Raw genomic sequence first — 72,089 nt, forward strand, 5'->3', positions numbered from 1 at the left:
TTGCCATTTAATCTCTCCTGCCTTCCACCCGATCACAGACCTTCGCTTTTGTTCGTTCCTCCCCTCCCGCCTTTCCCTGCCTGTGTACTTGCTTAAAACCTGTTATTTTACATCTCTAACTTTTTCTAGTTCTGACAAAGGGTTATTGACCTGAAATGTCGACTCTGTTTCTCTCTCCACAGATGCTGCCCTGACCTGCTGAGTGTTTCCAGCATTCCCTGTTTTTATTTCAGATTTCCAGCTTCCGCAGTGTTTTGCTTTTGTGTCTGATGTTTCTTCCACTTGTGGCTTCTAACTCCTTCGAGCACTGGAACATCATGTCACTGTGCTTCTGTGTCAACTTCCGCAAGACACATCCAGTATATCTTTTAGTCATCAAAGCAGAAAATGCTGGAAACACTCAGGTCAGACAGCATCTGTGAAGAGAGAAACAGAGTTAATGGGCCATAATTTGCTGTGGCAGAGTACACAACAGTGTCTGCCGTTAGTTAGACTTGCCCTTGCATGCACAGTTTTTTTTAAAGTTTTGCCCTGAAAGTACGAGCTGATAACGTGTTGCGCAGCAAGGGGAAGCTGGGCAAGAGGGACCTGAGTGAACAGGACATGCGACTGTGTATCTCCTGAACCAATCAGATTGATGGATTGAGAAATAAACAGCGCAAGGACGGAGAAGGAAGTGTAAGTTAGAGTGAGTGAATTCAATGTCAAATCAGGTACAGAAGAGAAATAAAGAGAGGGAAGGAAAGGTTGGATTAAGAGAGAAAGAGAAAAGAGACAGAAAGAAAAAGTTAAAAAAAATCATCCCTTTTGTCAATTAATCTCTCCTGCCTTCCGCCCTATCACAGACCTTCCCTTTTGTTCTTTCCTCTCCTCACAGCTTTCCCAGCCTCTACAATTGCTTAAAACCTATTAGTGTACATCTCTAATGTTTTCCAGTTCTGATGAAAGGTCATCAACCTGAATCGTTAACTCTGTTTCTCTCTACAGACGCTACCTGACCTGCTAAGTGTTTCCAGCATTTTCGGGGTTTTTCTTTTCAGATTTCCAGCATCCGCAGTATTCTGCTTTTTGTACGTGAAGGTAATAGTTCTGTTTGGACCAAGACACTAAACAACAATCTCTGCAATAAGGTTGTTGCCAAAGTGATTATTGTTAACGGTTGAAATAAGCAATTATGATGAAAATTATAATCACCAATCTGTTTTGGAATCCATCCTGAGCACTTTAACACAAATTCTACAAAGGCATTAGTCATAAGGTGATTACATATGTTTGTAGGTGATTCATGATCAATATTTAAGTATTTAGTTAACTCGAAAATTAAAGTGTCATTAAAATGTCATTCCCAGATACTTGCTTAGCTTATTACAGCGGATTATGAGGATGTATTTAGGAGCATTTCTCGTACGGTATTATGTGATTTTTGTTTTTCTTTCTCTTGTTTTCCATTTCACGAATTCTGTGTTCATCAATAAAGGATTGTTAGTGCTAGCGACTATGCACTGTGTCAGCATCAGGAGCCCCTCAGGCCAAGCATCTCACGGCTCTCTGAGTAAAGCTCTGAGTTTTAATTGACAACTATGCGCCCCAAGAACAACCCATACTGCACCAGTACAGGATGAGATTGCCAATTTAATGCCAATTAGTGCCATATTAGGGTAGCATTATGCTACTGGGCCCTGGACACCTGGGAATTGGCTTGATACATCCCCACCTCGTCCTACGTGACGCTCCTACAACTCGTCGATTGAAAATACCCACATCCCAGGGGTTTGGCCTAGATTTTACCTCAGAGACGATATGTCAGCATCTAATCCATTGAATGATGCGCATCATATTTTACTCTTTCTATTTTCCTGAAGGTGTTAATTTACACCGGGGTATGGATTTGTAGATTTAGCCTGTCCTCTTAAGTGCTCATTCTTCATGGATGTGCACAGACAGTCAGTTTTAACTGGCTATTCGACTGCAGTGGCAGTGCCCAATTCTGTTCTCACCTCGGGTTGCCAACGCTCCAGGATTGCCCTGGAGTCTCCAGGAATTGAAGAGTAATCTACTGTGAGCAAAACCGGAGAAAAATCACTGGGGCATTAAAAATAAATTGTGGGGTTTTCTGTTTCGTTTTCTTTGAACACTTTTCGATTATTAGTTATAAAAATATTGGAGTTGAAAAGAAAACCCGTCTGTTTGACTGACAGTCAAGAATCATCCAATCGGGTGACCAAGTCTGTTTGCTTTCCGATTGGCCATGGGAAGGCGCTGCATCGCGAAGGTGGCGGTGTCGGGCAACCAATGGCGGGAGCGTGTGGGGGCGGGGCAGTTGGAGGTGGGAGGTCATGTGACGAAATCTCCAGGAGTACATCCAATCAGAGCTGGCAACTCTGTTCTCACCTGGCGTCCGCACGTGCGCAGGCTCTAGCACGGGTCGCTGGACAGTCACTTGGAGCAGGACCTAACCCTAACCCTAGCCGATGATACTCTTTCCTGGCTCAGCAAAGGTCGTCCTCACTATCACCCTAAGGTGCATGCATTGGAGATCAAATGAGGGACCTTCATGGCCTGTGGAACTCAGCTGCACGCCAGGTAACGTATTTGCCAGTCAAACCATTGGGGAGCCGCAGCGCGATGTTTTTTTATAAACAATTGAACCTGACGACATAACCAATGACTGGTAACAAGGCAAGTAATTCATAGGATTACATACGGCACAGAAATGAGCCATTCGGCCCAACCAGTCCATGCCGGTGTTTATGCTCCACTCGAGCCTCCTCCCGTCTTTCCTCATCTAACTCTATCAGCATAACCCTCCATTCCCTTCTCCCTCATATGTTTGTCTAGCCTCGCCTTAAATGCATCAATACTATTCGTTACAACCACTCCCTGTGGTAGCGAGTTCCACATTCTCACCACTCTCTGGGTAAAGAAGTTTCTTCTGAATTCCCTATTGGATTTCTTGGTGACTATCTTACATCAACCTTCTTTCTTTTACAGAAATTAGATGGTTGTTGCATCTGAGAATGCAACGGCCATCTGTCATCTGCAACATGGAGGTCCGAGACTCTCCGCATACAAACCGACTGAAGCCTGCAGGAAGAAACAAAGGTAAGTACACTTTTAAAAACACTTTGCACTTACCTCAGATATTCACCTCTACACTCTTGCACCCATCACTTACCATCACAGCACACTTTTGCATCCCCCCCCAACCCCGCAGACCCAGTACTCACCTCGCTGACCTGGCGGGTTTCGGAGCTTTCGGGAAGCCTGCACTTGTGAGGGCAAAAAGGGGATAATCCTATTTTCTGTTAATAGGCTTTAATCTCTTCCTGTCTCCAAGGAGACAGGACCCAGCATGGGACGGCTGCCCACCTCCCGGGAAGATGGCATGGAAGCGGTTTGGGGTTGGGTTGGACACCCGCCTCCAAATTCTGCTATTTTCTCGGCAGTCCTGCCTCCATACCCACCTCCCCAGGGATGGCAAAATCGCACCCTAGATCTCAGTCATCCTTACCATGTCTAGTTCCTCGTAGCGCATGATTGCCTCCAGCTCCCCTGTTTTATTATGGTCACTGTGTGCATTGCTGTACGGACAGTTTAACTCATTTTTAATAGGATTCCCTCTCACTTTATGTTTAACCATTTGTTTAGTCTCTTGTTCTATAACACTATTTATTCCCTTGCCATCAATGTCCTCCCTTACTTTATTGTTTCCTATGCTCTCTTTTCCTGTTTTGTTTAGAATTAGTCTGGTTACGCTTCTTGTAGATCCCTCCCCCCATCTTACTTGTTTAAAGCCTTTGCCACCTCCCTATTTACCCTTCCCGCTAGGACACGGGTCCCATCCCGGTTCAGGTGGAGACCGTCCCATCGGTACAGCTCTTTTCCTGTCCCAGAACTGGTGCCAGCGTTGATTCTCCTGACCCTAACCCTAGCCGATGATACTCTTTCCTGGCTCAGCAGTGGTTGTCCTCACTATAACCCTAACAGAGATAAGCTACCTCAGCGTGCATCGGGGATCGAATGAGGGACCTTCTTGGCCTGTGGAGCTCTGCTGCACAAAATTGCGCTAACCTTTGCGCTGGTTACGCCGATATCGGGCGAACTGCGCCGAAAAAGCCAACGCTACTGAGCAGAAACTCCAGGCCAATATGTCTTTAATATTTACCAGTCAAACCATTGGGGAACCACAGTGCGATTTTTAATAAAAAATTGAACCTGACGACACAACCAATGACGGTGTAACAAGGCAAGTGATTCAGTTAAACAGCTATTATTTTTGCTTAATCGTGAGGCCTTTGTGAGTTGAGAGACACATTTCATGATACGTGAAACCAATGCTCCCTGTAAAAAAAATGTTTGGCCCCCTTTAACTGGCAGCGTGGCCCATTGAAATGTTATTGCAAGCGCGGTTTCTCCCCTGTAAAAGCCGGTGAACGGTCTGCGCGCGAACGTTGCATGCAACTTAATACCACAGGCCTCAGCCAATGAGGAACGCCAGGTGCGTCTTTAGATTGTAGCACTCTAAACATAACTTATGTGGGAAACAAAAGGCCAGAGCAGTGTCAAAGAAAGCAAAAATGTACTTGACCTTTTCAAGCATAGTGTAATGAAAATATGTCTGCAGACTACATTCCCCAGCGATGCACTAATTACAGCAATATCAATTCTGTTAATATTGGAGCTATGCCCTTTTCTAAAATATTGAACGTACACCACTTTACAATCACTGATACTCTGGAATAGGGTGGATGGGGGGTGAGCGAGACAAGAAAGAGATCCTGCAAGGTCCTGTAATAGAGTAAATGTAACATCCGTAGCATTAAATAACATTTTTTTACTGGGAGTCTCAGGGGAGAGGGTAGAGTTACCGCTTTGGGTGCAATCGGCGATTCCGTCGCCGATTGCGCCCGTTTTGAAAAGTGTTTCTTCCCCTGGATTTCTGCTCGAACTCATTTGCATTTTGCCCAATGCAAAAAAACTACCCAATGGTGATTAATTCACCCGGGGGGGGGGGCAGTTTTGTGGGCGGGGCCGGCTTCCAGCGCGAATGTTTTAAAACTAGCGCAAATATTCGTGGAAACTCGATTCGCGATGTACGCAATTTGCGCCTAAAATTCCGCAATCTTTTGCACAGGTTACGCCTGATGTCGGACAAACACCGCATGAAAAAAAACAGCGCTACCGAGCGGAAACTCCAGGCCAATATGTTTATAATATTTACAATAAAAAAATTGGTGCAGTAAATAAGGAGAAACTGTTTCCAGTGCCAGAGGGACACAGGTTTGAGGTGATTGGGAATAGAAGCAGAAGCGACATGAGGAAATGCAGCATCGCTCCCCTGCTCGGAAAACCCCTGCCTGTCAATGTCGGGGCCAATGTTTACTCATGTCGCTAGGGGCCATAAATATAAGATAGTCATTAACATCCCCACTGACACCTGGGAATCCCTGGCCCAAAACTCCACAAAGTGGAGGAGGAGCATCCGGGAAGGCGCTGAATGCCTCGAGTCTCTTCACCGGGAGCAAGCGGAAGCCAAGCGCAAACAGCGCAAGGAGCGCACATCAACACAAGCACACCACCCACCCACCCCTTCAACCACCGTCTGCCCCACCTGTGACAGAGACTGTAGGTCTCGCATTGCACTCATCAGTCACCCTGAGAACTCATTTTTAGTGTGGCAGCAAGTCATCCTCGGTTCTGAGGGATCTACTAAGAAGAAGAAGAAGTCATTAATAAATCCAATAAGTAATTCAGGAGGAACTTCTTTACCCAGAGAGTGGTGAGACTGTGGAACTCGCTACCACAGGGAGTGGTTGAGGCGAATAACATGGATGCATTTAAGGGGAAGCTGGATAATCACACGAGGGAGAAAGGAATAGAAGGATATGTTGATGAGCTGAGATGAAGAGGGGTGGGAGGAGGCTCATGTGGAGCATAAACACTGGCATGGACCAGTTGTGCCGAATGGCCTGTTTCTGTGCTGGACATTCTATGCAATTCTAGTATATTCACAGGCTATATCGTTGTGATGTTTTTGTCATGAATGGAAAAGTAAGTCAGATAAAAATGGAAGAGTGTTTGGCAACTCTCCTAGAGCTAACCAATTACATTCACGAGGTTGATAAAACAAAACAATTAATCCTCTTAGCTGTCCTGCCCAGTAATATTTGTGCAGATGAGGAGCTCCTACCCATCCTTAATCTCATGATAATTGTTATTTATAAACCTGTGCAAGGTATTTGGCCTTTCCAAATGAAACAAGTTATTGATTTATTTGGGTCTTTAAGGGTAGATAAGGGAACTGAGATAAGTAACATCTGGGAAAGATAACTAGGTCTTGGTAGCGCATTAATCTTAACTGTTTGCTCTTATTCATTCTGTTTCGGAGACTTGGAGAGTACTCTATCTGATTAGACTCTCGATGCTTTCAGTAAGATAGTGCAAGTTTGCTTCATAGGTTCTTCGTGGGGCTAATGAATCTACCTAAATACGTAACGTAGGTAGGCTTTTGAGTTTTGGATGAGGTATGAGCAGCAAAATCAGTACCTCAGCGCCCGCTGCGCCGAGTACGTAATAAAGTGGGCCCAAAGTGCTGGCCATACCCAGGTTATGCACATAAATAAACTCACATTATGCAGACAAACTGCATACAAGGCTCAATAAGGGCTGAGAATTTGCAGGGCTATGGGGAAAGAGCAGAGGAGTGGGACTAATTGGTAGCCCTTTACATAGGATATACGGCACAGGAACAGGCCATTCGGCCCGAACAGGCCATTCGGCCCAACCAGTCCATGCCGGTGTTTATGCTCCACACGAGCCTCCTCCCATCTTTCTCAATCTAACTCTATCAGCATAACCCTCTATTCCCTTCTCCCTCCTATGCTTGTCCAGCCTCCCCTTAAATGCATCTATACTATTCGCTTCAACCACTCCCTGTGGTAGTGAGTTCCACATTCTCACCACTCTCTGGGTAAAGAAGTTTCTTCCGAATTCCCTATTTGATTTCTTGGTGACTATCTTATATTGATGGCCTCTAGTTTTGCTCTTCCCCACAAGTGGAAACATTCTCTCTGTATCCACTCTTTCATAATTTTAAAGACCTCTATTCGGTCACCCCTCAGCCCTCTTTTTTCAGGAGAAAAGAGACCCAGCCTGTTCATCCTTCCCTGATAGCTATACCCTCGCATTTCTGGTATCATCCTTATAAATCTTCTCTCCAATGCCTCTATATCCTATTTATAATATGGCGACCAGAACTGTACACAGTACTCTAAATGTGGCCTAACCAAGGTTCGATACAGGTTTAGCATAACTTCCCTACTTTTCAATTCTATCCCTCTAGAAATAAACCCTAGTTCTTGGTTTGCATTTTTAATGGTCTTGCTAACCTGTGTTGCAACTTTTAGTGATTTGTGTATTTGTACTCCGAGATCCCTTTGTTCCTCTACCCCACATAGACTCGCACCCTCCAAGTGATAAGTAACCTCCCTATTTGCCCTACCAAAATGTAATGGCCCAGAAATTCGGGTCGGGGGCTTCCTGCGGGTATAACTTACCTAGCGCGCCGACCGTTGAGCTGTGGGCCCCTATGGAATTCCGATCCGGGGCCAGCTCCAACTGCCGGCGCACAGTGCTTACATATTCCAGGGGCGCAGTTTGTTCGATGCGTCCCCTGGGATCACGTGGGCCATGGAGAGCCAATCGTAGCAGGGAATTCCCATTCATAAGTTTGACAGGAAGACCTGTCAAAACTTATAAATATTACGGGCCCCAAAACATCACTAAATCTTCAAATAAATTTTTTTAAATTACATTTTTTAAATAAACTATAAATTACATGAAATAACTATTTTAAACAATAATTTAAATTTTTGAAAAAAATAATTTTATTTTCTGATGGGGCTAAAAATAAAATTACCTTGCTTTAAAGTATTTAAAAATAATAAACCTGTGGAAAAAATATTTTAATTTTAATTAATTCACCACTTATCTTGTAAAAAGCAGGCCTTACGCTTGCTTTTTATATGTGTAACTTCTGGAGTCTTACCCTCCCGGGAAAACCTGCAAAAAAAACGTAAGTTCGATGCGCACGCGCAGCCTCTCCTGCGCACGCATTCGAACTCTGAACCCCTTCTTTCAGGGGAACGGAAGTGCCGGTTTCCCACGCATGCGCAGTGCATGCATGAAACCGGCACTTCCATTGGGCCTACAGGTGAGTGCCCCGTGCGTACTCACCCATGGAGACCCGAAGTTCTGGGCCATTACCTCATATTTGTCTGTGCTGAACTTCATTAGCCAATTATTTGCTCATTCTGCAAGTTTATTAATGTCCTCCTGTAATTTGTTGCAATCCTCCTCAGTATTGATTATCCCTCCACACCACCACCCCCCCCCACCAATTTGGTATCATCCGCAAATTTAGAAATTGTGTTTTTGATTCCAAAGTCTAAATCGTTAGTGTAAATTGTGAACAGCAGTGGTCCCAGCACTGATTTGTGGATCACCACTACCCACGTTCTGCCACTGTGAGTAGCTACCCTTTACTCCCACATTCTGCTTTCTGTCTTGAAGCCAGCTAGCAACCCATTCTGCTACCTGTCTCCTGACTCTAACCTTCTCTAACCTTCCCTAGCATTCTCTAACCATATTCATTCGTCCATTATGGGGTACCTTATCAAAGGCCTTTTGAAAATCTAGATAAGTTATATCTACTGCATTACCATTGTCTACTCTCTCTGTTTCCTCTTCAAAAAATTCAATGAGGTTGGTCAAGCAAGATTTTCCCTTTTGAAATCCATGCTGACTATTCATTATTATACTTTTCATTTCTAGATGTTCTTCTATTTTCTCCTTTAGTAGGGATACCATTATTTTTTCTACCACCGCTGTTAAGCTGACTGGTCTATAATTCCCTGGACATGTTCTATCCCTCTTCTTAAATATAGGTATTATGTTAGCTATCTGCCAGTCCTCTGGCACTACACCTTTTTCTAATGAATTATTAAATATGTGTAGTAATGCCTCTGCTATCTCTTCCCTAGATTCTTTTAATATGCATGGATGCAATCCATCTGGGCCAGGGGTTTTATCCTCTTTGAGTTTGATTAGTTTATTTAATATATTCCCTTTTTTAAATTACTAATTACTCATCTCATCATCCAATGTCATGTCCACTTGTTCTATCTCCCTGGTAAATACTGAAGCGAAATAATGATTTAATATTTCTGCAATCTCCCTATCATTACCTGTGGTATTATCCTGTCTATCCCTTAATGGCCCTATTCCTATCCCAACCTTCCTTTTTTTATTGATGTGCCTGTAAAATATTTTACTGTTTTGTTTTATGTTCCTTGATAATTTAATTTCATAGTTCCTCTTTGCTTTCCTAATTGTGTTTTAGATTTCTCCCCTAACCCTTCATATTCTCTCTTATCATGCACTCCTCTGCTGTCTATGTAGTTAATTTATGCCTCTTTCCTTACCTTCAATTGTTTCCTTATGTCTTTATTCATCCATGGAGTCCCATTAGTGTTTAGTTTGTTCTTTCCTTTTAGCGGAATATATTTTTCCCGCACTCTGTTGAACACCATATTACATGTTTCCCATTGTCATTCTACATCGCTGTTGTTGTGTATGTACCTTTAAGAGAATAACTGGTCTCAGACTGCAGTACCGGCAGTGACCACCCCTGTATAAAAGGCGCTAGTGAGCCTCTGTTGTGTTTAGTTTCACTATTGACTTCCGCCAGTAAAGACGTGTTTTGTTTAACTCTGCTGTCCGTGTCTCAATCATTCACGGACATAATACTGGCGACGAGCAGAAACGAACCTACCTACAGTCTGCACCACCTCCTGGGATCCATTCCTACAGCGAAGTGAGCAGAGGTCGAGACCAGAAAGAAAAGAAAGAAAGAGGCAGTAGAAACGGGCATCGACCGTGGGCATCCGCCCTGTGTTGCAGCGTTGAAGATTGCTGGAGAAGCTGTCGGATGCGGGGCCTGGTTCCTGTCGACGGTGCTTCAGCTAATCGGGCTGGTGGCAGGTAGTGCACTGATCCTTCCTGGGCTGCGGCAGTCGCGAACTCGAGCGGGTGGTTTGCAACGGGGCTGAGCAGCATTGTCGGGAAGAAGAGAGAGAGAGGGTGGAGCACATAGGGCACGGCCGGTGCTACGAAGCCGGGCTGCGTATAGACCCGCGAAGAGGGAGGCAAGAGTCCCACAGGGTTGTTCCACGACGGGAAAATAATAATAAAAAAATATTAAACGCGCAAGAAACCATGGAAAGCAGCGCTAACAACAGCGGGGAAGAAGGCAAAGCGCGGGAGGTGCCATCATAATCAGCGGGGAAGAAGGCAAAACGCGGTAGGCGCCATTTTGTTAAATCGGGGAAGAAGGCAAAGCACGGGAGGCGCCATTTTAGATTTGCAAGATGCCGAAGACTGGCTGTATCACTGCTTTTGATAATACAATAGAGGACTGGACCACGTATGTGGAAAGAGTCGAGGTATATTTCGAGGCAAACGAAATAGCGGAGGAGGAAAAGGCATCGATATTGTTAAACTTAATGGGCGCTAGAACGTACGGCCTATTGCGGGACCTGATTACTCCAGCCAAACCGAAGGTGAAGAGTTTTAACGAAATTGTTGCTGTCCTACAGGAACACCTAAACCCTGCACCGCTGTTGATAGCAGAAAGATTTAAATTCCACAGGAAAACTCAGCACAAAGATGAGAGCAATGCTGAGTATCTTACGGAACTATGCAAGCTATCAAAGCACTGCCAGTTTGGAGCAGGACTGGCAGATGCCCTACGGGACAAATTTGTCTGTGGACTCCTGAGTGAAGGAACCCAGAAGAAGTTACTCTCAGAGAAAGAGCTGATGCTAGATAAGGCTTTCAGCGTGGCAGTATCGTATGAAGCAGCAGCCAGGGGAGCTGCAGAAATTCAACAAAAACCACAGGAATACGGCACCCACGAAATGACACGGGGATTTGCAAAATGTTATCGCTGCGGCAGAACTAACCATGACCAGAAGGACTGCTGGTCCAAAGACAAAATATGCAGGCAATGCGGGAAGATGGGACACATTGCACGAGTTTGCAGGTCTGGGAAGAAGAACAGCGACAACAAAAAGGCTACTAAGGAACTGTACAAGAAAGTACAAAAGATGACGGACAGTAGTTCCGAAGACCAGATGAGCGATAGTGAATCCGGGAACAGGAGACTAAGCTGTCTCAAACTTCACAATGTAATCACAAAAGAGGATCACCGAACCATTTGGGTCACCCTCACGATAGCAGGGTCCCAAGTTAAAATGGAATTGGATACAGGATCAGCGCTAACCGTCATGAATCGACGAGACTACGAGCGGCTATTTTCACACATACCCTTGAGAGAGACATCCATCATCTTGACGACATATACAGGGCAAAAAGTATACCCCAGAGGAAAAATAAGGGTGCCTGTCGAATAGAACGGCAAGAAAATACGGAAATTGTATCTCTACATACTGCCAAATGGTGGACCACCGTTATTGGGACGGGAATGGATGAGGAAGATAAACTTAGATTGGCACTCCATTCATGCAATGACGGTGGACGGTAAAAAAGATGAAGACGTCACTCCTGGACGATTGTCAACAATCTTAACTAACGCCAAAGAGGTATTTCAACAAGAACTGGGCACGCTTAAAGGCGTAACCGCCTCGATAAAAATAGAAGAGAATGCAGTTCCCAAGTTTTTCAAAGCAAGACCGGTACCATATGCAATTCGCCCAGCCGTCGAGGCAGAGCTGGAGAATCTGGAGAAGGCGGGCGTGTTGTCTAAGGTCGACTGGAGCGAGTGGGTGACACCCATCGTTCCTGTCATGAAGAAAACGTTAAGCAATAAGTCCGGGGAGCCAAGGAAGATTCGCATCTGTGGGGATTTCAAGGTGACGGTGAACCCAGTCCTTCACACAGTACAATATCCTCTTCCAAGGATAGAAGACATGTTCGCCTCACTGTCTGGAGGGAAGCGTTTTACAAAAATTGACCTAGCACAAGCATATTTGCAGATGGAGGTTGAAGAGCCCTCTAGGAAGTATCTCACGATAAACACTCACAAAGGTCTTTACCAGTATCATCGATTGGTATTCGGAGTAGCATCGGCTCCGGCGATATGGCAAAGAGCGATGGAACAAGTCCTGCAAGGGATTCCGGGGACTCAGTGTTACTTGGACGACATCCTTGTGACGGGTGAAGATGACAGTGAACACCTTAACAACCTAGAACAGGTGCTCACTAGACTACGGGAACATGGGCTGCGAGCCAACCGCCCCAAGTGCGAATTTTTTAAGAAACAGGTATCGTATTGTGGCCACGTGATTGATGAAGAAGGGTTACATAAGTCCCCTGACAAAATTGAAGCGGTTGTTAAGGCCCCAGCGCCTGAAAATGTGTCGCAACTGAGGTCATTCCTTGGATTGGTGAATTACTATCATAAGTTTTTGCCGAATTTGTCGACAATTCTGCACCCACTGAACGCCCTGCTACGAACGGGGGTAGCATGGAAATGGAGTGATGATTGTAAGCGTGCTTTTCAGAAGAGTAAGGATTTAATCACTTCAAGGGAAGTATTGGCTCACTACAACCCAGCACTGCCGATCAGACTGGCGTGTGATGCGTCTCCCTACGGCATTGGGGCGGTACTGTCACATAAATTCCTTGATGGTTTAGAGAGGCCGATAGCTGTTGCGTCACGCTCGTTAACTTCTGCCGAGCGTAACTACGCCCAGATTGACAGAGAGGCCCTCAGCCTAGTGTGGGGGGTGAAGAAGTTCAATCACTACCTGCACGGTCAAAAATTTACTCTAATAACCGATCATCAACCTCTTGTCTCCATTTTCAACCCTCAGAAGGGCATACCGATAATGACAGCACAACGGCTGCAGAGATGGTCCCTTTTCCTAGGGGCACACCAATATGACATCGAGTACAAAGGAACTAAACAGCATTGAAATGCTGATGGATTGTCACGCCTACCGTTGCCGACGGTGGAAGAAGTAGACCTTGCAGTGGATCCAATGGAGTTATTTCACTCGACCATAGTCGAATGTCTCCCTGTGACGAATGCAAACATAGAAAAGGAAACACGGAATGACCCGACACTATCACGGGTCTATGATTTAACGGTGATGGGATGGCCAGCACATGGCGAACCACTGCTGCCAGCATTCTCACCGAGAAGAGAACAGCTGTCAGTGTGCAGAGGAACCTTGATGTGTGGATCCAGAGTAGTAATTCCACCTAAGTTGACGGATAGAGTGCTCAATGAGCTTCATGAGGGTCATCTGGGTGGGGTAAAAATGAAGAACTTAGCCAGAGCGTTTGTGTGGTGGCCGGGAATCGATAGAGAAATCGAAGAGATGACCAAGAGCTGTGCAGGATGCCAGAAGGTCCAAAACGCCCCACCACAAGCTCCTCTGCATCCATGGGAGTGGCCCTCATCTCCATGGCAAAGGGTGCACATTGATTTTGCTGGTCCCTTCATGGGCTCGATGTTTTTAATTGCGGTGGATGCTCATTCAAAGTGGCCAGAGGTAATAAAAATGTCCTCAACCACCACAGAAAAAACTATCACAGTTTTACGAACCATATTCGCCAGAAATGGGCTGCCTGAACAGATTTGCTCTGACAATGGACCACAGTTTGTGTCTGAAGAGTTCTGGAGGTTCTTAAAGAAAAATGGTGTTAAGCATTACACATCTGCCCCATATCATCCAGCCACTAATGGATTGGCCGAGAGGTTGGTCCAAACATTCAAGACGGCTATCAAGGCAATGTGTAATGAAGATATACCCCTACAACACAAGGTGGACAACTTCTTGTTTGCCTACCGGAATGCGACACATGCGGTTACCAACCAAACTCCAGCCATGATGTTCTTCAATCGAAGACTACGATGCCGCTTGGATTTGGTTAAGCCAAACGTCCGAAGAGATGTGGAGAACAGGCAGTTTCAGAATATGAATGAAAGGCCGATCAGGAGTTTTAAGATAGGTCAACCAGTTTTGGCCCGGGACTACCGCACTGAGAAATGGCAGCCAGGAACGATTTGTACACGACAAGGACCTCTCATGTATACCGTAGACGTTGGGGAGAGCATTGTAAGAAGCCATGCTGACCAGATTCTAGAGTCACTGGAAAACGTCAACTGCACACCACGATCTGATACACCTGGTAATGAAATCGACGTTCCAATTGCAATTACCACAGAACCGGTAATATTGGAAGCAGATGAACCAAACAACGACATTGATCCCGACTCAACATTGCCAGAAGAACCTGATACCCCAAAGAGGCGTTATCCAGGCAGAATCAGGAAGCCTCCTCAAAGACTGAACTTATAATTGCTTAAACTTAACCAATGTATCTTGCAACAGTAATTGTGATTGTAATTAGTTATCATTTAGTTGTTAAATGAATGTTATGTACTGTTTATCTAAAAGGGGAGGAATTGTTGTGTATGTACCTTTAAGAGAATAACTGGTCTCAGACTGCAGTACCGGCAGTGACCACCCCTGTATAAAAGGCGCTAGTGAGCCTCTGTTGTGTTTAGTTTCACTATTGACTTCCACCAGTAAAGACATGTTTTGTTTAACTCTGCTGTCCGTGTCTCAATCATTCACAGACATAATAGCTGTTTGCCAATATTGTTGCCCATTTTATCTTCTCAAGTTCTATTCTCAGCCCAGCAAAATCAGCTTTTCTCCAATCTATTAACTTGGTTTTTGTCATTCTTATTTCCTTCTTTATTGTCATATTTTTAAAATTAGTTTATGGGATGTGGGTGTCGTTGACAAGGCCAGCATTAATTGCCTATCACTAATTGCCCCTGAGAAGGTGGTGGTGAGCCGCCTTATAAACTGCTGTTGGGAAGTTGCTCCCACAGTGCTGTTAGGGAGGGAGTGCCAGGATTTTGACCCAGCGACGATGAAGGAACGGCGATATATGTCTAAGTCAGGATGGTGTGTGACTTGGAGAGGATCTTGGAGGTGGTGGTGTTCCCATGTGCCTGCTGCCCTTGTCATTCTTGGTGAAAGAGGTCGCGGGTTTAGAAGGTGCTGCCGAAGAAGCCTTGGCGAGTTGCTGCAGTGCATCTTGTGGATGGTACACACTGCAGCCACGGTGCGCCGGTGGTGGGGGGAGTGAATGTTTAAGGTGGTGGATGGGGTGCCAATCAAGCGGGCTGCTTTGTCCTGGATGGTGTCGAGATTCTTGAGTGTTGGAGCTGCACTCATCCAGGCAAGTGGAGAGTATTCCATCACACTCCTACTTGCGCCTTGTAGATGGTGGAAAGGCTTTGGGGAGTCAGGAAGTGAGACACTCGCCACAGAATACCCAGCCTCTGGCCTGCTCTTGTAGCCACAGTATTTATGTGGCTGGTCCAGTTAAGTCTCTGGTCAATGGTGACCCCCAGGATGTTGATTTTAAAGCTTATTATATTATGGTCACTATTGCCTATATGTTCCCCTACTTTTACCTCTTATCTGCTCTGGCTCATTCGCCATAACTAGATCCAATAGCGAATCCTCCCTTGTTGGGCTTTTCACATATTGGGCTAGAAAGGAGTCCTGTAGACATTGTAGGAACTCCATTCCCCTATCTCCTTTATCGACCTCTTCTGTCCAATTAATATCGGGGTAGTTGAAATCCCCCATGATTATTATTCTATATTTTTTACTAATTTCTCTAATTTGCCTGTATAATTTTTCCTCCATCTGTAGACTATGCCTATTAGTGTGATTGATCCTTTATTATCTTTTATCTCTATCCATATAGATTCTATTTTTGTCTTGCTGATATCTACGTCCCTTTTTTCTACTGCCATTATGTTTTTCCTAATAAATACAGCTACTCCACCTCCTCTTTTTCCCTCTAACTTTTCTAAATATGTTATACCCTGCAATGTTTAATTTCCAGTCCTGATTTTTCTGTAGCCATGTCTCTGTAATCCCTACTATGTCTGGTTCCTCCCAAAGCATGATTGCCTCCAGCTCCCCTGTTTTATTACGGACACTGTGTGCAGACAGTTTAACACATTTTTAATAGGATTTCCTCTCAGTTTATGTTTCACCATTTTTTAAACTCCTGTTCTATAACTTATTTGCTCCCTTGCCGTCAATGTCCTCCCTTACTTTATTCTTTCCTATGCTCACTTTTCCTGTTTTGTTTAGATTTAGGCTGCCTTTCAGAGAGCTGGCACTGGCACAATGGGCCAAATGGCCTCCTGTGCTGTAAGAGTCTAAGATTTTATGATTCTATGGTTCTATGTTCTACTACCTAGAAGGACAAGGGCATCAACCGCATGGGAACACCACCACCTCCAAGTTCCCCTCCCAGTCACACACCATCCTGACTTGGAAGTATATCGCCGATCTTTCATCGTCGCTGGGTCAAAATCCTGAAACTCCCTCCCTAACAGCACTGTGGGAGCACCTTGACCACACGGACTGCAGCGGTTCAAGAAGGCAGCTCACCACCACCTTCTCAAGGGTAACTAGGGATGGGCAATAAATGCTGGTCTTGCCAGTGATGCCCATATCCCAGGAACGAATAAAAAGATAACGAAATGAGGCTGAAGTATCTCACCAATGCTTCACTAACTTAACATCCATTCTAAATGGGTGCTGCTAAAATGTTTAATTTATTTTACCTTCATGGGCCTATCCTTCCATAGAGCCAACCTTAATTCTCCTTCTCTCTTTTTGCTTCCAAAGATCAATCATTGAAAGAGATTACTGTGCCCCATATAACTGTGACTGGTGATGTAAGAAAACTACTAGGCACTTGGCCTGAGTATTAAACAAGGCTTTAATCAACTGTGTTTCAACATGGAGATCTAGTTGTGTCCTTCACTAGTTCCTGTTAAAGAATGTTCTGAGCAAGCTTTATACTCTCCCTGGACAGCGCCACCAGCAGGCCGCCCAGTATTATTTCATAAGTAATTTCCCATGAATGACAAGATTCATGTCAACTGGAAAAAAATGCAGGTTTTTCTAAAGGGTAGCCATCAGCTCTTCACAGCATCTTATATTTATATAGCGCCATCAACGTAGTAAACCATCCCAAGGTACTTCACAGGAGCAATTATCAAACAAAATTTTACACCGAGCCACATAAGGAGATATTAGGGCAGAAAGAGGTAGGTTTTAAAAAGCGTCTTAAGGGAGGAAAGAGAGGTAAAGAGGCAGAGAGGTTTACGGCGGGAATTCCAGAGCTTAGGGACTAGGCAGCTGAAGGCACGGCCACCAATGGTGGAGCGATTAAAACCGGGGATGCGCAAGAGGCCAGAATTGGAGGAGAGCAGAGCTCTCGGAGGGTTGTAGGGCTGGAGGAGGTTACAGAGATAGGGAGGGGGTGAGGCCGTGGAGGGGTTTGAAAACAGGGATGAGAGTTTTAAAATCGAGGTTACTCCTGAAATCTTAGCCCCCGCAAACTCGGCAAATGCTGCAAAAAATCATCGCATTATGGAAGTGAGCTGATCTCATATTAGTTCAGATGCTGCCTGACCTGCTGATCATTGCCAGCATTTTCTGTATTTTATCTCACATCAGTTCATTCGAGCACATGCTCCAGGCCAGCACCTCAGAGGTAGCATTCCCATGGTGATGCACCAGGACCCCTTTAGTAGGCCCCGTGGAATAACGAACAAGTATTAACTCATAAGTCGTTGCACTCCGCATGCTGCCAGGCCCAGGACTGTCTGCTGCTATAGTCCCTTCTGTCTGGAGGAGGCTATTCATCTGTTCCCTGGGGCCACTTAAACTATTATCATAGCCCTGCAGTCTGGTGTGTTTATTCTTGTTTTACTTTGAATGAGAAGGCAAGGTATAGTCTGAAGTACTGCTTTTTTCCAAACCATTAAATGCAGTCAGCGGAAAACAAGAATCGAATAATTTTGCTCAGTGTGTGAAATATATTTCAGACGTTAATTGGAGACGGCCTGTAATTTTTACAATGACTTTCTGTTTTGCGGTAATTGTACACAGCTTTAAATTTTTAATCTGAAATGTATGAAATCCAATTGCCGCTAATTCTAAAAGTAGTTTTTAGGCTGTGCAGTAAATCCACTCGTCAGACTTCAATGTACATTGTGATGGGGAGGCAATATCCAATTGTTTGGAGAAAACACTTCAATTTTGCCGTGCGAGAGTCTTCCATCGGTCCTCAACGGTTGAGGACCTCTGTAAGACCTTGGTTTTTTTTTCTTCATTTAATATTAATACTTCATTATTCATCATTCCCCACCGATAAAAGCAGACAAGTGTGTTGCTGGAATTAGGTTTCCGTCTTAAAATCATCTGGGGAGAACGTGTCGAAAAAAATAAATAAAATACAGGGGGGAGTTGAAAACTAAGGGCCATAAATCTAAGATGGTCATGAATAAATCCCATAGGGAATTCAGGAGGCACTTTTTTACCCAGAGCGTGGTTAGAATGTGGAACTCGCTACCACAGGGAGGGGTTGAGGCGAAAAGCAGAGATGCATTGAAGGGGGAAGTTGGATAAGTACATGAGGGAGAAGGGAATAGAAGGATATGTTGATAGGGTGAGATGAGGTAGGGTGGGAGGAGGCTCGTGCGGAGCATAAACACCGACACGGACCAGTTGGGCTGAATGGCCTGTTTCTGTGCTGTAAATACTATGTAAAATCATAAAAGTAAAAGACATAAGCCTGGAAATTAGGCCATATAATATTATTGTACAAGTGCTTAGCGTGTTTGTTCTGAAATTCTTTCTCCACTATTTATTGGAGACACTCACCTATTTATTTGAACACAATTATTTTAACCCCTAGTAAAATAGCACATAAATAAATTTAATAAGAATACATTAAGGGGGTGCCTCGAAAATGTTAGCGCCTCTCCGCCAGAAATTCAGTAGTAGCGCCCCAAGCAGGAGGCGGGGCGCTACTGGAAGCGCTCCACCTCTTTCTTGGGGCGCTACTACTGAAGTTCGCGCCGCAACGTGCAACAGCGCCACGCGCGCGTCGGCACGTAGCGCCACGTCATTGCAGGCCTCCCTCCCCTGATTAAAGGGGAGGGGCACCGGGGCCCTACTGGAGCACCGGGGAGCGGGGTACCGTGGAAACAGCCCGGCACTCAAGAGATTCAATTTTAGTCTTTGAATCACCTGCACTCGGACTGACACGATATAGAAACATAGAAACATAGAGATAGGAACAGGAGTAGGCCATTCGGCCCTTCGAGCCTGCTCCGCCATTCAATGAGATCATGGCTGATCTTCGTCTGAGATCTTAGCTGATCTTACCAGTTCAGTACCCCGTCCCCGCCTTTTCTCCGTAACCCTTAATCCCCTTAGCCTTCAGAAATATATCCAATTCTCTCTTGAAAATATTTATTGAATTAGCCTTCACAGCCCTCTGTGGCAGGGAATTCCACAGGCTCACCACTCTTTGAGTGAAGAAATTCTTCCTCATCTCTGTTTTAAATGATTTGCCCGCTATTTTTAGACTGTGGCCCCTGGTTCTGTGCTCCCCTGCCATTGGAAACATTCTCTCTGAATTCAGCCTGTCCAGGCCTGCCATAATTTTATATGTTTCGATGAGATCCCCTCTCAATCTTCTAAACTCCAGTGAGTACAAGCCCAAACTATTCAATCTCTCCTCGTAGGTCATTCCCGCCATTCCAGGTATCAGCCTGGTGAATCGCCGCTGCACTCTTTCCATGGCAAGAACATCCTTCCGCAGATGGGGCGACCAAAACTGTACACAATACTCCAGATGCGGTCTCACCAGCACCTTGTACAGCTGTAGTAAGGTATCCCTATTCCTATACTCGAACCCCCTTGATATGAAGGCCAACATACCATTTGCCTTCTTAATCGCCTGTTGCACCTGCATGCTCTCCTTCAGTGACTGGTGCACAAGAACACCCAGGTCCCTCTGCACTTCCCCATCTCCCAATCTATTGCCATTTAGATAATAATCTACCCTCCTGTTTTTACCCCCAAAGTGGATAACCTCGCATTTATCCACATTATAGTGCATCTGCCACGTATCCGCCCATTCCCCCAACCTGTCCAAATCGCACTGTAGCCTCCTGACATCCTCATCAGAGCCCACCCCTCCTCCTAGTTTAGTGTCGTCAGCGAATTTGGAAATATTGCATCCAATTCCCTGATCCAGATCATTTATATATATATTGTGAACAGCTGGGGTCCCAGGACAGATCCTTGCGGCACCCCGCTGGTCACTGCCTGCCACTCCGAAAACGAGCCGTTTATTCCAACTCTCTGTTTTCTATCCGCCAGCCAGTTCTCTATCCACGTTAATACTTTGCCCCCAATCCCATGAGCCTTAATTTAGCATGATAATCTTTTGTGTGGAACCTTATCGAAGGCTTTCTGGAAGTCAAGGTACACCACATCCACTGGCTCTCCCCCATCTATTTTACCAGTTACTTCCTCAAAAAATTCCAGCAGATTAGTCAAACACGATTTACCCTTTGTAAATCCATGTTGACTCTGTCCGATCCTTTCCCCATTTGTCAAGTGCTCCGCTATTTTATCCTTAATAATGGACTCTAGCATTTTGCCCACAACCGATGTAAGGCTTACTGGTCTATAATTCCCTGCTTTCTCTCTACCCCCCTTTTTAAATATTGGGGTAACATTAGCTACCCTCCAATCCACGGGTACTGTTCCCGAGTCAATGGAGTTCCGGAAGATGATCCTTAGAGCATCTGCTATCTCCAGGGCCACCTCCTTAAGTACCCTAGGATGTAGTTTATCAGGCCCCGGGGATTTGTCGGCCTTCAGTCCCCTCAACTTATCCAACACCATATCCCTAGAGATACTAATTTCTGTCAGCTCCTCCCTCTCATTAGTCCCTATGTTTGCCGATATTCCTGGGAGGTTATTTGTGTCCTCCTTTGTGAATACAGAACCAAAGTATGAGTTTAATTGGTCTGCCATTTCCTTATTCTCCATTATATATTCTCCCGAATCGGACTGCAAGGGACCGACTTGGGATTTTACCAGTCTTTTCCTCCTGATATACCGATAAAAGCTTTTGCAGTCTGTCTTTATGTTTGCTGCAAGTTTACTTTCGTATTCTATTTTCCCCTTCCTGATTAATCCCTTTGTCCTCTTTTGCTGTATCCTGTACTGCCCCCAATCTTCCGGTCTGGTGCTTTTTTTTGCCAGTTGATATGCCCTTTTTTTTGATTTTATGCTGTCCCTAATTTCCCTCGTTATCCACGGTTGAGCCACCTTTTTAGGTTTATTTTTATGCCAAACCGGTATAAACATGTTCTGGAATTCTTCCATTCTATCTTTGAATGCTTGCCATTGTCTATCCACTGTCAATCCCCCCAGAAACACCACCCAATCAATCTTACCCAATTCCCGTCTCATACCTATGATATAGGAATGCTGCTTTTGATGGAAGTACATAGCACTCGATGCCAATTGACCATTCGGAATGCCCAAGAGGGCTTTGGGAAGATGTGGTATGGACCAGATTTGACATAGTCTTGGAGTTAACAATGGGCATCAAGAAGAGTGCCAGGCTGAGCGATTGGCAAAATTAAAATTGAAATGGCCGCCCGATACCTGCCCCTTTAAGTAGCGCCGACGACGCTGCAAAAATGGCCCCTGACCCTGTCGGACATATCATCCGCCGATAGGTCAGGGGGCGCAAGGGAAGTTTTCGGCCGGGGCGCTGCGCAAGGCGATGATGTCATCGCCGGCGGCGCAGGGCCGCTGGGCGCTACTGGCTACCGCCACTGCTAACCTCCCGCTGAGCTAATGAGCTCCCAGGGGCGCTAACGAGATGCGCAAATCAACCCAATTTCCACCCCCCCCAAAGTGTCCATCTCTGACTCTTCCCTTCCCTTCCTCGACTTCTCCGTCTCCATCTCTGGGGATAGGTTATCGACCAATATTCACTACAAGCCCACTGACTCCCACAGCTACCTGGACTACACTTCCTCCCACCCCACCTCCTGTAAGGACTCTATTCCATTCTCCCAGTTTCTCCGCCTCCGCCGTATCTGCTCCGACGATGTCACCTTCCACACCAGTGCTTCCGACATGTCTTCCTTTTTCCGCAACCGAGGATTCCCCTCTACCGTGGTCGACACGGCCCTCGACCGTGTCCGTTCTATCTCACGCACTTCTGCCCTCACCCCTGCCCCTCCCTCCCGGAACCACGATAGGGTTCCCCTTGTCCTCACCTTTCACCCCACCAGCCTCCACATTCAACAGATCATCCTCCGCCATTTCCGCTACCTCCAAAGTGATCCCACCACCAAACACATCTTCCCCTCCCCTTTCAGCATTCCGTAGGGACCGCTCCCTCCGAGACACCCTAGTCCACTCCTCTATCACTCCCAACAGCCCTTCCCCTTCGCCTGGTACCTTCCCGTGCAAGCGCAGGAGATGTAACACCTGCCCCTATACCTCCCCCCTTCCCACTATCCAGGGCCCCAAACACCCCTTCCAGGTGAAACAGCGATTTACTTGTACTTCTCGCAATCTAGTATACTGTATTCGCTGCTCACGATGCGGTCTCCTCTACATTGGGGAGACCAAACGCAGATTGGGTGATCGCTTTGCGGAACACCTCCGTTCAGTCCGTAAGGGTGACCCCGAGCTTCCGGTCGCCTGTCATTTTAATTCACCGCTCCATTCCCACTCGGACCTCACCGTCCTTGGCCTCTTGTATTGTTCCACGGAAGCTCACTGTAAACTCGAGGAACAGCACCTCATCTTTTGATTAGGTACTCTGCAGCCTTCCGGACTCAATATAGAGTTCAACAATTTCAGATCATAACCTCGGCCCCTATTTCATTTTTTCTTGTAATTTTTCCACTCCTTTTCCCCCCCCCCTTTCCTTTTGTTTCTCTCTCACACCTGGCAGCTATCTCTTGCCCTGCCAGTACACTTTACACCTAATCTCAGCCTATTACCATCTCGTCTAGCTTCTAATACCTTTTATTGCCTCTTTTTTACTTCTTTTGTTTCTTTTATTCTTTTGTCCGATCGCAGCCCTGCCTCCGATCTATCTTTTCTTTCCAGTTTCAAAGAAGGGTTCGACCCGAAACGTCAACTCAAATTTCTGTCCATGGATGTTGCCTGACCTGCTGAGTTTTTCAAGCATTTTCTGTTGTTCATACAATAATACTGCTCAGCATAATTTCCAGACAATTTTTCACCCTTGTCAAAATGCCCATTGTTAACTCCAAGGCTATGTCAAATCTGGTCCATACCACATTTTCCCAAATCCCTCTTGGGCATTCCGAATAGTCAATTGGCATCGAGTGCTATGTACTTCCATCAAAAGCAGCATTCCGAAACACATCTTGTGTTAGTCAGAATGCAGGTGATTCAAAGGCTAGAATTGTGCGCAGAGAGATTGTGCCTTCTTTTAGCTTCCCTTCAGAACATTACCTTACAGACCATTTTAAGAATAGAACCCTCCTGCCTTCCTGTCAAACTAACTCAGGGCTCATCTTCGTTCCCAAGGCAGTCAAATCCCCAAAGGGGAACGTGTCTCTCATATTGCAAACCGCTCCACCGGCACTCTGCAATTGATCCTGTTGATATCCAGGGTAAAAACCCAATCAGAATTGAAGTGTGCCTTGGGTTTAAAGAAAAGATTAAAGAGCAGACACCTCAATAACGTTTTTTGATTAGACAGACGACCTCTTTAGAAAATGCCACGGGATTGTGTTACAGCCAGTAAATGTCATGAAAGAAGAGCACAGACAGCAATTTCTCAGTGGTGTGGTAGTGTGTTGTCTTTTCAGAGCCACAGTTTTCCCAAACAAAGAAAAATAATTACAAGCTTAACAATTCACTCAATGGAGCATCATGACTGGAGATCCTGAAAGGTATTCATGAAAAACTGCTCTTGACATAACTATAAATAGGATACTATGAAAAGAATATGTATTTCCAAGATCACTCCAACACGACAGCCAACACACTTTGATTCAAGTAATCGCATAGCTGAGTCTCCATGATGACTAACAGTACAAGTTGTTTGCTTCTCACTAGAAAAAGAATGTAACTGTAATATTTTTTTTGTAATTCATTCTTGGGATGTGGGCATCACTGGAAAAGACGGCATTTATCGTCCATCCCTAGTTACCCTGAGAAGGTGGTGGTGGGCCTTCTTCCTGAACCACTGTAACACTTGGATACACATGAGACGCTTGTTAGGCCACTTCAAAGAGTCGTTCAGAGCAAAGCACCTTGTGTGGGACAACAACAACAACAACTTGTATTTATACAACGCCTTTAACATAGTAAAACGTCCCAAGGTGCTGCACAGGAGTATTTTAAGACAAAAAATTTGACACCGATCCACATAAGGATAAATTAGGGCAGGTGACCAAAAGCTTGGTCAAAGGGGTAGGTTTTAAGGAGCGCCTTCAATGAGGAAAGAGAGGTCGAGAGGCGGAGAGGTTTAGGGAGGGAATTCCAGAGCTTAGGGCCAAGGCAGCAGAAGGCACGGCCAGCAAATGTTGAGCGATTACAATCAGGGATGCTCAAAAGGGCAGAATTAGAGGAGCACAGATACCTCGGAGGGTTGTGGGGCTGAAGGAGATTACAGAGGTAGGGAGGGGGCGAGGCCATGGAGGGATTTGAAAACAAGGATGAGAATTTTGAAATCGAGGCGCTGCTTAACCGGGAGCCAATGTAGGTGAGCGAGCACAGGGGTGTTGGGCGAATGGGACTTGGTGCGTGACTGGAGTCACGTGTAGGTCAGACCGGTAAAGACGGCAGGTTTCCTTTCCTAAAGGACATCAGCGAAGCACTTGGGTTTTTACGACAATCCGACAGCTTCATGGTCACTTTCGCTGATCCCAGCTTTTTCTCTCCAGATTCTTTTTGAACTCGATTCGAATTTTCAAACTGGCTCTGGCGGCGGTTTGAACTCTCGTCCTCCCAGACCTCGTGATTACTAGCCCAGTAACAGCAACCACCATAATATTGTACTCCTAAGAGTTAATGGAAGAATTAAATATCATTGGTGATCGCCAGCAAAGCAGTCGGTGTCACCGCCAACTGCCGTTAATGGCCGCCCGAAATGGCCGCAGCGCTAACCGACCTAAGTTGGTGTGGGGGGCCATGGAGGTTGGTGGCGCAGCACTAACCTTGAGTGCAACGCCGTCCTGGTGGAGTTGCACGAGGGATCCGGGACCAATTTGTAGTCCTGGTGCGTCTGTGTGCGAGGCTGTGAAACTCACGATGCATTGTGGGCCGTGAGGAGCACTAAAATTTAAAGGGGCCATGCGCACTGAAGCAAGGGAAAATAAAATGCACTGATTCAATACATTTTTCTGCCCTTTTCTGTCATTTTACAAATATTCAATATTTTTAAAAAGTTCCAAATGCGATTATTCAGCTCTTAATGCTGAATTATCTTCCTCAACTGAACAAAGGGGAAAACTGCCTCAACACTAACACAAATTGCTCAGCAAGCCAGGGAAGGGTCACCCAGGGTCTCGCACGCAGCACTCCAGCTTTGAGCAGGGGGTCAACACTGCAAGAGCGGCCCTCTACCCACAGGGGCCAGGAGGCCCTCCAGAAAGAACGATGTGGGAGTACGTCACTAAGGCCGTCACTGCCAGCGGTGTCGCCCCCACCACCTCGCTCCAGTGCCCAAAGAAGCTTCATGACCTCAGACCACTGGTCAAGGTCAGTGAATGCATCTTCAAAAGCCGTCTCCTACCAACTGCACCACCAGCCTCACACACTGCCGCTGCGCAGACCGCCTCCAGCTGGCGCAAGAGCGGCGGCCGCCATTTTTTCGAGGCTCTCTGGCGCTAACAGGTGGCAGTTAAGTATATGAATTTTTCGCCCAAAAGCTCTCATATTTAAGTAGGGGCTTTGGGTGAGCAGTGATTTATGACTTCCTTGCATTATGTTATTATCTGCCTTTGCTCTTTCATAGAGTCATAGAATCATAGAAATTTAAGGTGCTGAAGGAGGCTATTCGGCCCATCGTGTCTGTGCCGGCTGAAAAAGAGCTATCCAGCCTAATCCCACTTTCCAGCTCTTGGTCCGTAGCCCTGTAGGTTACAGCACTTCAAGTGCATATCCAAGTACTTTTTAAATGCGATGAGGGTTTCTGCCTCTACCACTTCTACACCCTTTCAAGCAGTGAGTTCTCACCCCCCCCACTACCCTCTGTGTTGTGTCTGTGTATAATAAGACACAGACTGCGGAGAACGGTACAACAGATGTTTACTCAACGTGGCTCACAGTGGAACTGATCTGTACAGATTACTACTCAGTGCTATAGACAGGTGTGGTCACTGCCGGTACTGCAGTATACAAGAGCTGTAAAAGATAGTTCCCCTCTTAAAGGTACATACATTACAATTCCTCCCCTTTTAGATTAACAGTACCATAACACTCATTTAACAATTAAATATCAAGCTAATTACAATTAACACTTTTAACATGCAACATTAGCTGAAAATAGTCTATTTATATATTCAGTCTTTGGGGAGGCTTCCTGATCCTTTCTGGATAGCGCCTTTCCCGAGTGTCTTGCTCTTGGTGCGGAGGCGATTCTGGTCCCCTGTCGTTGGTTGGTTCATCAGCTTCCGATGCTACTGTTTCTGGGGTAGATGCGACCTGTACATCGGGTTCATCACCAGGTACGTATGGGCGAGGCATGGGGTTGACTTGTTCCTGTGACTCTAGCATCTGGTCAGCATGGCGTCTCACGATGCTCTCCCCAAGTCCACTGTGTACATTAGTGGGCCCTGCCGTGTGCATATCGTTCCTGGCTGCCATTTTTCTGTTCGGTAGTCGCGGGCCAAGACTGGTTGCCCTACATTGAAGCTCCTTGTTGGCTTCTCATGAATGTGCTGGAATTGCTTACTCTCAACATCTCTTCGTACGTTTGGTCTGAGCAAATCCAGGCAAGATCTTAACCTTCGGTTAAAGAACATCATGGCTGGGGCCTGGTTGGTGACTGCGTGTGTCGCATTCCGGTAGGCGAACAGAAAATTGTCCACCTTGTGTTGCAGCGTTATGTTGTCATTGTACATAGCCTTTATTGCCTTCTTAAAGGTTTGTACGAACCTCTCAGCCAATCCATTTGTGACTGGATGATACGGGGCGGATGTGGAATGCCTTACCCCATTCTTTTTCAAGAACCTCCGGAACTCTTCGGACACAAACTGTGATCCGTTGTCGGAGCAAATCTGTTCTGGCAAGCCATTCCTGGCAAAGATGGTCCGTAGGACTGCAATAGTTTTCTCCGTGGTGGTGGAGGACATTTTGATGACCTCAGGCCATTTCGAGTGCGCATCCACGGCTATTAAAAACATTGAGTCCATGAATGGACCAGCAAAATCAATATGCAACCGTTGCCATGGAGATGAGGGCCACTCCCATGGGTGTAGAGGGGCCTGTGGTGGTGCATTTTGGACTGTCTGGCATCCTGAGCAGCTCTTGGTCAGGTCCTCGATTTGTTTATCGATTCCCGGCCACCACACATAAGCCCTGGCTAGGCTTTTCATTTTTACCCCTCCCAGATGACCCTCATGAAGCTCATTGAGCACTCTATCCCTTAACTTGGGTGGAATTACCTCTCGGGATCCACACATTAAGGTCCCCCGGCACACTGACAGCTGTTCTTTCCTTGTCGAGAATGCTGGCAACAGTGAGTCGCCATGTGCTGGCCATCCCTTCACCGTCAAGTCATATACCCGAGACAGTGTCGGGTCATTTCGGGTTTCCTTTTCGATACAAGCATTAGCTACCGGTAGGTATTCAACTTTAGTCGAATGGAATATTTCGACAGGATCCACTGCTGGTGCTTCCTCCGCAGTAGGCAGTGGCAGGCGTGATAGCCCATCAGCATTTCCATGCTGTTTCGTGCCCTTATATTCAATCTCATAGTGGTGCGCCCCTAGAAAAATGACCATCTTTGTAGTCGTTGCACAGTCATCACCGGAACGCCCTTCTTCGGATTAAAAATGGAGACAAGAGGCTGGTGATCAGTCAGCAAGGTGAATTTCTGCCCATGCAGATAGTGATTGAGCTTTTTCACGCCCCACACTAGGCTGAGGGCCTCCCTGTCAATCTGGGCGTAGTTACGCTCGGCTGAGGTTAGTGATCATGACGCAAAGGCTATTGGCCTCTCTGAGCCATCCGAGAATTTGTGCGACAGCACCGCTCCAATGCCGTAGGGTGACGCATCACATGCCAACCGAATTGGTAATGCTGGGTTTTAATGGGCCAATACCTCTTTCGATGTGATTAGTGTTTTGCTCTTCTGGAAAGCTCGTCTACATTCGTCACTCCACTTCCATGGCACCCCAGTTTGCAGTAGGGTGTTCAGTGGGTGTAGTATTGTAGACAAATTTGGCAAGAACTTATGGTAGTAGTTTACCAGCCCGAGGAACGACCTCAGTTGTGACACATTTTCCGTTGCTGGAGCCTTGACTACTGCCTCAATCTTCTCTGGGGACTTATGTAACCCCTCTTTATCGATAACGTGGCCACAATACGAGATCTGTTTTCTAAAAAAACTCGCATTTGGGGCGGTTAGCTCGGAGCCCATATTCCTGCAATCTAGTGAGCACCTGCTCCAGGTTGGCAAGGTGATCACTGTCATTTTCGCCCGTGACCAGGATGTCGTCCAAATAACACTGGGTCCCTGGGATCCCTTGCAGGACTTGTTCCATTGCCCTCTGCCAAATAGCCGGAGCTGATGCTACCCCGAATACCAGCCGGTTGTATTGGTAGAGACCTTTATGGGTGTTGATTGTGAGGTATTTTTTTGATGCTTCTTCTACCTCCATTTGCAGATATGCCTGGGCCAGATCAATCTTAGTGAAGCATTTCCCTCCAGATAGCGAGGCGAAAATATCTTCAATCTGCGGAAGTGGATATTGTACGGTGTGAAGGACCGGGTTCACTGTTACCTTAAAGCCCCCACAGATGCGAACCCTCCTTGGTTCCCCAGGCGTGCTGCTCAATGACTTTTTCATCACAGGAATGATGGGTGTAGCCCACTCGCTCCAGTCTACCTTGGACAGTACACCTGAACGTTCCAGACTCTCCAGCTCTGCTTCGACGGCTGGGCGGATCGCATAAGGTACCGGTGTGGCCTTAAAAAATTTTGGGCTTGCGTTTTCTTCAATTTTAATTGTCGCTGTCATGGCTTTTAGTGTTCCGAGTCCTTGCTGGAACACTTCTTTCACGTCAGTTAGGATCTTTGACAGTCACCCAGGTGTGACGTCGTCTTCCTTTTTGTCAGCCACAGTCAGTGCCTGTATGGAATGCCAATCCAGTTGTATTTTCCGGATCCATTCACGTCCCAGTAATGGTGGTCCTCCATCTTGCAATACATACAGGTCTAGTTTTGGTGTTTCCTTACCGTTATATATAACGGTCACCCTTATTTTACCTTTGGGGTAGACTTTTTGCCCCGTGTACGTCTTCAAAATAATTTTTGTGTGTCTCAAGCGTATGTGTGAGAATAGCCGCTCGTAGTCCCGTCGGTTTATGACTGTTAGGGCTGATCCTGTGTCCAATTCCATCTTTACCTGGACTCCTGCTATCTTGAGAGTGACCCAAATGGTTCGGTGATCCTCCGTTGTGATCACATTATGTAGTTTCAGACAACTCAGTTCCCTGCTTTCGGAGTCGTTATCACTCTTTTGTTCGTCTGAACTATTCTCCGTCATCTTATGTATCTTCTTGTACTGTCCTTTGGTAGGTTTCTTATTGCTGGTTTTCTTTCCCGACCTGCAGACTCATGCTATGTGTCCTACTTTTCCACACTGTCTGCACACTTTGTCTTTGAACCAGCAATCATTCTGGTCGTGTGTTGTTCTGCCGCAGCGATAGCACTTCTCTGTTCCATATGACATTTCGTTTGTGCCATATTCTTGCGGTCTTTGTTGTATCTCTGCAGCGCCCCATGCTGCTGCTTCATATGATACCGCAATGCTGAAAGCCTTTACCAGCATAAGGTCCTTCTCAGATAAAAGCCGTTTCTGGGTTCCTTCACTTTGAAGCCCACACACAAACTTGTCCCTTAAGGTATCTGCCAGTCCCGCTCCAAACTGGCAGTGTTTCGATAGTTTGCGCAGTTCTGTTAAATAATCAGCATTGCTTTCATCCTTATGCTGGTTCTGTTTGTGAAACTTGAATCTTTCTGCTTTCAGCAGCGGTGTGGGGTTTAAATGTTCCTGTAGTATCGTTACTATGTCTTCAAAACTCTTTTCCATTGGCTTCGTTGGGGTTACTAGATTTCGTAATAAACTATACGTCTTTGCACCCATTAAATTTAACAATACCGACGCTTTCTTGTCATCTGACACCTCATTTGCCTTGCAGTACACCTCCATTCATTCGACATATGTAGTCCAATCTTCGACTTCATTGTCAAATGCGGTGATACTGCCACTCTTCGGCATTTTGGGTGTGGTTTAAAATGGCATCTCCCAATGGCTTAAAATGGTGTCTTTCCTTCCTCCCCCGCTGCTGCCAACGCCGCTCCCGGTGGTTCTCGTGGCAATGGCGGCGCCCTGTAGGTTTCGCGCGCTTCTCCTGCGCTGCTGCCAACGCCGCTCTCGGCGGTCCTCGTGGCAATGGCGGTGCCTCGCGGGTTTCTGTGCTTCTCTCTCTCCCTCTCTCCGATGCTGCTCGGCCCCTGAACACAGGCTGCGCCCTGTGCGCTCTGCCCTCTCTCTCTCTCCCCCCCGTCGATGCTGCTTGGCCCTTTGCTGTGCCGCTCGGTCGGGCTCTAGCCCGCTGCTGTCCAGGAAGGGTCTGCGCACTACCTGTTGCCAGCCCGTTTCGCTGGACCACCTCGACTGGAAAGCCAAGACTGGCTCTCGACAGCCTCCCCCGCAATTCTCGAGTCTCTGCTTGATGACTGGGTGGTTGCCCGTGGTCGACGCCCAAGCCTCTGGTCTTGACCTCCAATCCACTGATCTCCAGGAATGAATCCCCGGGAGGTGATGCAGAGTTGCAGGTAGGTTCGAACTTGCCTCGTCCCCAATGTTGTGTCTGTGTATAATAAGACACAGACTGCAGGAGAAACGGTACAACAGGTGTTTACTCAACGTGGCTCACAGTGGAACTGATCTGTACAGATTACTACTCAGTGCTATGTACAGGTGTGGTCACTGCCGGTACTGCAGTATACATGAGCTGTAAAAGATAGTTCCCCTCTTAAAGGTATATACATTACACTCTGGGTGAAAACATTTCTCCTCAACTCCCCTCTAATCCTTCTACCAATTACTTTAAATCTAAGCCCCCTGGTTATTGACCTCTCTGCTAAGGGAAACAGTTCCTTCCTATCCACTCTATCTAGGCCCTTGATAATTTTATACACCTCATCTCAGTCTCCCGTCAGCCTCCTCTGTTCCAATCTTTCCTCGTAGCTAGTGCTCCTAAATAAGGTCTATGCGTCTGCAAGGAAGCAGAATCTGATGGCAGTAGGTCTCTAATGCCATCAGACCTATGGAGGTCCATAGCTTTGTATTGGAGGGTGGCACCAACTCCAGAGTCACTGTGCTTTTGCGGCTGATGGCATTCTATCAAAGCCAAAGTGCCTAAAGTGTCTCCTTGCTCAATGGACGGGCACCTCCTGCTATTCTACCAATAGACTGGCACCTCCTGCCATTCTACCAATAGAACGCTGGTTTGCTCTCGTTAAGAAAGAAGGGAATGCCACGAATAAAAGTGAGCAGAAAAAAGTGATCAAGTAAAACAGCTGTAAAAATAATTTAAAGCTGCGTGATACCACAATTTGTTAAAGGTTCATTTCCCCCAATTCTCCCTCCTCCTTTTCTCTCTCCCCGCTCTCTTTGAAGGCACAGATTCATGCTCGGCTACAGTTCCACAGCCACTGCACACCTACAGTGCCCCGCCCGAGGGGCTATTCTTCGTGAATCTCAAAGCTCCTTGTTCTTGCAATTTTGATCACGGGTCGTTATATTAAAAAAAGGTCTTCCCAATTTTTCATTGAAAGAGGAAGTTGAGGCCTTTCAGGTTTCGATGGGTTTGTTCCTTAAGAAAAAGAAAGACTTGCATTTCTATAGCACCTTTCATGACCTCAGGACGTCCCAAAGTGCTTTACAGCCAATGAAGTACTTTTGAAGTGCAGTCACTGTTGTAATGTCGGAAACGCAGCAGCCAATTTGTGCACAGCAAGCTCCCACAAACAGCAATGTGGATAATGACCAGATAATCTGTTTTTGTGATATTGATTGAGGGATAAATACTGTCCAGGACACCGGGGATAACTCCCCTGCTCTTCTTCGGAATAGTGCCATGGAATCTTTTACGTCCACCTGAGAGAGCAGAGGGGTTCTCGGTTTAACGTCTCATCTGAAAGACGGCACCTTCGACAGTGCAGCACTCCCTCAGTACCGCACTCCCTCAGTACCGCACTGGAGTGTCAGCCTAGATTTTTGTGCTCAAGTCTCTGGAGTGGCACATGAACACTAATTGATTGGCAGGCCGAGGGTCTGGAGCACGGCTGTGATGTTTAGCTGCGAGGATGGAACTGCGCTTTAACTTGTCTCTTTCGAAGCCACTGCCAAATGACGGCGCCTCCGACAGCGCAGCGCTCCCTCAGTACTGGGCACTGGGGCGTCAGCCTGGAATTTTTGAGCTCGAGCCTCTGGTGGGGGTGGGGGGGGGCGGGGGGTGGGACTGAGAACCCACAACCTTCTGACTCAGAGGTGAGAAGTGCTGTCCACTGAACCACGGCTGAGACGGAGACCTGATGGCCCCCTCACCCTCAAACAAAAACTGGCCTGACGGCGAGGTCCTTTCAACACTTGGTGGCCAGCATGAAATTCTCTGGCATCTACTGGTAGATTTTCTTCGCCTAACACAAGAGGAAGTGCACCGATGTTCTCTGGGGATGCTCGCAAAGAGGAATCGGCACTGCGCCTTATGAATACAGAACAAACAGAGGCACCTGGCCTGGACAAATCAGTGAATGCACATCCCTTCCTGTCCACTGGGAGATCAGCTGTTGCTTCAGTGATAGCTGATTCATTTTATGTTTTCCTTCTAACATTCTGGGAATTTCCATTGGGATTCACAGACGTATTTGGCGGCTTTAACAAAGGGTTAATGTCTTCAGGGAGGATGCGAGTTGCTGAAACATTTTTACTGTGAAAATACTAAGCTGTTGTGGTGCTTTTTTTTAAAAAGAAAAAGACACGGAACAGCTTGTGATGGGAAACTAAATTTTTAATGCTGTATTTAAAATCGTAACGCTTCATCCGTTGTGCCATTTATAAAACATAAATATTTATCTGCCTTAAAAATGAGAACTCTTTTTCAGGAGCTCGTTATTTTAGCTCTGAAATCTCAAAAAATTATAAATGATGGCATCAAGCAAGCTTAAGTTATACATGTTATGCCTTGCACCATCATCTCCTTTGTCTCTTAATCTCTCCAGGTCAGGCAGCGTCTGTGGAGAGAGAAACAGAGTTACCGTTTCAGGTTGATGACCCTTCGTCAGAACTGGAAAACGTTAGAGATGTAACAGGTTTTAAGCAGGTGTAGGGGCAGGGAAAGTGGGGGGGAGGGAAGGAAGGAACTAAAGGGACGGTCTGTGCTAGGGTGGAAGGCTGGAGAGATTAAATGTTGCAAATGGGGATGGCAGAATCATCAACAGCTGCCGCCTGAGAAAATGGGGGCAGAGATTATGATCTGAAATTGTTGAACTCAATGTTGAGTCCAGAAGGCTGTGAAGTGCCTAATCGAAAGATGAGATGCTGTTCCTCGAGCTTACGTTGAGCTTCATTGGAACCGTGTAAGACTGGGAAAATGGAATCGAGTCCTTACAGGAAGCAGGGTGGGAGGGAATGTAGTCCAGATAGCTGTGGGAGTCAGTAGGATTGTAGTGGGTGTTTGTCGATAGCCTATCACCAGAAATGGAGTCAGAGAAGTCAAGGAAGGGAAGGGAAGAATCCCCTCATAAATTTTGAACACCTCTATGAAATCTCTCGTTAACCTACAACCTTCCAAGATCTCTGCGCTCTGCCAATTCTGCCCTCTTGCGCAACCCCAGCTTTATTTCTCCACCATTGGCGGCCGTGCCTTCAGCTGCCTGGGCCCTAAGCTCTGGAATTCCCTCCCTAAACCTCTCCGCCTCTCGACCTCTCTCTCCTCCTTGAGACGCTCCTTAAGACCTACTTCTTTGACCAAGCTTTTGGTCACCTGCTCTAATATCTCCTTATGTGGCTCGGTGTCAAACTGTGTTTGATAACGCTGTTGTGAAGCGCCTTGGGACGTCTTACCACATAAAAGGCGCTATATAAATACAAGTTGTTATTGTTATTGTCTAAAGATTTTATTCATGCATAGTCACTGTGTCCTCCCATTTTCATTTCCACATCAATACATTTGATGCAGTTGTTTGGTATCCTTTCTTTTAAGGAGGGGATTGGTACAGATCTGAGTCAGGAAGGAATGCAATCAAGAGGAAAAAAAATGTTATAAAGCTGAAAGAAAAATAGAAAATGCTGAAAAGCACAGCAGAACTGTGACGGAAAGAAAAAGATAGGTTAGCATTTGGATGTGATTGTTTGACAAGCCTGGCATCAGTTCAGATGACTCAGATGCTTCAAAAATACTCAGTGAGAATGGTGATTAAAAACCTCTACTTACCCATACTGCAAATTAAAAAGTGCAAAGAACATCTTAATACCATGTACAGCAGCTCAAATGTCGCATTACCGGCACCCGGCTACCGACCATAGAGCACATATACCAGAAACGCTGTTTACGGAGGTCACGGTCCATCATCAAAGACCCTACCCACCCCAGCCACAGTCTGTTCGCCCTCCTGCCATCTGGGAGACGCTACAGATGCATTCGCACCCGTACGACCAGATTTAGGAACAGCTTCTTTCCCAGGGCTGTCATCCTACTGAACTCCACAAATAAACTCTAAAGCCTGCACATCTGCCGATGCACTTTATTATGGTTATGTTTATGTTAATGTATTACAAGCCAAATGAATACATAGATACATAGAAGATAGGAGCAGGAGTAGGCCATTCGGCCCTTCGTGCCTGCTCCGCCATTTAATGAGATCATGGCTGATCCTTTAATTCAGTATCCCGTCCCCGCCTTCTCTCCGTAACCCTTAACCCCTTTTGCCCGTAGAAATATATCTAATTCCCTCTTAAATATATTTAATGAGCTGGCGTACACTGCCCTCTGTGGCAATGAGTTCCACAGGTTCACCACTCTCTGAGTGAAGAAATTCCCCCTCATCTCTGTCCTAAATGGTTTAGCCCTTATCCTTAAATTATGTCCTCTAGTTCTGTTTTCACCCGCCAAGGGAAACATTCCTTCTGCATCCAGTCTGTCTAGACCTGTCAGAATTTTATACACTTCTATGAGGTCCCCTCTCAATCTTCTAAACTCCAGTGTGTACATCCCTAAACTACATAGTCTCTCCTCATAGGTCATTCCCGCCATTCCTGGTATCAGCCTGGTGAATCGCCGCTGCACCCCCTCCATGGCAAGAACATCCTTCCTCAGATGAGGCGACCAAAACTGTACACAGTACTCGAGGTGTGGTCTCACCAGTGCCCTGTACAGCTGCAGCAAGGTATCCCTGTTCCTGTATTCTAACCCTTTTGCTATGAAGGCCAGCATACCGTTTGCCTTCTTGACCGCCTGTTGCACCTGCATGCTCGCCTTCAGTGACTGGTGTACAAGAACACCCAGGTCTCTCTGTACTTCCCCCTCTCCCAATCTATTGCCATTTAAATAATAATTTGCCCTCCCGTTCCTGCACCCAAGGTGGATAACTTCGCACTTGTCCACATTATAGTGCATCTGCCATTTATCCGCCCAATCGCCCAGTCTGTCCAAATCGCTCTGGAGCTTCCTGGTCTCTTCCTCTGAGCCCACCCCACCTCCTAGTTTAGTGTCGTCTGCAAATTTGGAAATGCTGCATCCGACTCCCTGATCCAGGTCATTAATGTAAATTGTGAACAGCTGGGGGCCCAGGACAGATCCCTGTGGTACCCCACTTGTTACTGCCTGCCATTCAGAAAATGAGCCGTTTATTCCAACTCTCTGTTTTCTATCTGACAGCCAGTTCCCTATCCACGCCAAAACTTTCCCCTTTATCCCATGAGCCTCAATTTTCCATGCTAATCTTTTATGTGGGACCTTATCGAAGGCCTTTTGGAAGTCCAGGTACACCACATCTACTGGCTCTCCCCCATCTATTCTACCAGTTACTCCCTCAAAAAATTCCAATAGATTAGTCAAGCACGATTTACCCTTTGTAAATCCATGTTGACTCTGTCCTATCCTGTCCCCATTTGCTAAGTGCTCCGCTATTTCATCCTTAATGATGGACTCCAGCATTTTGCCCACAACTGATGTAAGGCTTACAGGTCTGTAATTACCTGCTTTTTCCCTACCCCCCTTTTTGAATAGTGGGGTAACGTTAGCTACCCTCCAATCCATCGGCACTGTTCCCGAGTCTAATGAATTCTGAAAAATCATCCTTAGTGCATCCGCTATCTCTAGGGCCACCTCCTTCAGTACCCTAGGATGCATGTTATCAGGCCCTGGGGATTTGTCCACCTTCAATCCCTTTAGCTTCCTTAACACCATATCCTTAGAGATATTGATTTGCGTCAGTTCCTCCTTTGCCAATGTCCCTATTTTTCCCGATATCCCAGGGAGGTTTTTTGTGTCTTCCTTCGTAAAGACTGACCCAAAGTATGCATTTAGTTGATCTGCCATTTCCTTATTTCCCATTATATATTCCCCCGTATCTGACTGCAATGGACCAACTTTGGTTTTCACCAGTCTTTTCCTTTTGATATATTTATAAAAGCTTTTGGAGTTAGTTTTTATATTTTCCGCCAGCTTGTTTTCGTAAGTTGAATGTTGAATGTTTAAATGTCTTAATCTAAATGTACACTCTCGGGAGCTGCAAGCCTACATTTCGTTGTACTGCACTTGTGCACTAACAATGACAATAAAAGTTGATTTGATTTGATTTGATTTATTTCAGCCCAGTTTCTAACCCATAAATCCACACCAATGCTACATCAGAAACATTAACTGAAATGAAACTGAGAGGCAACCAAGCGCACCCGAGGAAGAACAGAAAGAGAGAAAATCACGAACAAAGCAATGGACTTCCGGAGATAGGCAGATAGACCAGACAGAAAGGAACAGTTAAAGACCGGGTTACATGGTGGGCAGTAAGAGGAAACAGACTTAAGCGGGCAAGTAAGAAAAGAATGGAAACTGTTCATTCAATCCATTGCTTCATTGCTTCGACCCACTACAGGGAACCCCTCAGAACATCTTCACGTCTCTCTTCCAAGACAACAAACCTATGTTCCCTATCGGGCCAGGCTAGGAACATAGGAACAGGAGGAGGCCATTCAGCCCCTCGAGCCTGTTCCGCTATTCAGTTGGATCATTGCTGATCTGTAGCTTAACTCCATTTACTCGCCTTCATTCCATAACCTTAATACCCTTGCCTGTGAAAAAAATCTATAAATCTAAGTTTTGAAAAGTTCACTTTCTTTTCAAAGGATCTTTTTTCTCTTGTTGATCGGCGCCAGCATTCACAGGTACAATGGATACAGTTGCAGATGAAACAAAAGGTGATGAAGATAGTAGACCCCGAAGCTGAACAGGATAGGCTACAGCAGGATTTGAATACTTGGGCAGACAGGTGGCAGATTAAATTAAATTTAGAGAAATGCAAAGTGCTTCACATAGGGACAAAAAAAAATCCAGGAAGAGACTATTAATTAAATGGAAAGAAAATAATGTTTCACGGAAAATGAAAGAGGTCCTGATTGGCAATAAGCTGAAGCTGTCATAACATAAGAACATAAGAAGTAGGAGCAGGAGTAGGCCATACGGCCCCTCGGGCCTGCTCCGCCATTCAATAGGATCATGGCTGATCTGAATCTAGACTCACGTCCACTTCCCTGCCCTCTCCCCGTAACCCCTAATTCCCTTATCTGCTAGGAAACTGTCTATCTCCGTTTTAAATATATTTAATGTTGCAGCTTCCGCAGCTCTCTGGGGTAGCAAATTCCATAGATTTACTACCCTCTGAGTGAAGAAGTTTCTCCTCATCTCAGTTTTGAAAGCGCAGCCCCTTATTCTTAGATTATGCCCCCTAGTTCTAGTCTCACCCATCAGTGGAAACATCCTCCCCGCATTCACCCGATCAATCCCCCTCACAATCTTAGATGTTTCGATAAGATCGCCTCTCATTCTTCTGAACTCCAATGAGCAGAGTCCCAACCTACTCAACCTTTCCTCATACGTCAACCCCCTCATCTCCGGAATCAACCGAGTGAACCTTCTCTGAACCGCCTCGAGAGCAAGTATATCTTTTCTTAAATGTGGAAACCAAAACTGCACGCAGTATTCCAGGTGTGGCCTCACCAATACCCTGTATAACTGCAGCAAGACTTCCCTGTTTTTATACTCCATCCCCCTTGCAATAAAAGCCAAGATTCCATTGGCCTTCCTGATCACCTGCTACACCTGCATACTAACTTTTTGTGTTTCATGCACCAGGACCCCCAGATCCCTTTGTACTGTAGCACTTTGCAGTTTCTCTCCATTTATATAATAACTTGCTCTTTGATTTTTTCTGCCAAAGTGCATAACCTCACACTTTCCAACATTATATTCCATCTGCCAAATCTCTGCCCACTCACTTAGCCTGTCTATGTCCTTTTGCAGGTTTTTTATGTCCTCCTCACTCATTGCATTAAGGAGCTCATCGTGGACTTCAGAAGCCACCGAGGGAACCATCGCCCCATCAGCATAGACGGGACACCAGTGGAAGTCGTCAGTTGCTTCCGATTCCTGGGACTGCAGATCTCTGATGACCTGGCCTGGAACCATAATACTGAGGCTATGTTGAAGAAGGCACACCAGCGCCTCTACCCTCTATGGTGCCTGAGGAAATGCGGCATAAGCACACAGTGGCTTGTGAACTTTTACCGCGGCACCATAGAGAGTGTCTTGATGAGTGGTGTCAATGTGTGGTATGGTAACACCACTGCACAGAACAAGAAAGCAATCCAGAGAGTTGTGAATACGGCAGAAAAGGTCATCGGGTGCGCACTTCCGTCCATCGAGGAGATCTTCCAGACCAGGTGCCAGAACAAGGCCCGCTCCATCATCCAGGACCCCAATCACCCTGGGCACAAACTGTTCTCCCTCCTGCGGTCCAGACGTCGGTACCGCAGCATCCGAACCAGGACCAGCAGGTTTAAGAACAGTTTCTATCCACAGGCAGTGCGCCTACTGAACTGCTAATCGCACTGCCCCATATATTATGGTTATATGTTTATGTAAATATATATATTATACTTATATTACCATATATTTATCATATTACATTACTATTATTTCCAGTGGTAATTGAGGCTTTTTTGTACTATTCATCATATCCTGCAACTTGGACTGTTATCGCTATACTTTTTGCTTATTTGCTTATTGTTTTTATTTATACTTGTTTTTATTTTTTTGCTTTTATATTATATGCTTGTATTGTGGGAGTGAGTGGGGAGTAAGCATTCCATTGTACTAGTTACATATGGCAATAAAATTATCTTGAATCTTGAATCTTGCTTTCCCTCCCATCTTTGTATCATCGGCAAACTTGGATACGTTGCACTTGGTCCCTTCCGCCAAATTGTTAATATAGATTGTAAAGAGTTGGGGTCCCAGCACTGACCCCTGCGGAACACCACTAGTTACTGATTGCCAGCCCGAGAATGAACCATTTATCCCAACTCTTTGTTTTCTGTTAGATAGCCAACCTTCCACCCATGCCAGTATATTACACCCAATCCTGTGATTTCTTATCTTGATCAGTAATCTTTTGTGTGGAACCTTGTCAAATGCCTTTTGGAAGTCCAAATACACTACATCCACTGGTTCCCCTTTATCCACCCTGTATGTTACATCCTCAAAGAATTCGAGCAAATTTGTCAAACCTGACTTCCCCTTCATAAAACCATGCTGACTCTGTCCTATTAAATTATGTTTATCCAAATGCTCGGTTACTGTTTCCTTAATAATGGACTCCAACTTTTTGCCAACCACAGATAACAATGCTTGGCAGCAGTGAGTAAAGCAAAACAGACACTGGGATGTATTAAAAGGTCAATATTGAGCCAAAATAGTGAGGTAATCCTACCTAACACTGTATAAATCATTGGTGCGCCCGCACTTAGAACACTGTGCACAGTTCTGGTCACTGCAGCAGAAAAAGAATATTGCAGTTACTGAAAGGATACAGAAGAGAGAGTGACTAGAATGATCGAGGGGATGAAGGGATTGGAGTATGATTAGGAGTCAGTCATGGCACAGTGGGTAGTATTTTCATATATGACACAGAAGGTTGTGGGTTCAAGTCCCACTTCCAAAGGCTTGAGCAGAAAAGCTAGGCTAACACTCCCAGTGCAGTACTGAGGAAGTGCTGCACTGTCGGAGGTGCCGCCTTTCGGATGAGACATTAAATCGTGTCTGCCCTCTCAGGTGGACGTAAAAGATCCCACGGCCACTATTTCGAAGAAGAGCAGGGAAGTTATTCCTGGTGTCCTGGCCAATATTTATCCCTCAATCAACATCACTAAATCATATTATCTGGTCATTATCACATTGCTGTTTGTGGGCAAATTGGCTGCGTGTTTCCCACATTACAACAGCGACTACACTTCATTGGCTGTAAAGCACTGGTGGTCATGAAAGGCGCTATATAAATGCAAGACTTTCTTTCCTTCATTGGCTGTACAGTGCTTTGGGACATCCTGAGGTTGTGAAAGATGCGATATTTAATTATTCTTTAATTAAACAAGTTGACCCTGCGATTTCCAGTGGGGTCAGCACTACGCAATCAATTGGCCAAAACGCCCTTGGGGCACAAGACTGGAGTGAACGGCCCTGTGGATTTTCTGGGCTCATATTCACTGCCTGCCATGTTATCCGTTTTTGCCACCTATATACATTTATAACTAAACCTTGGAGCGTTATATATATATCAGGGTTTTATTTGTAAGTTAATAAAAATCATTACAATATGCCACGTGGGCGAATGTTCCAGGCTGTGTCATGTGTTAGCTGCCATCCGTGAGCAGCGATGATATTGGGCTGCCCTCTATGGCCAATTCCGGCTCAAAGTGGGGGAAGGGCAGGATGTGAGATTATTTCTTTCATTCTGATAATTGATTTTCTGCTGATATAAAAATCATTAAAAACCATATTAACTAAAGCGTTCCCATAATAAGGTAGAGAAATAGACATCAGTTTTCATTTTAAAAAACCCTTATTTTTTTATTCATTCATTCATGGGATGTGAGCGTCGCTGGCCAGGCCAGGCCAGCATTGATTGCCCATTCCTAATTGCCCCTCGAGAAGGTGGTGGTGAGCCGCCTTCTTGAACTGCTGCAGTCCGTGTGGTGAAGGTACTCCCGCAGTGCTGTTCGGGAGGGAGTTCCAGGATTTTGATCCAGTGACGGTGAAGGATCGGCGATATATTTCCAAGTCGGGGTGCTGTGCGACTTGGAGGTGGTAGTGTTCCCATGCGCCTGCTGCCCTTGTCCTTCTAGAGGGTCTGGGAGGTGCAGTCAGTTATTGGCAGGTTTACATTATTACAAATTCTGGACAAAGAACATAAGAACATACGAAATAGGAGCAGGAGTAGTCCATTCGGCCCCTCGAGCCTGCTCCACCATTCAATAAGATCATGGCTGATCTTCAACCTCAACTCCACTTTCCTGCACTATCCCCCATATCCCTCGATTCACTTAATATCCAAAAATCTATCGATCTCTGTCTTGAATATACTCAATGACTGAGCCGCCACAGCTCTCTGGGGTAAAGAATTCCAAAGATTCACAGCCCTCTGAGTGGAGAGATTTCTCAGGTCACAGTCTAAGGATAAGGGGTGAGCCATTTAGGACAGAGATGAGGAGGAATTTCTTCACCCAGAGAGTGGTGAACCTGTGGAATTCTCTACCACAGAAGGCAGTTGAGGCCAATTAATTAAATATATTCAAGAAGGAGTTAGATATATTTCTTAAGGCTAAAGGGATCAAGGGATATGGGGAGAAGGCAGGGACAGGGTACTGAGTTTGGATGATCAGCCATGATCTCATTGAATGGCGGAGCAGGCTTGAGGGGCCGAATGGCCTACTCCTGCTCCTATCTTCTATGTTTCTATGTTTCCTCATCTCAGTCCTAAACAGCCGACCCCTTATTCTGAGACTGTGACACCGAGTTCTAGACTCCCCAGCCAGGGGAAACATTCTTCCTGCATCTACCCTGTCAAGCCCTGTAAGAATTGTGTATGTTTCAATGAGATCACCTCTCCTTCTTTTAAGCTCTAGAGAATATAGACCTAGTCTACTCAACCTCTCCTCATATGGCAATTCCCCCATCCCAGGAACCAGTCTGGTGAACCTTTATTGCACTCCCTCTATGGCAAGTATATCCTTCCTTAGGTAAGGAGACCAAAACTGTACAGAATACTCCAGGTGTGGTCTCACCAGGGCCCTGTATAATTGCAGTAAGACGTCTTTACTCTTATACTCAAATCCTCTTGCAATAAAGGCCAACATACAGTACCATTTGCTTTCCGAATTGCTTGCTATACCTGCATGTTAACTTTCAGTGATTCGTGTACGAGGACACCCAGGTCCCTCTGAACACCAACATTTCCCAATCTCTCACCATTTAAAAAATACTCTGCTTTTCTATTTTTCCTTCCAATGTGGATAATTTCACATTTCTCCACGTTATATTCCATTTACCATGGTCTTGCCCACTCACTTAGCCTGTCTATATCCCCTTGAAGCCTCTTTGCATCCTCCTCACAACTTACATTCCCACCTAGCTTTGTATCATCAGCAAACTTGGATATATTACATTTGGTCCCCTCATCCAAATCATTGATATAGATTGTATTCAAAAACCAGAGAAAAACCATAAAACCAGACAAACCCAATCAAAAACTAAACAGTTGGGTCCAAAACTGAGTAGATAGCAACTCTTAAATTAGGTATCAAATTCACCGCACCATCAACTTCAAAGAAATCCTTTACTAATTAGTCACTGCGCTAAAAATAATTTCTGTGCAATGCAATCGTAACATTTAACAATGATTTCCGGTTTGTTGTTATCTGCTGCTAAAAATATCATGGTGTGCATTATTCTCGCAGTTCGGTTCCACACAGTTGACTATAAGTTATCCAACACAGGCACGACGGGCCGAATGGCCTCCTTCTGCGCTGTATCATTCTGTGATCCCGAGTGGGTGTCTACCGCTGTGGAAGGGTTTGAGCATGACAGAGGAGCAATATCATGGGCTTTCAGTTACTGGACTGCAATAAAATGCCAAGTGCACGGGCTGATGACTTGAGAACTGTGAAGACACGAGTTTTTATTTCCACCAATGCCGCACTCCCCCATGAGTGATGTGAGTAGCTGCTCCGGTGATGTGTGCAGCCTGAGCACATTATAGGAAATATCCGCCGAACAGTTCAGGACGACAGCGCTGAATGCCTGGCCGATAATTGGCAGTTTAAGGGTAAGCACCCGCAATTCATTTCTGTGACATATATTTATGCCATCCCAAGGCAATCCTGTGTCAATAGATCTCCATGTGACGGAAAGATGAAACTGTTATGCTGATAAATGAATTTTAGGAATGTCTCGAGCGTTTTTATTTGATAAAGAGGCAACATTTGGAAATATCGCTTTCCTCACCAGCAGCCTACCACAATACAGTGCTGCCGAACGCGGAATAGAAGTGGTTCCTGATAATGATATGCAGAACCACTGGTAACTCAAGCCTTTGTGTCCATTATTTCTTCATTATATTTTCAGCTTATGTGCGAGCTGCACCTTCAAGATAAGGCTGCCTATTTACGAGCCAGACACACAACAAGATTACGCCAGCTTGTATCTTAAAACCTAATGTTGTCAACCAACAATGAAGTGCTTGATAAGCTGGACCGCAAACAAAGCTGTGTGGCTTTGTGTTAACTTGAGGGACTCTTGGCTTTCAGCCATCCTTCAAAAAAGGGCCGATCACCTGCACTGGCACAATCTTCATTCTTGGGTGAGGCCCGTGTAAATGCCACAAACTGCAGGGGCAGAATGAACATGTTGCCAAAGCTCTCTGTCATCTGTGCCTGAAGTGCTCCGATAAAAGTTTTATCACAACAAACAGTGTTGAAGTCTGTATGAATAGTTAAATCTTAGGCATACAAGAGGGTTAGTAATTAAACAGAGTGATTAAAGGAGGATTACCGTAACTGACAATGGCGGAAGAATCAAATAGCAGACAAGTCAAGAGACTGAACCTACTTCATTGCTTTTTAATTCATGTGACAATCTGTTAATTATTCATATGCAACAAATGTGTTGATTTGCATGAAGAGGAGAATACAGTTAATCTTCTGAATGAATGTATCCACATGACTCAATATCTGACTAAAATACGAGATTTCAATTCGGTGATGTTCTACTTCTTCATAGAATCGTAGAAACCGACCCTTGGGGAACACGACTGCAAACCACCTCTCAGTCTGAAAAATCATCCATCCACCACCACACTTTGCTTCCAGTCACTGAGCCAATGCCGTATCCCCACCGCCACATGCCCCTTAATTCCATGGGTTTCCACCTTCCTAATAAGCCTTCTGTATGGCGCTTTGTCGAATGCCTTCCAAAAGTCCATATATACAACATCTACTGCACTACCTTGATCAACCTTCTCTTTACCTCATCAATTAATTCCATCAAGTTAATCAGACACAATTTGCCTTTAACAAATCCATGCTGGCTGTCCTTGATTAAGCCATGCCTTTTCAAATGAAAGTTTATTTTGTCCCTGATAATGGTTCCCAATAACTTCCCCACCACCGCTGTTAGGCTGACTGGCCTATATTTTCCTGGTTTATCCCTCTCCCCTTTCTTGAATAGTGGTATAACATTAGCAACCCTCCAGTCCTCCGACACTACTCCTGTATCCAATGAGGATTGAAAGATTGCGACCAATGCCTCTGCTATTTCTACCTTTGCTTGTTTCAGCAACCGAGGATGCATTCCATCTGGACCCGGTGACTTACCAACTCTCAGCAATGCTAATCTTTTTAGTACGTCTTCTCAATCTATTATTATTCTGTCCATAACTTCCCTCTCCTCTTTTAGTGTAACCTTCACATCATCCGCTTCCTTTGTGAAGACAGATGCAAAGTACTCATTTAATACTTTAGCCATTTTCTCTGCCTCTACATGAAGATTTCCCTTTGGGTCCTTAATGGGCCGAATATTTTGCATAGCTAATTTCTTACACTTTATGGGGGTGATTTTAGGCAGCACGTTCAGGCATAAACGATCCTCAGGACGTCCCAAAAAGGTTTACAACCAATGACATACTTTTGGAGTGTAGTCACTGTTGTAATGTAGGAAACACAGCAGCCAATTTGTACACAGCAAGCTCCCACAAACAGCAACGTGATAATGACCGGATAACTTGTTTTTAGTGATGTTGATTGAGGGATAAATATTGGCCCCAGGACACATTGCCTCGAGAGGGCCCTTTAAAACACTGCCTCCCTGGATATTTACTGTGTTAAGGTGTTGTGCTGCAGCGTAATGCGAGTGAGTGAGTGAGTGAGTGAGCGGATGAGTGAGTGAGTGAGTGAATGAGTGAGTGAGTGAGTGAGCGGATTAGTGAGTGTGTGGATGAGTGAGTGAGTGAGTGAGTGAATGAGTGAGTGGATGAGTGAGTGAGCGGATGAGTGAGTGAGTGAGTGAACGAGTGAGTGAGTAAGTGAGTGGATGAGTGAGTGAGTGAGGCAGTGAGTGAGTGAGCGGATGAGTGAGTGAGTGAGGCAGTGAGTTGAGTGAGTGAGTGAGCAGGTGAGTGAGTGAGTGAGTGGAGAAAGAATAGCATGAAAAGTCATGCATGAGAGTGAATTCTGATATCCTAAGCTCTGGAATTCCCTCCCTAAACCTCTCCGCCTCTTTACCTCTCTTTCCTCCTTCAAGACGCTCCTTAACATCTACCTCTTTGACCAAGTTTTTGGTCACCAGTCCTAATATCTCCTTATGTTGGCTTGGTATCAAATTTTGTTTGATAACGCTCCTGTGAAGCTCCCTGGGACATTTTACTATGTTAAAGGCGCTGTATGAATGCAAGTTGTTGTTGTTGAGAGCTGTTTAGCGTGCTGGAGGCTGGGAAACATCGGTTTAAATCACGTAAGATGGCGAGCTGCTTCCATTGGTTTGGCTGTAACGTTTCTGAGACCGATGCAAACTGTAAATCTATTGTTCATGGTCTCTTCACTGCTGCTCAAGGTCAGCTTGAGAAATGAATCGACTATTATGTGTATTGACAAGTGAGGCTAAAGAAACTTTTTGAGTTTTGGAAAAGAAGAGCAACTCGGGTTAAAAAAAAACCACGAGGCGCGATGAACAACATGCTCTGGAGCACTTCAAAGCCATCTGTTCATGGCAATAATCTGAGGACCAGAGAAGAAAGGCTCCAGCACCAGTGAGTGGGCGGAGCATCTCGATGAGCTAGAGACTCGGAGATAGGTGAGAACTGGGAGATGATAATTTAACACATATTGTTGTAACTTGCAAACTCTTCAGTCTGGGGGTGGGGGTGGCGGGGTAATACTTAGAACTAAATTAAATTGAATATGATCCACGTTTTAATTCGTCTGCCCTCTCTGGTGGATGTAAAAGATCCCATGGCACTATTTCTAAGAAGATCAGGGGAGTTATCCCCGGTGTCCTGGCCAATATTTATCCCTCAATCAACATCACAGAAACAGATTATCTGGTCATTATCACATTGCTGTTTGCGGGAGCTTGCTGTGCACAAAATACCTGCTGCTTCCTACATTACAGCAGTGACTACACTTCAAAAAGGACTTCATTGGCTATGAAGCACTTTGGGACATCCTGAGGTTGTGAAAATCGCTATATAAATACAAGTCTTTCTTTCATCTTTTTTTTTTAACCTGGGGTATACATTTTTAAGTTAAATCCTATTCTCAATGTCAAGTGAAAGCACTAGTTGGAACAATAATGAAGTCCCTCTGTGTTTCTTAGTTTGTTGCCTTGTGACAAAAATAGGTTTAAACAAAGAGGTGGCTTTTGAGGAGCATCCTACAGGGAGAAAGGGAAGTGGAGAGAGAGAGAGAGAGGTTTAGGGAAGGAATTCCTAAGTGTGGGGCCTAAGCAGCTGAAGGAACGGCCACCGATGGTGGACTGAAGGGAGTGGGGTTACACAAGAGGACAGAGTCTGAAGAACAGAGAGATTGGGCGCGGTGTAAACACACATGAACGGTCTGGTGGCACTTTCTGGAGACATTACATCACTTTTTACTCACATCTACTTTTTTCTAAGACCAGCAGATATTTCAGCCCTTACATCTCTCTATTGTAGGAGACATTCACTGAGCAAAAGGGTAAGTAGCGATCCAGGCAACTTGCTGCTTAGGCTTCTGTCAATGCCGAAGGAACATGGTCTGACTAACACTCCAAATTTGCCTCTCTCTCTCTCCATGAAAGTCCCTTCTTACTGTTTAATGCTGCCTTCAGCACAACAACAACAACTTGCATCTGTAGAGCGCCGTTAACGTAGTAAAACATCCCAAAGCACTTCACAGGAGCGTTATCAGAGAGAATTTGACACCGAGCCACATAAAGAGATAATAGGACAGGTGACCGAAAAGTTGGTCAAATAGGTAAATCTTAAGGAGCGACTTAATGGAGGATACAGAGTTTGAGAGGCGGAGCGATTTAGGGAGGCAATTCCAGAGCTTCGGGCACAGTGCCGCTGAAGGCACGGCCGCCAATGGCGGAGCGATGGAAACCGGGGATGCGCAAAAGGCCAGAATTGGAGGAGCGCCGAGGTCTCAGAGGGTTGTAGGACTGGAGCAGGTTAGGAGGGACGAGGCCACGGAGGGAGTTGAATGTCATGCCTGGGATGGCAGGAATGACGTATGAGGAGAGGAGATTGGGTTGATTGGGCTTATATTCGCTGGAGTTTAGAAGAATGAGAGGGGACCTCATTGAAACTTATAAAATTCTAACAGGACCAGACAGACTAGATGCAGGAGGGATGTTCCCAATAGCGGGAGAGTCCAGAACCAGGGGTCACAGTCTAAGGATAAGGGGTAAGCCATTTAGGACTGAGGTGAGGAGGAATTTCTTCACCCAGAGAGTGGTGAATCTGTGGAATTCTCTACCATAAAAGGCAGTTGAGGCCAACTTATTTAAATATATTCAAGAAGGAGTTAGATATATTTCTTAAAGCTAAAGGGATCAAGGGATATGGGGAGAAGGCAGGGACAGGGTCCTGAATTTGGATGATCAGCCATGATCTCATTAAATGGCGGAGCAGGCTTGAGGGGTCGAATGACCTACTCCTGCTCCTATCTTCTATGTTTCTATGTTTCTATGTGAGCATTTTAAAATTGAGGCGTTGTTTAACAGGGAGCCAATGTAGGTCAGCACGTAGGGTGACGGGGGAACGGGATTTAGTGCGAGTTCGGAATCGGGAAAGCAGTGTTTTGGATGAGCTCAAGTTTATGGAACGTGGAAGATGGGAGACCGGCCAGGAGAGGGTTGGAATAGTCGAGTCTAGAGGTAACAACTGTAAGCAGGATTGAGATTGTGACGGGAATGCGGTCTGATGACTGCATAAACTCTTCAAGCTTTGCTATCATCATTTGTAACATTACCAAATTACATTTCAAACTGTATCAGACGCCCATCCATCCTTTATTCCTTAATGTAATGCCTCAACTGGAAAAAAAAGTAAATTACAAATAAACAGTAAAAAATATCACCGTTTCTGTGCTCGGTCCAATCTTGTTGCCACGTACTTGACTATTACAAACCTTTCATTATAATAGACTTTTGCCCGGCTCCCTTCTGAAGTTCCATTAAAGTCAATGGCATCTAACCCCCAAAGTTCATGCGAACAAACACCCTCTCATAAGAAACAGATTAGCAATTTGTGCTTCCTCTGAGCCCTGTTGTGTCAGTCTGAACAGCTGTAATTGTTTAGGTTTTCAAACAGAAGTTACTAATCCCATGGCATCTCCCGTCTGCTGTTTGGGTAACAAGCGCAGCTATCGTATTCCTTTCAATGTCTTTTCTCATAAGAACATAAGAATTATGAGCAGGAGTCAGCCATTCGGCCCCTCGAACCTGCCCCATCATTCAATAAGATCATGGCTGACCTTCAACCTCAACTCCACTTTCCCGCCCAGTTCCCATGTCCCTTGATTCCTTTAGAGTCCAGAAATCTATCAATCTCAGCCTTGAATATACTCAACGACTGAGCATCTTTGGGGCAGAGAATACTCACAACCCTCTGAGTGAACAAATTCCTCCTCATCTCAGTCTTAAAAGGCCCGGGGCAGCAATGTGGTTGGGTGCTGATGCCCTGTGTCCTGTGCAGCTTCAGTTGATTGTGGAGAAGGTTGGTGTGGATGTCGGTGCTGCTGGTGTGCCTGCTGATGCTGGTGTTGGGGCTGATCGTGGTGGGACTCGGAGGTCCAAGGTAAGGTTTTTTCAAGGGTGCCGATGCTGATGGAATAGATGGCAGGTGAGGCTGAGATGACAGAAGCAATCTGTCAATGGTGAGAGAGGTTGTTCCATTGAGGTGATATCCACCAGATAGAGAGTTTGCTCCAAACACTTGCTAGCTGCATAAAGCTCAACCTGTCTTCCAAATGCAGTAAGCAACAGCTTCTAACCTTAGAAGCCAAGGTGTGGAGATGCCGGTGTTGGACTGGGGTGGACAAATGTAAGAAATCACACAACACCAGGTTATAGTCCAACAGCTTTATTTGAAATCACAAGCTTTCGGAGCGCTGCTCCTTCGTCAGGTGACGAAGGAGCAGCGCTCCGAAAGCTTGTGATTTCAAATAAAGCTGTTGGACTATAACCTGGTGTTGTGTGATTTCTTACATTTGTCTAACCTTAGAAAGTGAAGACCTATGAAATAGAAGCTTTTATAGACAATTTGCAGCTGTCAAGTTAGTAAATCATCCCACGCTGACACAACACCCGACCTCCTTACCACACGTGATCCCCGAGCAGCGGGGAAGCCATTAGCAAACTCTAAAAATCTAAAGGTGAGCTTCAAATAATACTTAATTGCCTCTTAACAATCCAGCTAATGATCTAAGTTGCTTCCCCCGCTGCTTGGAGTCGGGTCTGTTCAGCGCTGACAGACCCGACACCTGGGAGACTGGCGTGGAGGCGGGTTGAGCTGTGGGGTCCCGACCGGCTGTCAATCATTTCATATTTCCCAGCTGACCTGCCGCCGATCTCGTCCTCTCAGTGCCTGCAAATTTACGGCCTCTGTATTTCTTTTACTAGGACACCTAAATCTCTCTGAACACCAAAATATAATAGTTTCTCACTATTTAAAAAATAAGCTGCTTTTCCATTCTTCCTCCATCGCTTTCCACTCATGAAATCTTCTCTGCAGAGAATTAAAAAAAAATCATTCATGGGATGTGGGCGTCGCCTGCAAGGCCAGCATTTATTGCCCATCCCTAGTTGCCCGTGAGAAGGTGGTGGTGAGCCGCCTTCTTGAACCGCTGCAGTCCGTGTGGTGAAGGTACTCCCACAGTGCTGTTAGGGAGGGAGTTCCAGGATTTTGACCCAGCGACGATGAAGGACCGGCCGATATATTTCCAAGTCAGGATGGTGCGTGACTTGGAGGGGAACTTGGAGTTGGTGGTGTTCCCATGCGCCTGCTGCCCTTGTCCTTCTAGGTGGTAGAGGTCGTGGGTTTGGGAGGTGCTGCCGAAGAAGCCTTGGTGAGTTGCTGCAGTGCATCTTGTAGATGGTACACACTGCAGCCACGGTACGCTGGTGGTGGAGGGAGTGAATGTTTAAGGCAGTGGATGGGGTGCTGATCAAGCGGGCTGCTTTGTCCTGGATGGTGTCAAGCTTCTTGAGTGTTGTTGGAGCTGCACTCATCCAGGCAAGTGGAGAGTATTCCATCACACTCCTGACTTGTGCCTTGTACAAGAAACTTTCGTTTAAACGGCACCTAAATATCCGGAATTCTCTATTAACTGGCAAAATTCATACCCCGAAAACAATACCTCAATAACCAGCAATGTTGCCGAGTCCGAGTCTCCCGCGGTGGCCGAGTTAGTCAGTGGGGGTAGTTCTCCAAACTGCCACTGCTCGACTTCTTGGTGCTGTCAGAAGTCCAATTACTGTATACTGCACATTTCTTGATTTTTTTATTTTTGTTTATCAAAAATAGCCTTGGTAGATAACCCTCTCCGTCATCTGGAATTTTTAATCAACTGGCACCATCCCAGTCCCGTCGGAAAGACTTTGGGGAATCAGGAGGTGAGACACTCGCCACAGAATACCCAGCCTCTGACCTGCCCTTGTCACCACAGTATTTATGTGGCTGGTCCAGTTAAGTTTCTGGTCAATGGTGACCCCCAGGATATTGATGGTGGGGGATTCGGCGATGGTAATGCCGTTGAATGCCAAAGGGCGGTGGTTAGATGCTCACTTGTTGGAGATAGTCATTGCCTGACACGTGACCATAACCCTTGGAAATTCCTAAGAAAAAGGTCCATGGAGATGATTAGCTCGTGGCATCAAGATGTGTACATTGACTGCGAGTCTCTGCTTCTTGCTCTGAATCCAATGGAGCAGAAAAATGGGCGGGTGTAAATTGGGCATCTGACCCGAACCTGCCCTGCACCCAGTGGCTGCATTAGGTTCAAACAGGGTGAATAATATCTAGTGGAGCGTTTCAAGTTCAATACTAAACAGTCGTGTTCCTACATAAAGAGAGTGCAGCAGTCCCAAAATGATTCAGCAGTTGTATTGAACACCAACTTCTGATCAACAACATGCCGTCCACATCAAGGCAAGTCAACACCGAACTCTTCAAAATCAATTATGTTATAAGTAATAATTAGAAGTTTCTTTAGTACTCCCACTACTTGGTCAGGACACGGCTGAATACTGCTCAACAGAAAACTTTAAACTCCGATCTAACTTCGTGTTCAATAGGGAGTAAAATTCTCCAGTGCCGAGTACCGAGCATCAATTCAATTCAATTCAATTCAATTCAATTTTTATTTGCCATATGTAACCAGTACTAATACTAGTACGATGGCATGCTTACTCCCCGTTGGGATGCGTCAGCTATTCTTACAGCGCCGTGTTCAGAAAGTCAATTCAATGGCTTCCAGTGGCAGTGGGAGCACGATGTCCCTCAGCCGCTCCGTCCTCGTCACCGCGGCCTCCTCCTCACTGTTGCTGGCTCCACGTGTGGCGGCCTGCTCCTCCCACTCACGATCCGACCTCTGGCATCAAATTATCGCAAGTGTTATCAGACCCTACGGCCGAGAGATTTGTCTCGGCAGGTGGAGCAAAGCGGGTGGTCTGGGATCGGCCGCCCGCTATACACCGCGCCTGATATTCTGCTGCATTGACTCCAATGGACTGACTATCGGGCGCTGTTTATAATGGGCGGCCGATCCGATAGAGCCCGCTTGGCGCCTCTGCCCAAGACTCATTTCTAGACCACCCAAACAGCCACTTTGCAACTGATTTTTGCAATATGTTCTCGGCGAAATGGCGAAGATGATGAAATCGTGCTCATGGCCAGATACTGGAAGAATGTTCCGTGCGTGAGCTAGAAATAGTCGTGCAGCCATTTGGTGTTTAATAAACAGAAATTATTCGTGCGCTAGAATCTATGATAGTCAGAGTAAGTACTTTTCTACATTATTAAGATACAAGCTCAATTAACGGGTACAGAAAATCTCTGCGGGGAATTTTTCTAAGTTTAGAACTCTTTACCGCCTTCTCCTGTTTTATTGCCATTAACATGTCACAGCTACATCTACCGATTACCACATTCCAAATTAGCCCGGTGATTGACGGGAAACTGCCGTGGATAAACTGAGGGCTATTGACTCATAGGTTTTGCTGGTTTCATTGTGAAGCAGAGGGACGCAGACACCCAAAAAAGAAATGATTAAAACACTAAGAGGGAGGGTTTCTATAAACTGCACCATATCTGGAGCCATACCAGAGACTTTGTGACCTTTCGTACTTTCGTTTCAAAATGCCTGTTTTGTCCTTTTAGTTGCCTATAATGGATGTGATGCCAACAAGTCTTTAAAGTTAATAGCATTTCCTTTCCCGTAATCTTGCTGAACTTGAGACAAGAATCTAACTGTGTAACCTTAATGTATAGCCCGGCCCTGTGTGTGAAGTAATTGATTGTTGCGCGCAGCAGCCCTCCTGCACTGTGCTGCTTTCTCATTCAACGATTCAACATATTTTCCATGCCCTTTGTGGAAAAATTTGTCACGGTGAAAGAGATTGCAAAGCAAATAATTAACCCTTGGACTATTACCACCAAATAACAGTAAAGCCTCTGACATGTTGTATTATGAATGAAAGTTATGAGCAGGATGTACAATGGCTAGTATAGTTTTGTGTCTATTATACTGCCCTGAAAACACTAATCACCAGAAAATAATTTCTGAACGCTCAGACATGCAACGATTAAAGATTTACTGTCTGCACAAGCAGTAATTAATCACTAACTAAATGATTATGAATGATACAGTGGAAAAAGGGTAACTAATAAAGCACATGTTATGCGTTCAATTTCATGCTATGTACATCCTGCTAAAAGTGCCTAAAACATTTTTTTTTGCCGGGTAGGATCAGTATTTAATCAACGGAAGATGCATATCCTAGCTTGAGTTGTAAAACCTTGCATTCATTCTCACAAAGTCTTCTGGTAAACAGTTTTATTATCAACACACAGCAGGAATTCTCTACCTCCCAAGGGGCTGCTCAATCGTTGAGTATGTTCAGGGCTGAGATAGATAGATTTTTGGATGCTAGAGAAATTGAGGGATATGGAGATCGGGCGGGGAAAGTGGAGTTGAGGTCGAAGATCAGCCACGATCATATTGAATGGCGGAGCAGGCTCGAGGGGCCGTACAGCCTACTCCTGCTCCTATTTCTTATGGGTTTTTTTCTATTCGTTTATGGGATGTGGGCATTGCTGGCAAGGCCAGCATTTATTGCCCATCCCTAATTGCCCTTGAGAAGGCGGTGGTGAGCCGCCTTCTTGAACCACTGCAGTCCGTGTGGTGAAGGTACTCCCACAGTGCTGTTAGGGAGGGAGTTCCAGGATTTTGAACCAGCGACGATGAAGGATCGGCGATATACTTCTAAGTCAGGATGGTGTGTGACTTGGAGGGGAACGTGAAGGTGGTGGTGTTCCCGTGCGCCGGCTGCCCTTGTCCTTCTAGGTGGTAGAGGTCGCGGGTTTGGGAGGTGCTGCCGAAAAGGTGCTGTTCTTACTTTCTTAACTGTGGCAATCTTAGGAACAGAAAGACTTACATTTCTGTAGTGCCTTTCACAACCTGAGGATGTCCCAAAGTGCTTTACAGCCAATGAAATACTTTTGAATGGTCGTCACTGTTGGAATGTGGGAAATGCGGCAGTCAATTTGTGCACGACAAGCTCCTACAGACAGCAATGTGATAATCAGTTTTTAGTGAAGTTGGTTGATGGAAAAATACTGGCCAGAACACCGGGGAGAACTCCCTTGCTCTTCTTCGAAATAGTCCCGTGGGATCTTGTACTAAGTAATAGCACCATACATTTGAAAAAGATCTCTTGCCACTTGCGTGGATATATGTTGCAGATGCATGCAATTACTTTAGGATATTTAAACAGCTTATTGGGCAACTTGTCTATGAACCATCTTCAGCTGTTTCATCAATGACCTTCCCTCCAACATAAGGTCAGAAATGGGGATGTTCACTGATGACTGCACAGTGTTCAGCGCCATTCACAACTCCTCATATAATGAAGCAATCCATGTCCGCATGCAACAAGACCTGGACGACGTTCAGGCTTGGGCTGATAAGTGGCAGGTAAAATTTGTGCCATAGAAGTGCCATGCAATGACTATCTCCAACAAGCGAGAGTCTAACCACCTCCCCTTGACATTCAACGGCATTACCATCGCCAAAACCCCCACTATCAACATCCTGGGGGTCACCATTAACCAGAACCTTAACTGGACCAGCCACATAAATACTGTGGCAACAAGAGCAGGTCAGACGCTAGGTATTCTATGGTGAGTGTCTCACCTCCTGACTCCCCAAAGCCTTTCCACTGTCTACAAGGCACAAGTTAGAAGTGTGATGGAATACTCTCCACTTGCTTGGATGAGTGCAGCCCCAACAACACTCAAGAAGCACATCTGCCGATGCACTTTATTATGGTCATATTTATGCTAATATATATGTACAAATGTATGTTGAAATGTTTAAGTGTCCTAATCCAAATTGTACACTCTCGGGAGCCGCAAGCCTACATTTCGTTGTACTGCACTTGTGCACTAACAATGACAATGAAAGTTGATTTGATTTGATTTGATTTGAAGCTCGACACCATCCAGGATAAAACAGCCCACTTGATTGGCACCCCATCCACCATCTTAAACATTCACTCCCTCCACCACCGGCTCACCGTGGCTGCAGTGAGTACCATCTACAAGATGCACTGCAGCAACTCGCCAGGGCTTCTTTGGCAGCACCTCCCAAACCCACGACCTCTTCCACCTGGAAGGACAAGGGCAGCAGGTGCATGGGAACACCACTGTGGTGTATGTAACCTGTTCCACCTTAAGAGAACTTAAGCCTGTTCCACCTTAAGAGATGTACTACTTTCTCTGGCTGCTGTATACGTAATACCGGTGGTGACCACCGGTATATAAGCACTGTGTAGTAATATTGTATTTTAGTATAGTCCTGACCTCCAACCAGTAAAGACCTGTTGAACTTTAATCTTGTAGTCTGTGTTAGTAATTACAACTAGAACACACAGACTTAACAGTGGCGACGAGTCCGATTCTTACCCTGCGGCAGTTTATATCCACGGCGGCTTCATCCACAGAACGGACGTCGAAGAGAGGCTTCCACCCTCATCACCCTGCTGGAAGACACGTCGCGCGGCAGACATCGAGAAACCAGAGTGCAGAAGACATCCTGAACTCGAAGCCTCCATCAGCGGCTGTCAACTATCTTCTTTCTACCTCGGTGGTGGGTAAGCCGGGCAGCGACGCGACCAGAAAGTTGGCCGCGTTGGCTGTACAGACGGGGAGGGAAGACGGAGGAATAAGGGCGGTGAGATCGATCGCGACCGGAGATAAGGGCCGGGCCGCATTCGGGCCAAAAGGCGCAGCGCGGGGACATCGATCGCGGCTGGTGATAAGGGCCGGGCCGCATTCGGGCTAAAAAGGCGCAGCGTCTGGGGCAACTGAAGGCGCGAGAGCCGCGGTGAAGCGGAGACAGCGTCGGGGGACGGGTGAAGACCGCCAAGCACGGGAAAACCGCCATTTTGTAGGCGGAGGACGAAGACAAGAGCGGGAAGCCACCATCTTGGATAAAAATAAAAATAAATTAAATTGCAACGATGCCTAAACATGGGAACATTAATACCTTTGATAGCGACATCGAAGATTGGGCCATGTATGTAGAATGCATACAAAATTATTGTAAAGCAAATAAAATCCCAGATGAAGAGAAAGCACTAACATTATTAAACTTAATGGGTGCGAAGACATACGGGCAATTGAAACACCTTTTATCACCAGATGAACCGGCGGATAAGACGTTCGAGGAGATTGTTACTGTCCTGAAAAATCATCTAAACCCCACGCCGCTGATGTTAGCGGAACGATTTAAATTTTACAGCAGAAGGCAGCTGAAGGATGAAAGCAATGCTGAATATTTAATGGAATTGCGTAAGCTAGCGAAGTACTGTCAGTTTGGAACGAGACTGACAGAGGCGCTACGAGATAAATTTGTGTGTGGTTTATTAAAAGAAGATACACAAAAGCGACTGCTCGAGGAGAATGAGCTGACGCTTGAGAAAGCGGTCACTATGGCAGCAGCACACGAAGCCGCAGCGAGAGGCACGGCAGTAATGCAGCTACGGTCACCGGAACTCAGTACAAATAAATTGGGTTTGAGTACTGTAAAATGTTATCGTTGTGGAAAGACAACGCATGATCAGAACCAGTGTTGGTTTAAAAACCAAGAATGCAGAACGTGTGGCAGGCTTGGCCACATAGCTAAAGTGTGCCGGTCAGGAAAGAAGACCAGCAACAAAAAGTCACCGCAAGGAAAATACATAAAGGTACACAAGGTGACAAAGAACAGTTCGACCGAACAGAAGTCAGATTCAGATGCCAGCAGTAATGAACTGGATAGCTTAAGAGTACACAACGTTGGTAAGGATGCAGATCTCCAGACAATTTGGGTCACCCTTCAGATAGCAGGAGTCCAAGTAAAGATGGATTTGGACACTGGATCGGCATTGACGGTCATGAATAAGAAAGATTACAAAAGGTTATTCCAACATATTCCCCTACGGGATACGGAGATTATATTGAAAACATACACGGGGCAAAGAGTGTACCCCATCGGAAAGATAGAGGTAAAAGTGGTCCACAAGGGCGAAGAAAGCCAAGTAATGGACTTATATGTGCTACCTGAAGGAGGTCCACCACTACTGGGACGGGAGTGGATTAGGAAAATGAATATGGACTGGCACTCCTTGAAGGCACTAACGGTAGATTCCGGGGAAACAGAAGTCAAACCTAAACGATTGTCCAAAATATTGGATGATGCTAAAGAGGTGTTCCAGCAGGGACTGGGAACACTGAGAGGAATTACGGCAAACATGAAGATTGATGAACATGCACACCCAAAAATTTTTAAAGCCAGACCGGTACCCTATGCAATACGACCTACTGTAGAAGCGGAACTGGAAGCGCTAGAACGTTCAGGTGTACTGTCTAAGGTAGATTGGAGTGAGTGGGCTATGCCCATTGTTCCCGTTATGAAACGTCCTTCGAGCAACAAGCCAGGAGAACCAGGGAATGTTCGCATCTGTGGAGATTTCAAAATCACCGTTAATCCGGTGCTTCACACGGTGCAGTATCCGCTTCCGCGGATTGAGGATATTTTTGCTTCGTTGTCTGGCGGGAAACACTTCACCAAGATAGACCTGGCGCAGGCGTACTTGCAGATGGAGGTTGAAGAAGAGTCACGCCAATACCTCACGATCAACACGCATCGAGATTTGTACCGGTATAATAGGCTGGTTTTTGGAGTGGCATCGGCTCCAGCAATTTGGCAGAGGGCCATGGAGCAGGTATTACAGGGAATTCCAGGCACACAATGTTACCTGGACGATATTCTGATTACAGGTGATGGTGATGAAGAACACCTCGCAAACTTGGAACTGGTGCTCAACAGACTGAAAGAGTATGGACTTAGAGTTAATCGGCAGAAATGTGAGTTCTTCCAGAAGCGGATCTCGTACTGTGGTCATGTCATTGACCGGGAGGGGCTTCATAAGCCTCCTGACAAGATAGAGGCAGTTGTAAAGGCTCCCGCTCCGGATAATGTCTCTCAGTTGAGGTCGTTTCTAGGATTGATTAACTATTACCATAAATTTCTACCAAATCTATCCACGGTACTGCACCCGCTAAACGCTCTTTTACAGAAGGGGGTACCATGGGAATGGAGCGAAAACTGTAAGAAGGCATTTCGCAAAAGCAAAGAATTGATCACCTCAGAGGAAGTGTTGGCTCACTTCAACCCAACACTGCCTATTCGGTTGGCTTGTGATGCTTCTCCATATGGTATTGGGGCAGTACTCTCACACAAGTTGCCAAATGGCACGGAAAGGCCAGTCGCGTTTGCATCCAGATCATTGACCTCCGCTGAGCGCAACTATGCGCAGATCGATAGGGAGGCTCTCAGCCTTGTATGGGGAGTGAAGAAGTTTAATCATTACCTGCAGGGCCAAAAATTCACACTTCTGACAGACCATCAGCCGTTGGTATCCATTTTTAACCCTAAGAAGGGTGTTTCAGTGATGACAGCACAGCGTCTCCAGAGATGGTCCCTTTTCCTAGGGGCACATCAATATCAAATAGAATTCAAAGGTACGAAGCAGCATGGCAATGCTGATGGGCTGTCGCGCCTGCCACTACCTGAAGAAGAAGAAACGATGAAAGTTGACCCTGTTGAGTTATTTCATTCGACCATCATCGAGTGTTTACCAGTCACCAATGCAAGTATTGAAAGAGAAACCAGGAATGACCCAACACTGTCCAGAGTCTACGAGGTGACAGTGAAAGGATGGCCAACACGTGGTGATCCTCTGTTTCCGGCATTCTCGGCAAGGCGAGACCAGCTGTCCGTCTGCCATGGTACTTTGATGTACGGGACAAGAGTGATTATTCCTCCCAAGTTAAGGGAAAGAGTTCTAAAAGAACTGCATGAAGGTCATCTGGGGGGAGTTAAGATGAAAAGTCTTGCTAGGGCTTATGTATGGTGGCCGGGTATTGACCAACAGATAGAGGAGTTGACAAAAAGCTGCACTGGGTGGCAAAAAGTGCAAAATGCACCTCCAATCGCACCACTACACCCATGGGAATGGCCTTCAGCCCCATGGCAACGCGTACATATTGACTTTGCTGGTCCATTCATGGACTCCATGTTCCTAATTGCGGTGGACGCACATTCCAAATGGCCAGAAGTGATCAAGATGAATACCACTACTTCAGAAAAGACAATTGCGGTGTTAAGAACAATATTCGCAAGGAACGGATTGCCAGAACAGATCTGTTCGGACAACGGACCACAGTTCGTGTCGGAAGAATTCCAAAAATTCTTAAAGAAGAATGGGGTGAAACATTATACCTCTGCCCCATATCATCCGGCGACAAACGGGTTGGCCGAGAGATTTGTCCAAACATTCAAAAAGGCAATAAAGGCCATGAACGATGATCAGATTCCGCCACAGCACAAGGTGGACAATTTCCTAATGGCATATCGAAACGCCGCTCATGCAGTGACTAACCAAAGTCCTGCCATGATGTTTTATAACAGGAGGTTGCGGTCCAGGTTGGACTTGTTAAAACCAAATGTGCGGAGGGAAGTGGAAAACAAACAGTTCCGGCATATTAATAACAAGACCACTCGAAGTTTCGACGTAGGACAACCAGTGTTGGCAAGGGGCTATGGAAATGAAAAATGGCAGTCCGGAACAATTCGGGCCAGACAAGGACCTCTGATGTACACAGTAGATATTGGTAACAATGTGATAAGGCGTCATGCGGATCAACTGGTAGAATCGAGAGCAAGGGTCGAACCCATGGTTGCGACAGAGACAACTGTGGAAGACGTTAATGAACCTGAAGCATCTACCTCGGCAGGGAATGTACCTGATGATGATAACACCCAATGCATGGGAGACCAACTAGAGGAGTCACCTCAGCAACAGGAATCAGAGACCACTGAAAAGCGTTATCCAAACCGAATCAGAAGGCCTCCTGAGAGACTGAACCTTTGAACTGTTTATACCTGAAGTTATATATGTTATTATGTTATGTTAAATGGGGATATGACTGTTAAGCTAAAAAGGGAGGATTGTGGTGTATGTAACCTGTTCCACCTTAAGAGAACTTAAGCCTGTTCCACCTTAAGAGATGTACTACTTTCTCTGGCTGCTGTATACGTAATACCGGTGGTGACCACCAGTATATAAGCACTGTGTAGTAATATTGTATTTTAGTATAGTCCTGACCTCCAACCAGTAAAGACCTGTTGAACTTTAATCTTGTAGTCTGTGTTAGTAATTACAACTAGAACACACAGACTTAACAACCACCACCTCCAAGTTCCCCTCCAAGTCACACATCATCCTGACTTGGAAATATATCGTTGATCCTTCATCGTTGCTGGTTGAAAATCCTGGAACCCCCTCCCTAACAGCACTGTGGGAGTACCTTCACCACATGGACTGCAGCGGTTCCAGAAGGCGGCTCACCACCACCTTCTCAAGGGCAATTAGGGATGGGCAATAAATGCCGGCCTTGCCAGCGACGCCCACATCCCATAAGCAAATTTTTAAAAATGTAATAGTTTCCAAATATTGATGTTAGTAGTTTTAATGCTTCACATTAAACAGTCAAATTAATTTTATTTGTCTGCTCGTTACCCAGTTTTGAACGTTTGGTGGTAATGCCCCTCGTAACTATATTTTAATTCAGAGAAAGCCGGTGGCTCCGAGCCACAAAGCATTTATCGCCCAATCAGAGGGCTCCAAGTTCAGAGGTCATTCCTGATGAACTAGTGAGCTCATCAACTGTCACTGGGGGACTTCCAATGATTCTAAGCCAGGCTGTCAGTTGAAGCGCTTCTCCGGTGCCAGAAGAGTCATCGACCTGAAACATTAACTCTGTTTCTCTCTCCACGGATGCTGCCTGACCTGCTGAGTATCTCCAGCATTTTCTGTTGTTATTTAAGACCACTGAGGTGTCAAGAAGGGCAGCACGGTGGCATAGTGGTTAGCACTGTTGCCTCACAGTGCCAGAGACCCGGGTTCGGATCCGGCCTCGGGTGACTGTCTGTGTGGAGTTTGCACATTCTCCCTGTGTTTGCGTGGGTTTCCTCCGGGTGCTCCGGTTTCCTCCCACAGTCCAAAGATGTGCGGGTTAGGTTGATTGGCTATGATAAAAAATTGACCCTTAGTGTTAGGGGGATTAAATACGTGGGGTTACGGGGATAGGGTGGGATATGTGTTGGTGTAGGGGTTACGGGGATTGGGTGCGATATGTGTCGGTGCAGGCTCGATGGGCCGAAATGGCCTCTATCTGCACTGTGGGGTTTCTGTGATTCTGTGATAAGACTAGCACGTGTAATCACCATGGGTGATTGGCTTTTATCGCTCAACGCTCACAAACACTGAGGTCCCAGGATCTTTCAGGCGGCCTGGACAGCAAAACGCACTGGCCGCTCGCTTGTTTCTGCTGGGGTGGGGGGTGCGTGGGTGGTCCTATACAAAGAAAGATTCTAATTCTTATAGCGCCTTTCACCACCTCAGGATATCCCAAAGCGTCTTATAGCCAATTGTTAAGTCCGTGAATGATTGAGACACGGACTAGCAGGAGTGAAAACAAACAGATCTTTACTGGTGGAAGGCAATAACGAAACTAACAAACAGAGGCTCTCTAGCGCCTTTTATACAGGGGTGGTCACTGCCGGTACTGCAGTCTGAGACCAGTTATTCTCTTAAAGGTACATACTGTAGGGGGTTTCTCTTGCTCGTTCTGGTCTCCTACCAGGCTTCGTGCAATAATTACCCTTGAGTGGTTCGACCCACTCTCCCCTACGGTTCTAGACCTTGGACTTAGGTGCAGGGAACTGTAGTGCAGAGAAAGACTCAATAGATCAGGTTGAATAGCACGAAATGGATGCTTTTATTATTAAACAGTTTGCAGCATTACAAAATACATATAAGCACAAATCAAAATGACTACAAGCATGCACATATCTATAATAACAACAGAAAATGCTGGAAAAACTCAGCAGGTCAGGCAACATCCGTGGAGAGAAATTTGAGTTGACGTTTCGGGTTTGACCCTTCTTCAAAAGGGTCAAACCCGAAACGTCAACTCAAATTTCTCTCCACGGATGTTGCCTGACCTGCTGAGTTTTTCCAGCATTTTCTGTTGTTATTTCGGATTTCCAACATCTGCAGTATTTTGCTATCGCACATATCTATAAACTTGATTCCATGGAAATGGGAAACACACGGCACATCGAAAAAGGGGAAACACATTACGATTATCCTTACCCTCTCCCTCCCCTTATACCTAAACTTAGTTTCGACTTGAGGAACTCGGGATCATGCTCACCACTTTCAAACTCGCGAAAAGGAGGGGTTCGCAGCCTTTCTGGCACAGCTTTCCGTCGTCACGTGGATTTGGAAACTTCTGGCGCAGCTTGTTTTTCTCTCTCTCTCAGGCGATGAGGCAGTGGACACAGCCTCGGTGAGCACTCGTCATGGCTGACATCCACCAAGTCTGTTGTGGATTTTGGTTCATGGAACAGGAAAACACCTCGAGAATGGGATGTTGAGGCACGGAAGTGCTCGGCCCGGAATGTCCTTTTCCTCCGGCCTGGATCGTCGGTTTTCCCGAGGGTGTCTTCTTCTTCGGCCTGGATCGTCGATGATCTCCCAATAACGGTACCCGGGCCACCCTCGTCGTCTTCTCGTCGCGGCCAAGCCTTGTCTGGCTGAACACCGACCACGTTGTCCTTTCCGAAATGTCCGTCCGAAACGTCCTGATCGAATTCCGAAGCTACCGAGGTAGAAGAGGCGCTGATGGACTTTTCAAAATCCATAGTTATACCCTTTTGGGCCAGCCTTATCTCCCGCCAGATCATAGTCCAGTCTTTGTAATAATTTTGGCGGGCAGAAATCTCTGCAGGGGCGCTTTGTCTTGTAACGGGAGCCGGTGATAGCTTTAACTGGCCTTCCTGGCTGATAATGTCTTTTACTTTGTCACCGTAACTTGGTTCGCATATTGATCGGTCTGGAGATTTCCCTTGATGGCTGTTAAACGGTTTTTTCCTTTGTACATTGAATGGGTTTAAGTGTTCATGCATTGTCCGCCCATATCTTGATGGGCCCCATCCTGTTTGCCTGAAACTGTCTTGTACTTAGAATCCAATTGAATATGTATGCCCATTTCCCTGAGTTTCGGTTTCCCGATACTGGCTTTCGCGGGCTTACTGTTCTCAATCCACAAGCCTGTCTGGCTTGCAGTAACAGAAATCAAATGGTCCAAGAAACTGATGACGAGGTCCGGCGGCCATTTTGTGTGCCCTTTTATCAAAGGTTTTATCTGTACAAGCTTCTTTTGGTCAATAAAGCTGTGTTATTAAATCCTGTTGTCTCGTGTGATTATATAATGAAAAATTGAGAATCTTACAGTCCCCCCTGTGATACTGATAGCTTGCTCACAGTATCAATAATCCTTGGTGAGCAATTTTTTTTTTTTTTTTTCCCGATTCCTCACGTCCAAACATTCCCGGTAATTAACTATCCATTGACCCCCATGACACATGCAGTTCCCTTTTCAGAAAACTACCTTGTGTACAATTGGACAATCATAGGCAGTATTACCTTAAACTATAACACACTAAATCTATCAGATGTGAAGGGCCCAATGCTCCTTGCACCACCTGTATACACCTTTTATTAATCAAAAAAACAAACTTCACCAAACGGCTTTAACATTACAATATTCACACACTTAAAACCCTGCAGTATCTGAAAATCTAAAATGGAGGGGCGCTTATAACTTTTAACGCTAACTGTTTACACAGTGGTGTCCTCCTCCCCCACTCGTACATAGCGTTCTCTCCATTCTCCTGTGTTCTCGTGCCTCTGGAGGCGTTTGCCTCTCTTGCAATGCACAAACAATAAAAATATTACAATTAAAACCTGACACACTACTAGGATGTGGGATGCTATTCTAATCCAGGCCGGGATTTCTATATTAGTGAACAGGTCCCACCGTGGTGGGGTGACTATGTCCAATATGTCTTTCCCTATCTCTATTGTCTTCTGCTCCAGTGTGTAGAAATGCTTCTGTGAAACTATAACGGCTTTTAAAATCTTGGTGAGGTGTTCGGGGAGAGGGGGAATGACATAACCAAAATGCGCGACGAATCACTGCAAGTCCGTGAAATTCTCCTTTACAGTGAGATGAACGGTGGAGGGTGCAGGAATGGGGACAATCCGTTGTTGTGCCACTTGAACTTCAGCCCTGGGTTTGAAACAGAAACTGCTGTCACTGACTGGACACCCCTCGTGCTGTCCATGGCGGTAGTGAGGCGCTGCAGTGGTGACACAGTATGTCCCACCTCCGATGTATGCCACCTGCGGGGGCACCTGGTCCTTTGCCATTGCCTCCATGGTGCAATTTATCGGCTTCGCGCTAGCGGCTCTGAACCCGCACTGTGGTTTCAAAAAGGCATTCAAATGCTGGGGGCACAGGATGATGTGTGCTCCCCGGCTACGACACCCCGAGAGGTCAGTGCCTGTCATCGTACGCTCCCATCTGATGACATAAGGCGGGACCACTGCGTAACGAATGTGCGCACCCCCCTGAATGACTCCAATGTTCTCCACCCTGTATACTGGGGCGGGCCTTGCTGCGGGACCCAACACCGGCATCCTTATTACGATTCCCATGATAGTGTGATTCGAGCGTCCGCAGTCCACTGGGACTGGGTACGCCTCTGCGGCTAGTCTGAGCTGGCACGGACTTAATGCGTTCTCGAAAGGGTGGAGCGCTTGCAAGTGCTTGTTGCTGATCCAGGACGGGACCAAACCTTGTTTTAAATCCTCCAGATTACTGCGGCCCTCGCCCAGTAACCACACCCCGTATAGCACACAAGCCTCGTTCTGTGCAGCCTGATCGGACGCATTCCGATCCTCCTTAATGAGCGCATTTACTGTCCTAGCGTGCTTCTCCAGCTCAGCAATTATTTCCTTTAAGTGTAGTGTCATGGCTTGGTCTTCATGCAGCTCAGAACCCACTACCTTATTTTCGCTTGTCAGTATGTTCCTCAACTGGGTTTTTAAACCATTGATCTGTGTCTGCAGCTCCACGTTGTCTAGAGCGTTGACAACAGACGTTCCGGTGTTAAAAGCAGTGAAAATGTCATTTACAGTACCTCTTCTTTGCCTCCCTACTCGATCCAAAATTTCCTGTGGTGTGGTGTATAACTTGGCCTTGTCGATGTCGGCAAAGTCAAACTCGTAAAATTGTCTGAACATTCGGGTTAACAGTACCTGGTACAACTGTTCCGTCTCTCTGGGACACCACTCCGGCAATCGTACCTCAGTGAGGTTTAAAATCACTGAGGCCACCGCGTAGTGTATCCCTTGGTACAGCACCTGACCGGTGGGTACCAATACTAACCTGTTCCCGGGTACCTTTGTGGTGGTGGGGCACCCTTCCTTCTGGGCTAGTGCTACCGGGATTGTGGGCAGGGGCTTGCGTGGGCGGGTGATGAGTTCAGTGGCGTTTACCAGAATCGGGGAGTATGGGGCTCCGCACGCCCGAGTGCTGACATCCCATCTCATCCCCTTTCCTTCGTCCTGCCACTGCCTCTGGAAAAAGATGGATACGCCCTTGGGGCAGACGCGTTTCGAACCCCACATACAGACATATATTCCTTCATCTGGTTCCCACCATTTTTCCCAACACACACGTAACTGTCCGTGAGTCCCCGTAATTGTCCGATGGGTATTGTTACCCAGTCGCTCCCACTCGATAGTAGAGTTTTTCATGTCCTTTCCCAACTTTCGTAACCACCACCATCGACTTAGTGGTACGTTCCCATTACACACCAAACAGATCTTCTTTCCCACGGTAACGCTGGCTCTGGGTGCAAGGATCCTCACCCGAGGGCACATTAATGAAGTCTCTTGGTAGGCGAAACCGAAATTGCTGGAGTATTCCGTAGAATTTGTCCCCAGCCATCCTGGCCATCTACCTTGGTGGAAGTAGGTGGCGGTTTCCTCAACCTCTCGCTTCCCCGTCCCATCCGTCGCGATGGGGGCTGTGTCCCCGGAACACCCGAACATGATGACGTCCTTGGTGCGGCCCCGGTAGGCCAGCCCGCACCCGATCACCGCGATCCCTACGAGAATCCTTTCCATGGTATTCCTGGTTCCTGTAATCGACAAGATGATGTAGCCAGGCTCCCGACAGGTGCTGGCTTAATTAAACGGACGCGCGGGTCCCTTGACCCTGCTTCCAAACAACCACACATACTGGGCAGACTTTGAAAACTATTCTATAAACGTTCTGTCATTGCAAACTTTTCCCATCTTAAACTGACATTAAAATGACTTATACTTGAACATCTTCACCTAAACCTATATACAGCGCCGCCCTCCTTCGGGCGGCCTACCTAGTTCCTGTGAGGGCTGCAGCGCGCCGCTTCCTGTGGCGGGGCTGCACTGACCTTTGGCTTTGATCCCCCGCAGCCTGTCTCTGCTGAATGGGAATCGTGCCTCTCTCGGGCTGCTCTGTATCGAGGTTGGGGAAGATAGGGAGAGTTGGACCATTGCTTTCTGGGCTGTGGCTCTCGAGTCGACCTACGAGGGGCTGCCTTGGGTGAGGCTCCCAGGGCTGACGGACCGGGGGTTGGGACTTTCACCGTCACAGCCTGCGGTCCCACCACAGCTGCCGGCTCCGGCTCCCTTCCCTCTGGCTCCGCCCCCCTGGGGCCGGGATTTGTGGTATCCGACTCGACCTCACCTGTCCCTACAGGTTGTGAGTCTCCTCCCCCAATCCCTACCCCCCCTGAGCTTGAGTCGAGGGCGGGATCTTCGTCCTCTGACTCATCCTCCTCCGTGATCGGGTCAAGGGCGGGGTCGAGCTGTTCGGCCTCCTCCCCGTCCGAATCCCAAATCAGGGGGGAGACCTCCCACTCCCATGGGATGACTCCTCCCTTCACGCAGGCCACTGTTCCAGCCTGTGTGGTCTGTGACTCTGTCGCAGGCTGGGGATTTTTGTCCTCAGACCTGGCCACTGTAGTTGGCCCTTGTGCACCCACCTTAAACAGTTTGCACTGGTTAATGTGAAACCATTTTGTACGTCGGGGCACCTTCACTGCATAAACCATGGGGCTGGCCTTGTCTACAATGCTGTAAGGCCCCATGTACAGTGGTTCAAAACTCCCCACCCGGGCATAGTTCCTAACCATGACCTGGTCTCCGACTTCCCACTCTTGTTGCTTACGAGGTTCCAGCAACAGTCGATTGCCCTGATGCTGTCTCCCTATGTTCCCAGCCGCCTGCCCATAAATCTGTTTCAGGCGCTCCAAAAGGGTCCGGACAAACTTGTCTCGTTTCACCTCTTGGAGTTGGCCCTCAGTGAGCACCGGGGCTAGTACATGGGTGGGTGTTCGCATGATCCTCCCAGTCATTAATTCGTTCGGAGAGTATCCCGTACTTTTGGACTGGCTGGCTCGGATCCCCATGAGGACTAAAGGCAGGAACTCCGCCCATTTCTGGGGCGAGCCCATTGTCTCTTTCCTCAGCTTTTCCTTGAGGGTCCGGTTCATGCGCTCAACAATCCCGGATGACTGGGGATTGTAAGCTACGTGCCACTTCCCTTCAATGCCCAAGAGCATGAGGGTGTTCTGCATTACTTGACCGGTGAACTGACTCCCTTGATCGGACTCAACAAAACGGGGGAGTCCCCACCGTGAGAACACTTCCCGGATCAAGATCTTGGCAGTACCCAGTGCCGTAGCTGTTCTACATGGGAAAGCTTCTACCCATTTGGTGAACACGTCCACCAGAACAAGGCAATATTATACCCGCCCTGGGTGGTGGGCAGGGGCCCTATGTAGTCGACCTGAATCGACTGCCACGGTCCCTCTACCCTCCTAATGTGTCCCATGGGCACCTTCCTTTTCTGGGGGTCTGGGTTGTTTGCAGCGCACACAAGACAGCTCGCACAGAACTCGCGGACATCGTCTCTAAGTCCCGGCCACCATCCCGCCTGCTCTACCCATTGCCAAGTAACCTCAGGCCCGGGGTGTCCTGCCCCTGGACCCTCATGGGCCAGTTGAAGGAATTCCCTCCGGTGCTGCTGCGGCACAGCCCACTGCTCCTCTCGGAACAGCATGCCTTCCTTTACTGAGAGGGCTGCCGTACTGTACGGACCCTCAACCTGCTTGCCCTCAGTAATGGCTTTGAGGACCGTTTTGAGGGCGGGATCCAGGGTCTGGACGGTTTTTAGGTCCAGGGGCGGTGTCACCCCTGTGTTCCCTGGAGTCCCCTCCCCACCCTGGATCGCCGCCACGGGTCCGGGTCCATAGGGGTCCCAGAGAATGCCGTTGCGGGCACCATCCCTGGCTAGCGCATCCGCCTGCTGGTTGCCCTGACTGCGGGGTTCTGTGGTGGAATGAGCCTTCACCTTGTGGATGAACACCTCCCCTTCCTCCCCCACAGCTGCCAGGATCTTTTCCAGCAAGGGCTTAACTGTTAAAGGCCGTCCGTCCGCGGAGGCATATCCGCGGCGGGACCAGATGGCGAGGTATTCCGTACACGAATTGCACGTGAACATGCTGTCCGAGCAAATAGTGTATGGGGTCGGGAAGATTTCGGGGTGGGTGACCACGTACGCCACCGCGGACAGTTCAGCTTGCTGTGCGCTCATAGTGCTGGGGAGCTTAATTGCCAAGGCAATGTTTGCCGCAGGGTCATAAACTCCACACCCTGTGAGTCTTTCGCCAGCAGATACCGTGCTGGAACCGTCTACATAGATCTCGCGGCCTGTGGGGTGTATCCCGGCCCGTAAACCTATGTTAACCTCCCATACCCCTTCGACGGAACACCGATGGGCTGTTCCGGGATATACCATGTTGGCTGCGAGCTTCGGCTCGCAGAGACCTTTAACCTTGAGATCCATCTGGGAAAGGAGGAGGGTCCAGCGCGCAATCCGGGCGCTGCTTACAGTCCCATCCTTAATCCTTCCATCCAGGAGCATCTTTGTGGGGGTGTGATGGGTGAGGAGAGTGATGGGAGACGTTCCTGTGAAGATCACTGATCTGTTCACAGCCCAATGCATGGCCAGGAGATGCCGTTCGCAGTTGGACAAACTCCTCTCCACATCCGTGAGTACCCTGGAGGAATAGACCACTGGTCTCAGCTTGCCGTGTCGCTCCTGGAGCAGCACGGCGCTCAGGCTGTCCCCACTAGCGGCTACTTCCAGGAAGAACTCCTCTCCCCCATCTACGGCCCCCAAGGCTGGCGCGGTCTGCAAATCCCTTTTCAACTTCTCGAATGCTGCCTGACACCCCTCATCCCAAGACCACTCGACTCCCTTGTGTAAGAGTCGGAGTAGCGGGGCTGCTGTGGCTGCATAGTCCTCGATGAAATCCCTGCAGTACCCGGTCAACCCCAAAAAGGACCTTACACCCGTTACTGTGTTAGGGATCGGTAGACCTTGCACCGATTCCCGTCTAGCCTTATCTATGGCCCTTTCTCCAGCGTGGATGGCCAGACCCAGGAATTTCACCTCTTGCTGGCCGATCTGTGCTTTCTTTGGGTTTACCTTGAAACCCTTCCTTTCCAGCAGTTCCAATAATTCGGCTAATAGTGGGCCGTGCTCCTCCCTTGAGTCCGTGAACAGGAGTAGGTCGTCCACATACTGCACTATCTGATTGGGCTGGCTAAATCCTTTTAAACTTCCCGCCATGCATTGATGGAAAATGCTGGGGCTGTTGTGAAAACCCTGTGGCAAGCAGTTCCAAGTGTACTGTTGCCCTTTAAAAGTAAAGGCAAACTTGTACTGATCCTCCCGCCGCAACGGAATGGACCAAAAACCGTTCGAGATATCCAACACTGTGGACGTGGTCGTGGATGCTGGAATACTCCCTATTAGGTCGGCAACTGCTGCTACCGTTGGCGCGCAGGCTGGGATGTTACTATTGAGGACTCTGTAGTCCACCGTGGCCCTCCACGAATTGTCTGGCTTCTTTACCGGCCATAAGGGGGAGTTCACGTGAGTGGCTATCGGTCTCAATACGCCCTGCTGCACCAATGAAGATATTGCGGTCTCCATGTCGGGTTCTGCCTCCTTGGGGAAGTTATACTGCTTTTGGGGTCGGATCATGGGGTCCCCGTCTACGCTGACCTCAAACCCAGTGACTCTCCCACAGTCGTGCTTGTGGGTTGCAAACGCGGTCAGATTTTCCGACACACACGCCTGCAAGTCCGTTGCGGCGTTCGCTACCATGAGCCCGAGATCGTAACCTCCTGATGGCTTCATGGTGCACAGGGCCCCCTTTTCTTCCCTCCCTGGGATTACAACTACCTTACCTAAACCGCCCTCGGCTCCCCAGAGACAGTGATTTCTAAGGTCCACGAGGATCCCGTGTTCCACCAAGAAATCAGCCCCGAGGATGCCTTTCCCACCCCCCTCACTCCACTTCAATAGGATGCACGTCCATGTGGTGTGGAGTGCTCCCAAATGAATGGAGAGCGGGATGGAGTACGCGCCAGCCTGTTCTCTGCCTGTGAAACCCGCTACTGAGAATGGAGTCTGGGTAGACAGAGGTGAGGCAAAAGGCTTAGCTGTGTGGATCACGGTGCATGATGCTCCCGTATCCAACAGGTAACTACCCTTTTCCTTCTCCACCTCCATCTCCACAACGGGTCTTCTCCACGCGTCATAACGCAGCGGACACAGGTAGACGGGCTGCGCGGGTTTCAGTCATTGGGGCGCTGCGGTTGGGGCTGGGGGAGCAACAGGGTTGTTGACAACTGCCACCTTCCCCTGCGAGGTCATTAGGGACCGCATTGTCTGTAGAATCGACTCAATCGCGGCGGGATCCACAACTGCACCAGCTCCTGGTGCTGGGGCAGGAGCTACGGTTTGGTTTTGGGCTGGTGCTGGGGGAGGAGCTACGGTTTGGTTTTGGGCTGGTGCTGGGGGAGGAGCTACGGTTTGGTTTTGGGCTGGTGCTGGGGCAACGGTCTGGGCTTGGGCTTGGACTGCGGGAAATTTCCCTCTATTATCCTTCCACGGATTTCTACAGTCCCGGCTCCAATGACCCTCCTTTCCACACCCGTAACAACTGCTCTTGGCTTGGGGGGCGCGATTCCCCTCCTGATGCCATTCCTTTTTAGCAGGAGCTGCAGGCCTCGCCTCATGCACCTTTCCCTTTGAGGAAGGCACACTCCTACTCTTGTTGTTCCTGTAACCTATCGTGAGCTGGTCAAGTACTACTTCCTCCATGGAGCGGGGGTTAGTGGGGTCAAACCATGCTTTGGCCTGCTCCCTCACCGATGGCAAGCAATTGGCGACCAGACACCGGAGCCAATGAGCCCTTTGTTCATCATTTAGCGCGTCCCGGTCCGGTCCTCCCGGGCAGCTGCGCCGGTACACTGGCCACAACCTTCCGGCGAAAACCCGTGGGGGTTCTCCCGCTAGCTGTATTGTCCTTTCAAATCGGAGGAACGGACTTCCATTCCCCTCCCCTATAATCTCCAGGATCTCATTCCGTATCTCCTCATACGTTTTTC

General features: G+C 46.8%; 1 long non-coding RNA gene across 1 annotated transcript; it reads left to right on the forward strand.

Annotated features, from left to right (window-relative positions):
• The first annotated feature begins 2,406 nt into the window (after nt 1–2,406).
• On the forward strand, nt 2,407–39,651 carry LOC147114556 (uncharacterized). The gene is made up of 3 exons (XR_015078909.1): nt 2,407–2,583; nt 2,992–3,102; nt 38,769–39,651. It is a non-coding gene; the product is annotated as an uncharacterized LOC147114556 (long non-coding RNA).
• Nucleotides 39,652–72,089: the final 32,438 nt, after the last annotated feature.

The sequence above is a fragment of the Somniosus microcephalus genome, chromosome 7 (assembly GCF_052327205.1).
Source record: "Somniosus microcephalus isolate GS21.2 chromosome 7, FLI_Smic_1.0, whole genome shotgun sequence".
NCBI lineage: Eukaryota > Metazoa > Chordata > Chondrichthyes > Squaliformes > Somniosidae > Somniosus > Somniosus microcephalus.